Genomic DNA, 70,471 nt, shown 5'->3' with positions numbered 1-70,471 from the left:
AAGGGGGAGGCGGTGAGGATGAGGGCTTCCATTTAATCTGCAGGCCCCTTGCAGAAGGAGCTGGGGAAAGCTTTGCAGCCATCTGCACACTGTTTGCCATCTTGTCTGGCTGGGCAGCCGAGCTCCAGATGGGGGCAGATGGGATAGCTCTTTTCACCGTATTTGGAGAGAGATGGCAGGGAAGTCAGCCCCCATGAAGAAGACAGGAGCACTCAGCTGCTGGACAGTGCTGCCTAGGCCCCTGCGCTGAAGTGTCCAACCCCACAGCCTCTAGGTGCCACTAAAGTGGCCCAAGAGGATCTTCTATGTCCATCTCCATCCTGACACCTACAGACACTTAGAGAGAGTCCTTCAAATGGGAACTCACAAATGCACACTGATAACCCCCACACGGAACTCTCATACGTAGCAACTGAAAAGACAGGATGCCAGTTAAACTTGAATTTCAGATAAACAACAAATCATTTTTTAGGGTAAGAAGGTGCCAAATATTGCATGGTATATATTTGCACCCCAAAAAAAAAAATGGTTAATGAGAAATTCAGGTTTAATTGGACCTCCTGTATTTTACCTGGCAAGCCTAACCCTGCATAAACACAACCTCGAGCTTGAAACTCACAGAGAAGCCACAGCCGTGCTCACACACGTGCACAAACCCATATGCCTTTCAGAGTCAAGGACTGTGATGAGGGTCCCCACACTTGCACACTTCCCTGTCCTCTGTCTGGGCTCAGAGTAAACAGAGGGTCACCTGGCATCCAGGTCTAAGCTGGGCTTGGAGGTGTCCTAATGAAGCAGGATGCTGACCTGCACTTCCCCAGCTCAGCCGGGGCTGCAGCCAGGCCTAGCTTCCAGTCTCGGGCCTAGAACACACAGGACAGCCCCAGACGTTGGCAAGAAGGCTTCATCTCAAGGGCCACTGGTTCAGAATCTATTAGAAGCCCCACTTCTTTCCTCTGTTTCTGCTGCCATTGCCCCAGTCTCTGACCCTGACACTCAATCACTCTATAAACACAGCAGGTACTAGGGGTGGCTCTGGGCTCGGCACTAAAGACAATGCCCATGGTAAAGCCACAGTCTAGCAATGGCAGTCAACCACGTATCAGCAACAGCCCTGCCCCACACGTGCTGACTGCGCACAGGGCCGGTGCTGTGAACGTGCTCTCAACAGTGATCTCACTGAACCCTCATGGCAGCTCTAGGATGCAGACAGTAGCATCACATTATCCCCATTTTACTTTTGAGGAAACTGAGGCCTGAAGGCGGCAAATGCAGGCCTCGAGATTTGCAGTAACATTGCCAGGAATGTTTGAGAAAGCAAAATTCTCCAGAGTGAGGCAGTCTGCCAGAGCTCTGAAGACAGAGTCCCTGTTAGCAGGGACTGGGGGGACTGTGGGGTGGGGACAGACAAGCAGGTAGGGGCTGGACACCCCAGGACACCAGGGTGCAGACTGGTGTGAGTAAAAGAAAGAGAGGCGGTCGTGCCATCATCTGCAGAAGATGATGTCTACAGAGGACAGTACCATGTGAGCACTTGGGGAGCCGGATGAGTGGATGGAATTTTGCACAGGATGCAAATTAAGCACAGATCCCCCTCTGACCTAGACAGCCCACCTCCAGGAACATCTCACAGAAATGCAGGCACAGAGCACCAAGTGATGTGTGTGAGGAAATTCATCAGAACACCGTCTGTGATTGGGAAAAGGCGGAAACCATCCAAAGACGTATCGGTGCAGGGCTGGTTAAACGAAGCATGGTGCATCCACACGTCAGAATAACTGCTGGGAGAAGAAGGTGGTACCCAGGTTCCAACGTGAGACAATGTCAAAGACATGCTGCCTGAAAAGCAGGCTTTCCAAAGAATAAATACGGCATTATTCCATTTTTACTTTTTAAAAAAGTTACAATAAACACTTATATGCAAATACATGTGCTTGCGTGTACAGAGGAAAAAGGTGTGGACAGGAACAGAAAACCAAACTCTGCGGGTTGTCACTCATAAGTGGGAGTTGAACAATGAGAACACATGGACACAGGGAGGGGAACGTCACACACCGGGGCCCATCGTGGGTGGGGGACAAGGGGTGGGAGACCGTTAGGACAAATACCTAATGCATGCGGGGCTTAAAACCTAGATGACGGGTTGATAGGTGCAGCAAACCACCATGGCACATGTATATCTATGTAACAAACCTGCACATTCTGCACATGTATCTCAGAACGTAGAATAGAAAATAAAAAGAAATCAAAGAAAAAGGTGTGGAGAGGTATACCCTAACCATTCCCAGTGTTACCTCTGAGACGCAAGATCAAAAAAAGCGAATCAAGAGGATGTTTAGTTTTTGTTTTCTATATAACTTTTTTTTTTTTTTTTGGAAACATAGTCTCGCTCTATTGCCCAGTCTGGAGTCCAGGGACACAATCTCGGCTCACTTCAACCTCCTCCTCACTGCGACCTCCTCCTCACCACAACCTCGTCTTCACTGCAACTTGCTCCTTCTGGGTTCCAGTGATTCTCTTGCCTCAGCTTCCCAAATAACTAGGATTACAGGTGCGCACCACCAAGACCGGCTAACTTTTCTATTTTTTGTAGAGACAGGGTTTCACTATTTTGACCAAGCTGGTCTCAAACTCCTGGCCCACCCGCCTTGGCCTCCAAAAGTGCTGAGATAACAGGTGTGAGCCACCATGCCTGGCCTGCATTGCTTGAATTCTCAGACCACATGGACCCTCTCATCTGGTCCAATTGCAAGAGTCCAAGGCAGGCAAGGCAGAAGGCAGGGGCTTACCCCTCCATCAGGACAACATAGAACAGAGTCAAAAAAGAAAAACATGAATGGATCAGTCAAAGGGCCATGCACATGCCCTCCCAGGCACCTACACCTTGCAACTTAAGCCAACAAGCTTTCAAGCCACAGAGTCTTCCTTCCTAGAGACTAGCAAGGACACAAGCCCTGGCCAGGCCCATTCAGGAGGATGGTCTGAGGGATAAGGTGGGGTGCACAGTCAGGGGTAGCAGGAGGAAAGGGGGACACGAAGCCAAGGAAACCAGGGCACCCCAAGCTTCCTGAAGGCCACCAGAACAGGGCACCACACAGAGCCCCTGTGTACCTCTTTCTACAACAGCCTGAACACAAGGAAAAGGAAAACAAGGAAAATACACAAAGCTCAGCCTCACCTGGAACAGGTTAAATAAAGGTGTGTGACTTTGTCTTCATGTCCTTTGGAATTGGAAATCCAAGCTTCCTCTTCTGTGCCTTTAAGGTCCTGGCTGCTGCCCCACAGCTCCCTTCTCTTCCCTCCTTCTTTTGTCCTGACTTTTTTTTTTTTTTTTTGAGATGGAATCTTGCTCTGTTGCCCAGGCTGGAGTACAGTGGCACAATCTCAGCTCACTGCAACCTCCATCTTCCGGGTTCAAGCAATTCTCGTGGCTCAGCTTCCCGAGTAGCTGGTATTATAGGTGTCACCATGTCCAGCTAATTATTGTATTTTTAGGAGAGACAGGCTTTCACCATGTAGGCCAGGCTAGTCTCAAACTCCTGGCCTCAGGTGATCCGCCCACCTCGGCCTCCCAAAGTGCTGGGATTACAGGTGTGAGCCACCATGCCCGGCCCTCTTGTCCTAACTCTGCCATCTCTTTGCAGTCTCCCCTGAGCAGCTTTTCCTTGGCCCGCCCTGCCCCCCTCCAGAGTTGTACTCACAAACCACCCCCAATTCCCCCTGGCCCTGGCTCCTGCCCCGGGGCTCTGATCCTCAGCTGGTGAGTTCTAGAGGGTCAGAGGGAGCCAGACTCCCTAGAGAAGCTAAGGCAGGAGCCCTGTACTGGGATGTAGGTAATCTGCCCCCTTCCAGCTGGGGCCAAATAGAAGGGGGAAAGGCTGCCCCCAGAATACAGGGCCCTCAGTGGCCCTGGGGATCTGTGCTGGCAGTCAGGAGGACTGTCACCTCAGTGCAGTTGCCTGCAAGGAGGGCTGTGCAGGAAGCTGCATGCTGCTCAGAGAACAAAAAAAGGAAATGAAATGCACCATCTTGTTATTAGCAAGAGCTTTTGAGGCAGACACTTAAATATGCATGCCTAGACATTGTAAAACTTGGGGGAAATGTTAATTTCAATAACGCCAGTTCTTGAGCTTGCAGAAACCATTCTTTTATCTCCCTTCCTAGTCATTTGGGGGCTCCATCCCTCAGAGTGGCAGCGCCAAGACAGCCGGCCTCACTGGGTTTTGTAAGCTGTGCAAGGTGAGATCCCAAGCCCTTACCTGGAGAGCCATCTTAGGAAAACGTTAGAACAGGGCAACAAGTTGGCATTTCCTCCCTCCTTTCTCTTCCCCATACAAAAATCAGAAAGCACACTAGCCCAGTGCCCAGCCACAGTGATGAGGAAACCCCACTCAAAATCCTGGGTTGTGCCCCTGATACCAAAGATCTGCAAAATTGGGACTCACCTGCTGCAACCCTAGCCCAGACTTGTGTACATTTCAGGGGTGGCTGGACTCATGGCCGCCTGTGACGTCAGGGTGGTACAAGTCCTCTTAATCTAAGACTGTCGGGGTACAAAGATAAGCATTTTTTTTCCTTTTTCTTGAGAGCCAGATGGTAAATAGTTCAGCCTTGGAGGCCATAGGTCTCTGTCCCAACTATTCAATTCTCCATTGTAGCAGGAAAGCAGCCACAGACAATATGCACTGAAATGGGTGTGGCTGTGTTCCAATAAAACTTTATTTGTATGAACAGGCAGGGAGCTGGTTCTGGCCTGTGGGCTACAGCCTGCCTCCTCTGCTACAGCGTGATCTCCAAGGACCGATCCGTCTTGTAGATCAGCAGCTGGCACACAGGAGCTGCTCAGATACTTGAAGGAGGAACGGAGAAGGCAAACAGCCCCCAGTATGCAGACGTGAGGGTCTCCCAGCAGCACCATCCTTTGCCATCTCATGCCGAGGGACAAAGCCAGAGCAGGGCTCTCCACCAAGGCTGGGTTCTCCTCCAAGGAAATGTGATAACAAGACAGAAAGCACTGTGGAAGGATAGGGGCTTTGCAGTCCCACAAACCACAGTTTGCAAGACCAGGAGCATCCTGCACTTCCTTGCACACATCCTGGGTGGGTGCTGGAGCATCTAGTCTTAGAGTGAATCTTCTCCCCCTCCTCCCCCAACTGGCCTCCATTAAACTTCCAGCAACAATGTAGTGTATGTACACAATGGAATACTATTCAGCCTTCGAAAAGAAGGAAATCCTGCCATTTGAGACAACATGGATGAGCCTGGAGGATACTATGTTAAGTGAAATAAGCCAGGCACAAAACGACAAATACCACATTATCTCACTTACATGTGGAATCTAAAAAAGTTGAACTCAGCCAAGCATGGTGGCTCATGCCTGTAATCCCAGCACTTTGGGAGGTTGAGGCCGGCAGATTGCTTGAGCACAGGAGTTCGAGACCAGCCTGCATAACATAGCAATAGCCCATCTCTACAAAAAATACAAAAATCATTGGAGCATGGTAGTGCATGCCTGTACTCCCAGATACTCAGGAGGCTGAGGTGGGAGGATTGATTGAACTTGGGACGTCAAGGCTGCAGTGAGCCAAGATCACACCCCTGCACTACAGCCTGGGCAATAGAAGGAGACTGTCTCAAAAAAAAGAAAGAAAAATAAAAGAAAAAAGTTGAATTCATAGAAGCGGAGTAGAATGATGGTTGCCAGAGTCGGGAAGTGGGCAGATGCCAAAGGACACAGAATGTCATTTTTAGAGAAGAATAAGTTCAGGAGATCCGTGGGACAACATGGTACCTATAGTTAATAACAACATATCATACACTTGGAAATCACTAAGAGAGTAGATTTTTTAAGGGTTCTCACCACAAAAAAATAAGTCTGGGAGGTGATATGTTATTTACCTTGATTTAGCCATTTCATAATGTATACATACTTCAATCACATCATGTTGTATATCCTTTTGTACATAATTTTTGCCAATTCAATAAATTCAACAACTCCAATAAACAAGACATTCTCTTTACAAAAATAATTATTAAAAATAAAATTCAGAATTCTATTGTATTTATTTATTTTTGAAACAGAGTCTCGCTCTGTCACCCAGGCTGGCTGAAGTACAGTGGGGTGATCTCGGCTGACTGCAACCTCTGTCTCCCAGATTCAAATGATTCTCCTGCCTCAGCTTCCCAAGTAGCTGGGATTACAGGTGTGTGCCATCACACCTGGCTAATTTCTGTATTTTAAGTAGAGACAGTTACGGCATGTTGACCAGGCTGCTCTCGAACTACTGACCTTGGGTGATCCGCCAGCCTCGGCCTCCCAAAGTGCTGGGATTACAAATGTAAGCCACTGTGCCCGGCCAGAATATAAAAGATGGTTTAATTCAACTAAAACATTAAAACATTGATTATTTCTATAAGTGTTAATTGTTCTAATATGTTTTGGTCAAAATAGTCTCCTTACCTATCCACAATTAAGTGGTTAATTGACATTTGATTGGATTTTGATGAAGTTTTCAAATCATGATTGACTTTTCCAATGTATAGTAAAATGTGCTTGAAAATATTTCATAAAAATTAATATTTAAAAATGGTCAGGCATGGTGGCTCATGCCTGTAATCCCAGCACTTTGGGAAGCCAAGGTGGGCCGATCACTTGAGGTCAGGAGTTTGAGACCAGCCTGGCCAAACCTCATCTCTACTAAAAATGCAAAAGTTACTCGGGCATGGTGGCGTGCACCTGCATTCCCAGCTACTTGGGAGGCTGAGGCAGGAGAATCGCTTGAACCTGGGAGGTGGGCTCCCCAGGCTTAGAGCAAAACCCCCATCTTGTCTGTCTCCACTCTCATCCCAGGCAATCGCAGTCATTTCCATAGCCTCAACCACTATCAACCTGGGATGCCTCCCAAACCCGAGTCTCCAGCCCAAATCTGCCTTCCTAGCCCCAGACCCATCTGTCCTGGCACACATTGCCCCCTGGGTCCCAAGCAACCTCAGCCAATGAGTCCAACGTCAACTTCCTGTCCTTGCCTGACACTGCCAGCCCTGAGATCAGACCTGACCATTCACCTCCAGTACCTCATAGGTCTGACAGTCCTTTGGAACATATCCCACGAACATTCCCCAAACCAGGCACCGGACTCCACACATCAACATCGTCACGTGAGTCACCAGCATCCCTGGCAAGGACCCCTGTCCCAGCCTCCAACTCATCTCATTCCTGTACCTTGAGTTCTGTGTCACAATCCAGAGGCCACGAGAAGAAAAATGACAACCTTAATGAAATTAAAAGAATTGAGAAGACATCTCCGTATGGTCCAAAGTCTTTCCAACTGAGAAACACATATCAAGATCCAGCCTGCCAGCCCTGGGGTTAAATGTTCCTGAAATAATTAAAGCCCAGGGCAACACAGTCCCCATTCCAAAGTACTCCCAGCATAGTAAGACTTGCTTCCCTGGATGGGCTCGAAATATCCAGTGTGTACCCTGCCCCTCTCTGTTGTAGCTAACAGGAATGTGCTTCATGTCTTCTTCCTGCACGAAGGACCATCCACCAACCTGTGCAGGCAGCACTTTTGGCCAGGGGAGGATGTGAGAACTTCCCACCATTTCCCACTTACACACTGCATTCCTCAGGAGCCTGCCTCACAAATTACAAGAGCGCCACAGCAGACACAACATGTTCCAGCAGGTGGCCATGTCTTCATGTCAGCTTGAAAGATCGTCACCAGGGAAATATCTATATCTCGGCAGAGAGAGCTTCAGCCTGTGTAGTCCAGCTGTGCTCAAATGGAAATCCAGAAACCCAGATGTTGGTCCAAACACCGTGTCTCAGGGAGATGGCTCTGCAGGTCCCCAGCATGGGAGTGAACTGGGTGGGCCACCTGCCCTGCCTGCCCACATCCCTGCTTCCTGGAATCCTGGACCCTGAGAACCAGGGGGACATGGTGGGGAACAGGCAAGTCTTGTGCAGAAAGCCAAGATGCCACCCAAATCCACTCTGCAGTCTAGGTGGGTGATATTCTGCTCTGCACCACACCAGTACATGAGGGGATGGAGGATGGAGTCTAGACAACCCAAGTGTAGAAAGGTATTGCCCAAGTATTTTGTGCTTTGTCTGTGTTACAATGCTATGCCCAGCCCAGGGTGGTGGCTCACACATGTGATCTCAGCACCTTGGGAGGCCGAGCTGGGCGGATCATCTTAGGTCAGGAGATTGAGACCAGCCTGGCCAACATGGTGAAACCCCATCTCTACTAAAAATACAAAAATTAGCCAGGTGTGGTGGTGGGCAACTGTACTCCCAGCTACTTGGGAGGCTGAGGCACGAGAATCACTTGAGCCCAGGAGGTGGAGGTTGCAGTGAGCGGAGATCATGCCACTGCACTCCAGCCTGGGCAACAGAGTAAGACTCCATCTTAAAAAATAAATAAATAAATAAAAGCTATGCCCAGCATTTTCAATGTACTGTCTTATTATCTCAGTAAATCCCATGTAACCTTCCTATGAAAGTGTATCTCATTTATCTCCATTTCATAGATGAGAAACCTGAGGCCCCTGGAGTCGTATTAATTTTCCAAGACTGCATTGCTGATAAAGGGTACAGCAGGGACCCAAGCTTGACACTCTCACCCTCAAACATTTCCACAAGTGTAAACCAATGGCTCTCAGCTGGAGTGGTTTGGCTCACGTACAACTCCCTTGCTCCATGGCATTTGAAACTGTCTGGAGACATCTGGGGTAGCCATAACTGGGAGGGTAGAATGGTACCTAGAGGATGGAGACCACAGATGCTGCTAACCATCCTACAATACACAGGATGGCCTCCCCACCACCACCACCACCATGAATGGTGTGATCTCAAATGTTGTGACTGTGCCAAAGCTGAGAAACCCAGGTTTCTCCTCAGCAAGAAGGGAAAATACCTGCAACGTGGATGCACCTCTGAAGGAATCCCTCTGCAGGAGCCCCAAGCTGAGAATAACCTTCCTGATCTGGTTTCAACCCTGGATGCTTTCAACCTGTGCGTCCATCAGGGATTTCAGGGACTCCAGTGAGTTATTACCCTCAAATGCTCGGTTCTGCCTGACAACCCAGAAATCTCTGACAAGATGCCTGGTCTTGGGGAAGGCTCAGCAAGTGGTTGAGGTTGATAACCAAATACCTAGGAGAGACTTTTGTCTCCCTCCAGGAGGAGCTGTGGGTCAGACACACCCTGGGATCATTCACAAGTTGTCAATAAAGGCTTGGGGAGGGCCAGGTTTTCTAGGCCTTCTCAATGGGGTCGGTGTTTATGGATACACAAGAAGCCTGTGAAACTTCTGATATTGGCAGGAAATCAATGCCCCCCACCCTCCACCCCCACAGGTCCCCACCATAAACACATGTCCTGCAGCAGGACTTGGCACTCTGGGGCTCCTGGGGTCCCGATTTATCTGCTAAAACATCCTATAGCCACCACCGAATAAAGCAACCCCTTGGCACCCAACCACAAGAGCACAGTATGGGAGCCACCCCAAGGAACACCAAGTCACATTAAAACCTCAGCCATCCAGAGCACCAGGCCTGGTGATAAGAAATAACATTTTATCCTTAAAAGCATCTGAATGCCCATGCTGCTTCTTGCAGAGAAAAGTCCAAAATAATCTGCTATTAAAGAACAAGGATGGTTTTGACATTTTAACCAAGCTAATGGTCTACGCAGACAAAATCTCATAAAAGGGCACTCTGTTCTTCTTGATCCACTCAGACATGGCCTGTGAGTGAAGAAACGGGCTCTCCTCCTCAAAGAAATCACTGCTGATCCTCACACCAGCCTGACACTGCTTCATGGGTTCTTCAGAAAGAGTATTCCCATAGAAACTAAAACGGAAGAGGAATGTGTCTGGTGGGCATTGTGGGCAGCAGTGGGCTTTGGGTCAAATTTTAAGTTTGAAAATCAAGATTCCCTCTTTTCGAGGGGCCGCTGGACTGAGAAGATACAGACACCGTGAAAAGAGGGTGCCATGTTCAGATTCAGGAGACAAGGATGGTTTCTGTTCAGTTCCTCCATCATCCTTCAGGTCATGCGATTCCCATTTCCCTCTGTGGACCAAAGAGTTCAGTGGGGTTTCTGCCTTTTAAATATTTCATTATCAACATATCATCATTTTAGCCTCCAGAAAGCATTTTAACATGGAGATTCTGGCTTAAGACTCTTGTGGGTCTCTCTGTCTCTCTCTCCCTCCCTCTTTTCCTTGAAACAGGGTCTCACATTGTCACCCAGGCTGGAGTGCAGTGGCATGATCACAGCTCACTGCAGCCCGACATTCCAGGCTCTAGCAATCCTCCCACTTCAGCCTCCAAAGTACTTGGGACTACAGGCACACACCACTATACTTGGCTTTTGTTTTTGTTTTTGTTTTTGTTTTTTTTTTGGTAGATATGAGGCTTCACCACGTTGCTCAGGCTGGTCTTAAACTGCTGGGCTCAAGTGATCCCCCCTTCGCCCTCTCAAAGTTCGGGGATTATTGGCTTGAGCCACCACACCCGGCCAAGGACCTTGTCTCTTGTGATGCACCCCAGAACAAAACATCACTGCAAAAACACACTAAGTCATGAGTTTCAGTTCTAAGTCCCATTTATCCACCATACACTATGTGCCAGGCACAATGCTAAGTGCTTCTATGGACGAGTTTCCCTTAATCTCAGCAGTAACAACCGCAGGCACTGGGGTCTCTAGACCGATCCATTTGCCAGTGAAGACAGTAAGGCTCAGAGAGGGTAAGTGGCTTGTGCCATGTCAGCCAGCGAAGGAGGGGCAGAACCAGGATCCAAACCCCAGCCGCCTGGCTCCAGACTCGTGTTCCCAAGGTCCCACTACACTTGGTCACTCCACTGCATTCTGGTATCCTGGTCTTTGGCAGAGTCCACGTAAAAGAAGGAGGTAGAGGGAGTGAGAGGGACTTTACGCAATAAAGTTTCCTGGTGTCACACTGCCACCGTAATTGTGTCCCTGATCAGGACCTCTCACTTCTCATCCTTTCCGTGATTGGCCCTGGAAAACCTTCCTGAGAACTGTCGTCCTTCTCCCGGGATCTCAGAGAAAATTCACCTGAGTTCAGTCTCCAGGTGACCCAAGCTCTGAATGCAGTAACGTGCACAGGGAGATGAGGATGTCACCATGAGCAAGCCTCCCAGACAACATCCAGGAACAACCCCAAGACTGGGCAGGGTGGGGCTCTGATGCAGCCCGCGGTGAGGAGGGCTGCCCGTGCTGCCTAAATGGGTACAGAATGAAGGCCGCCCTCTCTCCCATGTGGGACTCATTAACCACGAATCGAATTATTAAGACAAGCTCAGTTAAGTAAATGGTCAAACATAAAAACATGTGGAAGGAACAAAGAGGTCAACCCCATTATCCATCAAAAACCATCATGGTGGCAGCCCTCACTGAGGGGTACAGCTCTCCAGCGGGCCCTCATCTGCCCTCCAAACTCACGTGCCTCCCCAGTGGAAGGCCAGCAAAGCCACACAGGAAGAGTTGGGGTAGGAAAGCAGAAAGTGAACCCCAGGAGGCCAGGCTGGCCACGGAGCCCCATCCCACACACACAGGCCCGGTGACTCAGGGGCCCACGTGTGCAGGAAACCGAGAGCTCATAGGGACAGCACCCCGGGGGAAGCAAGGAACTTTGCCTCTCTGTCCCTCTCTGTAGGGATGGAAAGAGAACGATTTCTGGGATGGAAGCCATCTGCCTCCTCTCAATTCTCGCTGCCCAAATAGAAAGGGAAAAAAAACTAGGAAGATGCGGGACAGGTGAGGAGCTGCGTGAGTGCCGCCAGCCCGCAGCCCAGCAGAGCAGGGCTTGGCCAAGCCTTGCGCCAGGGACTTCCCCCTGCCCCCACCACAGGCCCCTCGCCAGGTGAGAGGCATCGACAGAGTCCCAGACACATGCCCCAGACAGGATGCCCAGGGCAACCCCCGCCCCTTCCCCTGCTGGGGGCCCCCAGGACGTGGGGCTCCCCCTCCCCTTTGGCTAGCCGCAGAGTCCAGCGGGTCTCCCAGTCAGGGACGTCGTGGGAGAATCAGGAAGTCGAAGCCACACAGCCGAGAAGGGGCAGCTGGCGTCTCGGAGGCCGTCAGGAGCTGTCACTCCGCGCCCGCCGGAGTTGCCGCTCAGTAACCAACTTCAACCCCGGGCCAGCCACGGAGACTCCCGCCGCCTCTACCCCGCGTCCCCGGCACCTGCGCGCCCCCGGCACCCCTGGACCCACGCGCCCGCGTCACTTACTCCTCTGCCTTCGCCACCTGTCTGGGGGCCGGTCTCCTTCCTGCCTGGCCGCGGCGCGTCCTCCCCGTCCTCGCAGTCCTGGGGCTGTGCGCTTCCCCCCTCCAGCAACAGCCGCAGCCTCTTCTCCTAGGGAGGGACGTCGTCCTCCTCCCTCCTGGGCCGGCCATCCCTGCCTCAGGGCTTGCCAGTGGCTTCGGACCTGCCGGAAGGGCTGGCCATGGCTCCGGGGGCTCTGCCTGCACTTGGGGAAGAAGAAGCACCCGGCGCGAGCGGCCTCTCGGAGAAGCTGGGGCGTCTGAGCGCAGGCTTGCTGGGTCCGCGCGGCGCGGAGCTGGGCATCGGGGCCGGCGCGGGCTCCTCCTCGGGCCGCTCCTGGCTCCCTGGCGCCCTCTGCTGGCCGCTCCCGTGCACCGCGGACACGCCGGAACCGGGCCTGGGCCGCTCTCACCTGTCCAGGCCCAGGCGGTCCCTGTCCCTTGACCTTGGCCAGGCCCGCTCTGGCCAGGCCCTGCATCTCCTCCCCGCCCCAGCCAGGTTGCAACCCGATGGTCTCCCTGCCCAAGGAGGAGAGAAGACAAGGGACGCCACGAGAGGGTGGACATCGGCCACAGCCACCTTGTCTTTGCTCTTACCCTGTGTCTTCCATGATTTGGAGGTGGTGGGAAACCCGAGGCTGCTCAAAACTCGTGGAGAATTCCGCCTGCAGGATGACATGAATGCACCTTCCCATTGCCTACCAACAGATCTTTTTTGAGCATCACTGTGGACCAGACGTAGTGATGGGGGAGGGGATATTGTGGTGAACATGACTGGCATTGCCTTCACCCAGTGAGGCTCAGCGCTGGGTGAGAAGTCATTGAGAATGGACATTGTCAATTCGGCCAAAGGAGGCCAGGGAGAAGTGCTGGGGCCATGGGAAATGAAAAAGACAGGAGGCTCAGCTGGTCTTCCAGCTGGGAGAGGGACAGCAGCAGCGGCTGTTCCAAACGAAGCAACAGCTGAGAGAGGTCTCAGATAGTTGTTCTCAGCCCAGTGGAGGGTGTTCAGGCAGAGGGAACAGCGTGTGCAAAAGCCCAGAGGCTGGGAAAGAAGCAAAAAGAGGACTGTGGGGCTGGAGCGTGGTGGGCAAGGGGCGAGAGGCGTGGTGGGTGGACAGATTGCATGGGACCCAGCCGTGCAGGGGCAGAGGAGATAGGGGATCCTTGCAGACCCCCAGCTGGGGCTCAGGCACAGAGACAATGCAGGTGGACAAAGGGAGGAGACGTGGAGAAATATTTTGGAGGCATGCCCTCATGAATGAGCCCAGGATGCACCCTTAGTGTCAGTGTGGAGCTCCTTCCTTGGCTGTGTGATGAGCTGAACCCAGGGGTATTTTCTGGACATCGAAATGCTACCCAGAGTCCAGGACAGGCTAAGTGAGCACCAGCAGCTCCTGGCCCACCTCAAAAGCAGGAGAGACAGGGGAGACTGGGGAGGCCGGGGTGGAAGGGGAAGCCAGGAAGGCAGGAGAGGCCAGGGAAGCAGAGGAAGCCAGGGAGGCAGTGGAGGCAGGAGAGGCTGGGGAGGCTGTGTCCTTTCCATGATTCTGCCCAAGATCCTAGGCCCCTGTACTCCCTGAGCTTCCCCACCCCAAGCTCTGGAACCATGTTGCACAATGGTCTCCCCACTAAGCTCCTGATGGCAGCCCCTACACTGCTGTGCTCCCTATTTCAACCCTAACAGCTCTCACAGTGGGCAGCACATAGTAGGTGCTCAGGAAACACTGGTGGGAGAGCACATGGGTCTGCTCAGCACCTTCCTCTCTCCTCCAGCTCTCCCCTGTCACGAAATAGTTCTGATAACGACACATGGGCTTTGAGACCCTCTTCTATTACTTGCCATATGCTAATCCATCTATACTTCACAGCAGCCCTGGGGGTGGGTGCAATGAGGATGCCCATTTTATAGAGGAGGAGACTGACGTATAAAGAGGGTAAGTGACATAGGCACACTACAGGGGCTGGGGCCAAGTGATCAGAGCACTCAATCCCCAAAGACAAGGTGGATGCTGTTACCATAAAAGACAGCAGAGTCAAAGCTGCAACCAGAATAGCCTGACTCGCAGAGACCTATGGTGCCAGCTGATCGTGGCTTTCCTAGAAGTGAAATAGATAAGAAGCCTGCCACATTTTTACTTGATCTCTGTTTGCAGAAGAGTTCTAGGTCATGTGAGCAGAAGTCTAATCTGAATCACAAAAACAGAGTCACACTCCCCATTCAATTTCCAGACATAAGCCAGTTCACAGCCTCGGAGTCCCTTGTCTGAATGGGAAGCCAGTTCCCCTCCAGAAAGGACTCTGCTCCACTGTCAAAAATTTATACTGTCAATCTTTCTCCCAGTCTGCCCCGAAGGGAATACACAGCCTTTTACCAGGATGACTGAACAGGAGAAAAGGAACTAATGAGACCTGTGCAGGATCACTGGACACAGGCTCTGAACTGGCACTAGGCTGAGACTAGGGTCTACCAGTCAGAATAGGCATTTTGGAGGTCAGGTGAATGTTGGTGCAAGTTCATGTCATGGTAGATCCATTGGGTCCCCAAATCCAACCTCTGGTTATATACAAAGCGGCAATGCTGAGATTCAAATTCACGGCATCCAACATAGAGGCTGGGCTCTTACTCACGAAACATTCTGACACTAGTAACCAATTTAAAAATTCAAACACCTTCTGGGGCTAGCCAGAGTCCTCCAAACAGTCATGTAAATTGGTTCTGCCGAGGATTTCCTCCCACCCCCTGCTAAGAGCCAGTTACAAGGATAGACTAGGGAAGGGCATTGGGTAACTTTGTTGCTAAAAGCTCTTCTGGATAAAGACGTTTGGGAAAAGAAGCAAATAGAGTTCAGCAGAAGAGGTAAAAAAGTAAGTTTATGTTTGGCCAGGCACGGTGGCTCACGCCTGTAATCCCAGCACTTGGGAAGGCCGAGGCGGGCAGATCACGAGGTCAAGAGATCGGACTATCCTGGCCAACATGGTGAAGCCCCGTCTCTACTAAAGTTCAAGAATTAGATGGGCATGATGGCACACACCTGTAGTCCCAGTTACTCGAGAACCTGAGGCAGGATAATCACTTGAGCCCAGGAGGTGGATGGAGGTTGCAGTGAGCGGAGATCATGCCACTGCACTCCAGCCTGGGCAATAGAGTAAGACTCTGTCTTAAAAAAAAATAAAAATAAATAAATGCTATGCCCAGTATTTTCCATGTACTGTCTTATTATCTCAGTAAATCCCATATAACCTTCCTATGAAAGTGAATCTCATTTATCTACATTTTATAGATGAGAATACTGAGGCCCCTGGAGTACTATTAATTTTCCAAGACCTCATTGCTCATAAAGGGTACAGCAGGGACTCAAGCTCGACACTCTCACCCTCAAACATTTCCACAAGTGTAGACCAATGGCTCTCAACTGGGGTGGTTTTGCTCACGTACCACTCCCTTGCCCCACAGCATTTGAAACCACCTGGAGACATCTGGGGTAGCCATAGCTGGGAGGGTAGAATGGCACCTAGAGGATGGAGACCACAGATGCTACTAACCATCCTTCAATACACAGGACGGCCCCACCACCACCACGAATGGTCTGACCCCAAATGTTGTGACTGTGCCAAAGCTGAGAAACCCACGTTTCTCCTCAGCATAAGGAAAATCCCTGCAACGTGGATGCACCTCTACAGGAGCCCCAGGCTGACAATAACCTTCTTGATCTGGTTTCAACCCTGGATGCTTTTACCTGGTGCGTCCATCAGGGATTTCAGGGACTCCAGTGAGTTATTACCCTCGAATGCTTGGTTCTGCCTGACAACCCAGAAATCTCTGACAAGATGCCTGGTCTTGGGGAAGGCTCAGCAAGTGGTTGAGGTTGATAACCAGATACCTAGGAGAGACTTTTGTCTCCCTCCAGGAGGAGCTGTGGATCAGACACACCCTGGGATCATTCACAAGTTGTCAATAAAGGCTTGGGGAGGGCCAGGTTTTCTAGGCCTTCTCAATGGGATGGGTATTTGTGGATACACAAGAAGCCTGTGAAACCTCTGATATTGGCAGGAAATCAATGCCCCCCACCCTCCACCCTTCCCCACATCTCCACCATAAACACATGCCCTGCAGGGCAGGACTTGGAACTCAAGGGCTCCTGGGGTCCCGATTTATCTGCTAAAACATCCTATAGCCACCACCGAATAAAGCAACCCCTTGCCACCCAAGCACAAGAGCACAGCCTGGGAGCCACTCCAAGGAACACCAAGTCACATTAAAACCTCAGCCATCCAGAGCACCAGGCCTGGTGATAAGAAAAAACATTTTATCCTTAAAAGCATCTGAATGCCCATGCTGCTTCTTACAGAGAAAAGTCCAAAATAATCTGCTATTAAAGAACGAGGATGGTTTTGACACTTTTACCAAGCTATTGGTCTGCGCAGACAAAATCTCATAAAAGGGCACTCTGTTCTTCTTGATCCACTCAGACATGGCCTGTGAGTGAAGAAACGGGCTCTCCTCCTCAAAGAAATCACTGCTGATCCTCACACCAGCCTGACACTGCTTCATGGGTTCTTCAAAGAGAGTATTCCCATAGAAACTAAAACGGAAGAGGAATGGGTCTGGCGGGCATTGTGGGCAGCAGTGGGCTTTGGGTCAAATTTTAAGTTTGAAAATCAAGATTCCCTCTTTTTGAGTGGCCGCCGGACTGAGCAGATACAGACACCGTGAAAAGAGGGTGCCACGTTCAGATTCAGGAAACAAGGATGGTTTCTATTCAGTTCCTCCATCATCCTTCAGTTCATGCGATTCCCATTTCCCACTGTGGACCAAACAATTCAGTGGGGTTTCTGCCTTTTAAATATTTCATAATCAACATATCATCCTTTTAGCCTCCAGAAAGCATTTTAACATGAAGATTCTGGCTTAAGACTCTTGTGGGTCTGTCTGTCTCTGTCTCTCTCTCTTTTCCTTGAAACAGAGTATCACTTTGTCACCCAGGCTGGAGTGCAGTGGCATGATCACAGCTCACTGCAGCCCGACCTTCCAGGCTCTAGCAATCCTCCTCCCACCTCAGCCTCCAAAGTACTTGGGACTACAGGCACACACCACCATACCTGACTTTATTTTTTAGTTTTTTATTTTTGGTTGATATGAGGCTTCACCACGTTGCCCAGTCTTGTCTTAAACTCCTGGCCTCAAGCGATCCTCTCACTTCGACCTCTCAAAGTGCTGGGATTATTGGCTTGAGCCACCATGCCCAGCCAAGAACCTTGTCTCTTGTGATGCACCCCAGAACAAAACATCACTGCAAAAACACACCAAGGCATGAGTTTTAGTCCTAACTCCCATTTATCCACCATACACTATGTGCCAGGCACAACGCTAAGTGCTTCTATGGACGAGCTTCCCTTAATCTCAGCAGTAACAACCCTAGGCAATGGGGCCTGTTGACAGATCCATTTGCCACTGAAGACAGTAAGGCTCAGAGAGGGTAAGTGGCTTGTGCCATGTCAGCCAGCTAAGGAGGGGCAGAACCAGGATGCAAACCCCAGCCGCCTGGCTCCAGACTCGCGTTCCCAAGGTCCCACTACGTTTGGTCACTGCACTGCATTCTGGTATCCTGGTCTTTGGCAGAGTCCACGTAAAAGAAGGAGGTGGAGAGAGTGAGACGGACTTCACGCAATAAAGTTTCCCGGCGTTACACTGCCACCGTAATTGTGTTCCCGACCAGGACCTCTCCTTTCTCATCGTTTCCGTGATCGGCCCTGGAAAACCTTCCTGAGAACTGTCCTCCTTCTCCCGGGATCTCAGAGAAAATTCACCTGAGTTCAGTGTCCAGGTGACCCAAGCTCTGAATGCAGTAACGTGCATGGGGAGATGAGGATGTCACCATGAGCAAGCCTCCCAGACAACATCCAGGAACAACCCCAAGACAGGGCAGGGGGGGCTCTGATGCAGCCCGCGGTGAGGAGGGCTGCCCATGCTGCCTAAATGGGTTCAGAATGAAGGCCGCCCTCCCAACTTCAACCCGGGGCAGGCCACGGAGCCTCCCGCCACCTCTACCCCGCGTCGCAGGCACCCCCCGCCCCCGTCACTTACTCCTCTGCCGTCGCCACCTGTCTGGGTCCCGGTCTCCTCCCTGCCCGGCCGCGGCGCGTCCTCCCCATCCTCGCAGTCCTGGGGCTGTGCGCTTCCCCCTCCAGCAACAGCCGCAGCCTCTTCTCCTAGGGAGGGACGTCGTCCTCTTCCCTCCTGGGCCGGCCATCCCTGCCTCGGGGCTTGCCAGTGGCTTCGGAGCTGCCGGAAGGGCTGGCTTTGGATCCGGGGGCTCTGCCTGCACTTGGAGAAGAAGAAGCACCCGGCGCTAGCGTCCTCTCGTCGGAGCTGGAGCGTCTGAGCGCGGGCTCCGTGGGTCCGCGCGGCGCGGAGCTGGGCATCGGGGCCAGCGCGGGCTCTTCCGCGGGCTGCTCCTGGCTCTCTGGCGCCCTCTGCTGGCCTCTCCCGCGCACCGCCGCCACGCCGGGCTGGGGCCTGCACCGATCTCACCTGTCCTGGCCCAGGAGGTCGCTGTCCCTTGCCTGTGGCCAAGCCCACTTTGGCCAGGCCTTGCATCTCCTCCCCGCCCCAGCCAGGTTGCACCCCGATGGTCTCCCTGCCCAAGGAGGAGAGAAGCCAAGGGACGCCCCGAGAGGGTGGACATCGGCCACAGCCACCTTGTCTTTGCTGTTACCCTGTGTCTTCCATGATTTGGAGGTGGTGGGAAACCCGAGGCTGCTCAAAATTCGTGGAGAATTCTGCCTGCAGGATGACATGAATGCATATTCCCATTGCCTACCAACAGAACTTTTTTGAGCATCACTGTGGACCAGGCTTGGTGATGGGGGAGGGGATATTGCAGTGAACATGACAGGCATTGCCTTCATCCAGTGGGGCTCAGCGCTGGGTGAGAAGGCATTGAGAATGGCCTTTGTCAATTCGACCAAAGGAGGCCAAGGAGAAGTGCTGGGGCCATGGGAACTGAAAAAGACAGGAGGCTAGCCGGTCTTCCAGCTGGGAGAGGGACAGCAGCAGCGGCTGTTCCAAACGAAGCAACAGCTGAGAGAGGTCTCAGATAGTTGTTCTCAGCCCAGTGGAGGGTGTTCAGGCAGAGGGAACAGCGTGTGCAAAAGCCCAGAGGCTGGGAAAGAAGCAAAAAGAAGACTATGGGGCTGGAACGTGGTGGGCAAGGGGCGAGAGGCGTGGTGGGCGGACAGATTGCCTGGGACCCAGCCGTGCAGGGGCAGAGGAGATAGGGGATCCTTGCAGACCCCCAGCCGGGGCTCAGGCACAGAGACAATGCAGGTGGGCAAAGGGAGGAGACGAGGAGAAATATTTTGGAGGCATGCCCTCATGAATGAGCCCAGGATGCACCCTTAGTGTCAGTGTGGAGCTCCTTCCTTGGCTGTGTGATAAGCTCAACCCGGGGGTATTTTCTGGACATCGAAGTGCTACACCCAGAGTCCAGGACAGGCTAAGTGAACACCAGCAGCTCCTGGCCCACCTCAAAAGCAGGAGAGACAGGGGAGACTGGGGAGGCCGGGGTGGAAGGGGAAGCCAGGGAAGCAGGAGGGGCCAGGGAAGCAGAGGAGGCCAGAGAGGCAGCGGAGGTAGGAGAGGCTGGGGAGGCTGTGTCCTTTCCATGATTCTGCCCAAGATCCTAGGCCCCTGTACTCCCTGAGCTTCCCCACCCCAAGCTCTGGAACCATGTTGCACAATGGTCTCTCCACTAAGCTCCTGATGGCAGCCCCTACACTGCTGTGCTCCCTATTTCAACCCTAACAGCTCCCACAGTGGGCAGCACATAGTAGGTGCTCAGGAAACACTGGTGGGAGAGCACGTGGGTCTGCTCAACTCTTTCCTCTCTCCTCCAGCTCTCCCCTGTCACGAAATAATTCTGATAACGACACATGGGCTTTGAGACCCTCTTCTATTACTTGCCATATGCTAATCCATCTATACCTCACAGCCGCCCTGGGGGTGGGTGCAATGAGGATGCCCATTTTATAGAGGAGGAGACTGACGTATAAAGAGGGTAAGTGACATAGGCACACTACAGGGGCTGGGGCCAAGTGATCAGAGCACTCAATCCCCAAAGACAAGGTGGATGCTGTTACCATAAAAGACAGCAGAGTCAAAGCTGCAACCAGAATAGCCTGACTCGCAGAGACCTATGGTGCCAGCTGATCGTGGCTTTCCTAGAAGTGAAATAGATAAGAAGCCTGCCACATTTTTACTTGATCTCTGTTTGCAGAAGAGTTCTAGGTCATGTGAGCAGAAGTCTAATCTGAATCATAAAAACAGAGTCACAGTCCCGCGTCAATTCCCAGACATAAGTCAGTTCACAGACTCGGAGTCCCTTGTCTGAATGGGAAGCCAGTTCCCCTCCAGAAAGGACTCTGCTCCACTGCCAAAAATTAATACTGTCAGTCTTTCTCCCAGCCTGCCCCCAAAGGAATACACAGCCTTTTACCAGGATGACTGAACAGGAGAAAAGGAAGTAATGGGACCTGTGCAGGATCACTGGACACAGGCTCTGAACTGGCACTAGGGCGAAACTAGGGTCTACTAGTCAGAATAGGCATTTTGGAGGTCACGTGAATGTTGGTGCAAGTTCATGTTATGGTAGATCCATTGGGTCCCCAAATCCAACCTCTGGTTATATACAAAGTGGCCATGTTGAGATTTAAATTCAGGGTATCCAACTTAGAGTCTGGGCTCTTACTCATGAAACATTCTGACACTACTAACCAATTTAAAAATTCAAACACCTCCTGGGGCTAGCGAGAGTCCTCCAAGCAGTCATGTAAATTGGTTCTGTCAAGGATTTCCTCCTACACACCCCCCCACCCCAACCTGAGAGCCAGTTGCAAGGATAGACTAGGGAAGGGCATTGGGTAACTTTGTTGCTAAAAGTCTTCTGGATAAAGAAGAGCTTTATCCAGGAAAAAGAAGCAAAATAGAGTTCAGCAGAAGTTGAGAAAAGAAGCAAATAGAGTTCAGCAGAAGAGGTAAGAAAGTAAGCTTATTTTTGACCAGGCATGGCGGCTCACGCCTGTAATCCTAGCACTTTGGGAAGCCAAGGCGGGCAGATCACGAGGTCAAGAGATCACAACATCCTGACCATCATGGTGAAGCCCTGTGTGTACTAAAAATTCAAAAATTAGCTGGCCATGATGGCACACGCCTGTAGTCCCAGCTACTCGGGAGCCTGAGGCAGGAGAATCACTTGAAAGCAGGAGGCAGAGGTTGCAGTGGGCCGAGATCATGCCACTGCATTCCAACCCGGTGACAGAACTGGACTCCATCTCATAAAACAAAACAAAACAACCAAAAAAGAAAGCTTATTTTTAAGCCTGAACAAGTCTGGTGGTTTAGGGGTTCTGCAAACACAGCCCCAATCAGGCTACAGTATGTAGTGGCAGCAATATTTACACCCAGTCACTCCTGGCCGGCTGAGCCACTTTTCAAAACGCCCTTGCACGGCTGCGCAGAGCGGCTGGCTCCACTGGCAGCCGGCAGAGCCATAACTCACACTGTCACCACTGCCCTCAAACCCCTTAGGTAAGCACTTTTTTTGAGACGGAGTCTTGCTCTGTCATCCAGGCTGGAGTGCAGTGGCACAATCTCGGCTCACTGCAAGCCCCGCCTCCTGGGTTCATGCCATTCTCCTGCCTCAGCCTCCCAAGTAGCTGGGACTACAGGCGCCCGCCACCATGCCCGGCTAATTTTTTGTATTTTTCGTAGAGACGGGGTTTCACCGTGTTAGCCAGGATGGTCTCAATCTCCTGATCTTGTGATCTGCTTGCCTCGGCCTCCCAAAGTGCTGGGAGTACAGGCATGAGCCACCGCGCCCGGCCTGGTAAGCACTTTTAATCAATGCGACAGAAATAAACATTTGCTGCAGAGCGGCAATGTGCAGGGAGGAACATGCTTCCACTCAGGATCAGAAAGCAAAACCTGGTTGTTTACATCTATACAAGAGCTCACAGCAAAACCCCTCTGTGTGGCTGCCAGCCTCACACACTCCCCCAAAGGGGTGAGTTTCTCTTTCCGTGTTAATCTATGCTCTGACGTGCCATCTGTCAACCAGCACACCATTCTCAGTTGACATTTCAAAGCATCTTTGCCCTATGAATGGTCACCAGCCTTGCCCTGCAAGCCCCCAGGTGACATTGAACTTAAATGAGAGAGAAAACAGGTTTCGGGGTGGATTTCAGTTCAGCATCTTGGAGTCTCTGTGTGGACATGAAATCTTTCTCCCCAGCTGTGGGCTGCATCTTTATTTGTCATCTGGCTTGGTTCTTGGGGACTTGGAAACTCGTAGGCAACTTTGCAATTTGTCAAGAAGCTGCACGGCCCTTCCAACAAAAGCAAGGAATAGGAACAGAAGCCCAAGGCTTCAGATCAAGGTGCAACTTAAAGCAGCCTCAGTGTAAAAGCAAACAAGAGTCAGAGGAATGCCTAAGGCAGAGTCTAGTTCCCAGGGCAGCTACAAGGCAAAGAGAAAGAGAGAGAGGACAGAGACAGGAAGACAGAGAGAGATGGGAGGAGACATGAGGCACCCAGGCCTCTGCATCAAAATCCCTACAAGAGGGGCCTCCTAAAAATGCAGGAGGCTGAGGTGGGTGCACACAGAAGTTCAAGACTAGCCTGGGAAACTTAGCAAGACCGTGTCTTTACAAAAAATACAAAAATTAGCCGGGTGTGGTGGTGTATGTCTTTGGTCCCAGTTACCCAGGAGGCTGAGGTGGGAGGATGGCTTGAGCCCAGGAGGTAGAGCTGCAGCGAGCTGAGATAGCACCACTGCACTCCAGCCTGGGCAACAGAGTGAGACTTCATCTCAAAAAAATTTAAAAAGTTTTTAAAAAGGATCACTCTGGCTACTTGAATGGGTAATAAGAAGGTAAGAGCAGAAGCAAGGAGACCAGCAGGGAGATTCTGCAGGTGGGAGTCCACAGAGGCTCAGACCAGGCTGGTGCTGAAGACTGGCTGAATTCTGTATATATTTTGATGATGAAGCAACTCACCGACTCTTGAAGAGTGGGCTCTAGGAGACTGCATTTTTAACAAGCTCTCAGAGGATGCTAATGCAGGCTGAAGTTGAAGAACTGCTTTAGGTGAAGCTTCTGTTTCATCCTTGGGGAAGTACCTACTGACTTTTCTCTAAGCCACCTCAAAAGAGGTGCTAGACAAGATGTGCTCCAATGTCTGAACATGTGTGCACAGCTCTAGAGCCAACCTCAGGACACTGAGTCAAAGGTTAGGAGTACAACAGTGAACAACCACTGTCCTCTTTTCAATGAGCTTTGCATTTACTGAGAGAAATAAAAAGCAAAAAAAAAAAAAAATCATTTTGAACTCAGAATGGTAAGAGTTATGGTGACAGTATGCCTGGGCAATGGGAGCACATAGAAGGGGCACCCAATCGGCCAGGTGCAGTTGTTCATGTCTGTAATCCCAGCACTTTGGGAGGCCAAGGTGGGTGGATCGCTTGAGGCCAGGAGTTCGAAAACAACCTGGCCAACATAGTGAAATCCTGTCTTTACTAAAAATACAAAAAAATTAGCCAGATGTGGTGGTGATCACCTGCAATTCCAGATACTCAGAAGGCTGAGGTGGGAGAATTGCTTGAACCCGGGATGCCGAGATTGCAGTGAGCCAAGATAGCGTCACTGAACTCCAGCCTGGGTGGCCAGAGCGAGACTCCGTCAAAAAAAAAAAAAAAAAAAAAAAAAAAAAGCCCGGAGGTGGGTGGGCATGCAATCTCTATCAGGTGGTGAGAAATCCTTCTCCACCACAGGACTCCTCAGTTGAAGACTAGAAAATGGTAGGAACTAGCCAGGTCGATAGGAGAGGTGTGAAAGATCATTCCCAGCAGAGGGAAGAGCATGTGCAAAAATCGAGACGTGAGAGGGTGAGGAGCTGAGAGATGTTCATATAATTGTAAAAAGTGACTAATGTAGAGGTAAGTTGGAGCCAAATCTTAAAGGCTCTTTGTCGTGTTTATCCTGTAGACAAAGGGAGACAGTAGATGTTTTTAGGCAGGTGAGTAATGATCCACTTTGTGCTAGAAGAAGAGCAGTCTGGCTGGAGGAGAGTGGGAGGTGAGTAGACCAGGTAGGAGGCTGCAATACACCAAGTGAGACAAGATGGTTGGCTGGACCAAGGCTGTGGCAGTGAGGATGGAGAGGAGACAGTAGACTAACTTGACTGAGAAAGAGGGAGGAATGAAGGATGATACCTAGGTGATTTGGAAGCTGGGAGGATGGTGGTGTGAATCTAACGTGGTTAGCCCAGGCAGAAGAGGAAATCAGGAGAGGAAAGGTAAGACGAGGTCAATGCAAGACAGACAGCCAAGTGGAGATAAAAACTGGGCCGTTGGATTCATCAGCCTGGAGTTATACAGAGAGCTCTGGAATGGAAATAAAGAGGAAAGGACTTTGGGAATAGGTGAATCCTCCCAGAATAATGTGTAGAGAAAGGAGAATAGAACACAGGGGACAGAAAAAGGGAAGAGATTTGTTATTAAAACCAACCATCCATCAGACATCTTCCAATAAAACACTTGTTAGAGGTTTCCTCAGTGTGAGTTATTCAGGACCAGAGCTAAAGACCATATTCCCAATAAAATCACTGCTGGGAAGGTCTTCATGAAAACATTTAATGCTGCTTTTAAAACAACAACAACAAAAAGGCTTTAGCTACTGCACAGACCCTGGAGCAATGTTTCGGCAAGAGTCTATCAAACACGAATCTAATCTGACTCAAGGAGGTGTCATATCAAGTGTAAAAGTCCAGTTCCAATGTCCATAAGAGCCTTTCTGCCAGGTACAAGACCCTAATCCTGTTGAAGTGATTTTCTATTGATTAATAGGCTGGGAATACACAGGTTGTTGGTTTTGGAGATTTCCCTCCCTGTGCCTTCATGCCAGCTGTGAAAGAGTCAAAAGGCTCCTAACTGTCAAAATAAAAATGACACTTGGTCACAGAGGAAACAGATTATAGGTCAATCACATTGATGACTTTTTAACTATGAGAAGCCATTAATGTTATTGAATAAGCAAATCTGTTTGCATAAGCAGATTTTTATAGGCTGCTGGGAATAAAGGTTTTCCTAAGTGGGTGATTTGTACAACGATAGCCTTTGGGTCTCTGATGGAACAGCTCTGATGAGGAAATGTTCCTTTAATTATGTGGAAGGCCAATTACCACGTTATAGCCACATTGCTTTGCAGATTACATATAATTTCACCATCACCATAGCTTCAGCACTGTAATTCTGGAGAAAATTTGGGCACCAAGGAGACACTTGAGGCACACTATGCTGGAGACAAAGATGTTTTAGCGAATTCAATTTAAGCTTCAATATTAGAGTTATTTTGTTGAATAAAACATAATGCAATAATGAGCTTGTGTATGTCAACTCTATAGTGGAGGTAATAATAGCTAGAAAGAGCACGTCCCGTCTCCTCTTTGTAATGCTCATTGAAGTAATACATAATGCTACAGAGAGAACCTTTCTCTAATATGTGCTTCATCTCAGGCTATGGGTGTTTTGTGCAACTGTGCTTAATGAAAAAAAGGTAAAGGATCTAATTTGGGAGCCATTCACAAAAGTGCTACCACTTGATGTTTTTTTATACTCTGAGATTTCTTATTCTCAGTGCCTACCAGGAATGGACTTTCTGGAGAAGCTCAGATTAATCACTCCTTATGAGAAGTGACAGCGTGCTGGAAGCCCTCACAGCCCTCATTCACTCTCGGTGCCTCCTCTGCCCGGGCTCCCACTTTGGTGGCACTTGAGGAGCCCTTCAGCCCACGGCTGCACGGTGGGAGCCACTTTCTGGGCTGGCCAAGGTCGGAGCTGGCTCCCTTAGTTTGCAGGGAGGCATGGAGGGAGAGGCATGAGCCGGAACTGGGGCTATGTGCACTGCTTGCCTGCCAGCTGCAGTTCCGGATGGGCGTGGGCTTGGCGGCCCTGCACTAGGAGCTGCCGGCAGGCCTTGCCTGCCCGGGCAGCAAGGGGCTTAGCACCTTGGCCAGCAGCTGCTGTGCTTGACTTCTCACCGGGCCTTAGCTGCCTCCCTGTGGGGCAGGGCTCGGGACCTGCAGCCTGCCATTCCTTAGCCTCCCCCCTCCGTGGGCTCCTATGTGGCCCAAGCCTCCCCAATGATCACCGCCCCCTGCTCCACGGCACCCAGTCTCATCGATAACCCAAGGGCTGAAGAGTGTGGGTGCATGGAGGGGGACTGGCAGGCAGCTCCACCTGCAGCTCCTGTGCTGGATCCACTGGGTGAAGCCAGCTGTGCTCCTGAGTCTGGTGGGGACTTGTAGAACCTTAATGTCTAGCTGAGGGATTCTAAATACACCAATTGACACTCTGTATCTAGCTCAAGGTTTGTAAACACACCAATCAGCACCCTGTGTCTAGCTCAGGGTTTGTAAATGCACCAATCAACACTCTGTATCTAGCTACTAGGGTGGGGACTTGGAGAACCTTTGTGAGGACACTCTGTATCTAGCTAATCTAGTGGGGACGTGGGGAGCCTTTGTGTCTAGCTCAGGGATTGTAAACGCACCAATCAGTGCCCTATCAAAACAGACCACTCAGGCTCTCTGTAAAATGGACCAGTCAGCAGGATGTGGGTGGAGCCAGGTAAGAGAATAAAAGCAGACTGCCAGAGCAAGCAGTGGCAACCCACTGGGGTCACCTTCCGCACTGTGGAAGCTTTGTTCTTTTGCTCTTTGCAATAAATGTTGTTGCTGGTCTCTGTTTGGGTCCACACTGCCTTTATGACCTATAACACTCACCAAGAAGGTCTGCAGCTTCACTCCTGAAGCCAGCGAGACCATGAACCCACCGGGAGAAATGAACAACTCCAGACGTGCAGCCTTAAGAGCTGTAACACTCACCATGAAGGTCTGCAGCTTCACTCCTGAGCCAGCGAGACCACGAAATCCACCAGAAGGAAGAAACTTCGAACACATCCAAACATCAGAAGGAACAAACTCCAGACACACCACCTTTAAGAACTGTAACACTCACCAGGAGGTTCCACAGCTTCATTCTTGAAGTGAGTGAGACCAAGAACCCAGCAATTCTGGACACACTTATACACTTGGCAATGAGAGGTCTGTATGGAGCAAGTGAAGAAATCAGCAGAGTGAAGATAGAGGGAGAACAACATGATGGGGGAAAGGCAAAGTTAGTGCCATGTTGGTTTCAATTCTGCCACTCATGAGTGAGACCCATGACCTCCTCTCTCTAGGACTCTGTTGTTCTTATCTGTAGAGTGGAGGAATAGAAGGGCCTTTTAAAGTATTAACATTTCCTGACCTATCTGTAAAACACTTTCATTCAAACTGATGGGAATCTTGACTACTTTGCCAAGAGGACATAATAATCATTAAGCTGAATGCACCAAACAACATTGCCTGAAACTATCTAAGCAAAAACTGAGAAAGTTACACAGGACAGACAAACCTCCTGTAAGAGTAAGAACTCTTCAGCACATGCTTAGTGTGTCAAAGACAATGCTGTGTTCACACCATTCCTCTTCCTGGACATGCAGAAAGACTGCATTTCCCAGCCTCACTTGCAGTTAGTTTGGAACCATGTGACTGCATTTCCACCAATAGGAATGTAAGAAATCACTTCTGGGCCAAGGTTATCAAAAGCAAGTGTGAGCTATGTTTCCTTTCTTACTATCCATAGGGCTACAAGTGAAAAACTCTGAGATGGCAGAACTAAAAGATGGAAACCTCCAGAATCTCTGAATCACTGTTGGACAAGGGCCCTCAAGGAGAATCCCTGCCCTGTACCAGACTATGTTATGGGTGTCAACCCACTGAGAGTTCAGGGTTTATTCATCTCAGCAGCAGTCTATTGTTACACTGACTAACATCCTAAGGTTTGAGAGATCTAGCATATTGTTAATTGAAGCTAGATTTAAATTACACTGAGAACCTTTTCTATTTAAAAATAAAAACTCTCCTAAAAAAAACCAAATAATCCACATTTCTTTCAACCACATGTGGCAAATTAGCAAAAAAAAAAAAAAAAAAAAAAAAACCTGGCCACATATTAGGCCATAAAGAAGTCTCAACAAAATCCACTATACAATTGATATTGTCCAGATCACATTTTCCTGACCATAATGCAACAAAATTAGAAGTCAACAGCAAGAAGATAGCTAAACACAAGCATACATTTGGAAAATTAAAAATATCGTTTCATGAGTTAAATGAAAAATCACAATAGAAATTACTAAACATTTACAACTGAATGAAAACACAACTTTATATATATATATGTATATATATATATGTATATTTTTTTGTGAGTCTTACAACTTTGTTCTTCTTTTACAAGGTTATTTGGGAAATTCTGGGTCTCCTGCAATTCCTCATACAGTTTTATGCTGTTTGTCAATTTCTGTGGCTGGGTCTATGAGAACATATCGTAGTTCTCATAGACCGGGGTTTGCATGTCGCTGTCTAGAGCCCGGATCTGCTGCACCATGTCCGTCTCACTGTTCATCAGCTGGGCCAGAGGGCACTCTCTAGGAAGCTTGTCTAGGTAAACTTCCGGGTCGAAGTGCGCCCCGTTCAGATCAGTGGGGCCCAGGGGGTCGGTCCCCGCGCGGAGTCCCATCGCCTCCCCTTCCGAGAGGCCATTGTAAAACTTTAGCATCCTGTGCGCCTTCGGCCGGCGCTCCGTGAGCCTCCCCCTCGGGCCCTTCTGGGGAGTCCCCAGGTCCACACCCCGGGCTAGGCCCAGTGACAGCTGCCGCCGCCATAGCTCCAACTGCAGCCCACGGGCGTAAATTTTATATTTTTAAGTTGGATACATGGAGCTACTTGGCTTTTGCTTTCATCACACCGTTGAGGAAAGAGGTGGTTGCTTATGGTACCCCTGTTTTTACTGCAACGTGTAATGGATGAGAATCTCCCTGTTGCAGAGAGCAAAACACTGAACTAAATTGTGCTGTAACACAGCTCTGTGTTGGGGGATTGGGAGTGATCATGCAAACGCTTGCAAATTTGCACAGTGACAGAGACAATTGTTTGGGCAGCTGCTCACTATATGAAAAGGCAATTGACCAAAAGTCTCTTACTGAGCTATCTCAGTACTTTCATTTTATTTTAACTTTTGGCAGCAGGGTGCAATTAAAGGAGAGAAAGAAAACAAAGTGATAAGTGTAAGATAATGTACACACATGTGTCAAAGAAAATGACAAACAGGATGACTATTTGTCTCTTGGTTAGCTCCTTGGGCTCTATGTCTCCTTCCTCAGAGAACCTCGTTTTCCTTTGTCCAGATTTGTTAGGGTGGATAATCCAGGCGCCTGCTCCCCCATGATGGAGGCCAAAGACGTCCCTGGAGCCGCCTCCCGCTGCATCCTTTCCTGCACTGCCCACATGGACACAACTCAGCCGATTAGACTTCCTCTCAGAACTTTAGTCTTGAGCAAAGGGATTAAAGGGTGAAGTGACTGAAGGTATGCCCTTCCAAACTGGTACGTGAGCTAATGGCTAAAGTTTGCCAAGCCCATCCAAGCACATTTTTTCGTAATTTTTATTTATTTATTTTTTTGAGACAGAGTCTTGCTCTGTTGCCCAGGCAGGAGTACAGTGGCGTGATCTCGATTCACTGCAACCTCTGTCTCCCGGCTTCAAAGGAGTCTCCTGTCTCAGCCTCCCCAGTAGCTGGGATTACAGGTGTATGCCACCATGCCTGGCTATTTTTTTTGTTTTTTGGGTTTTTTTTCGTATTTTTAGTAGAAACAGCGTTTCACCATGTTGGCCAGGCTGGTCTCGAAATCCTGACCTTGTGATTCGCCTGCCTCAGCCTCCCAAAGGGCTGGGATTACAAACGTGAGCCACCGCGCCCAGCTTCAAAAAGTTTTAAGCAGAGCTCAGTGGTCTTAACCACAGGCACATCAGAGGAGAATTTTTGAAAAACTTTCCAGCTTCCTCAATAGGAATGGAATCCAAACTCCGAATTGATGACTCCTTTGAGGAAGTCGAGAGCTGTAAGGAAAGCCAGGAACAGGGACAAGGGAGAGATGCGTCCCGAATGATCCTGTGCCAATTCTTTCTGGAATCCTTGATGTGATCTCAGCTGCCTTTTCTATACATGACACAGTGATTGTGGCACCCACTGGTCTAGCTGCGGTCTACAAGGAACCCCCAAAGGGAAGGGCACAGTGAGCAGGGGCATCCGCCTGAGTGACGAGGATTTGAGAGGGCAGGATGGTTGCTGGGAGAGGACTTGCCAAATGCCATGTGTCTAGACTTAGACTGCGTGGTTCAAATTGGACTTCACCCTTTTTGACTTCGTGATCTGGTACAAGCTACATGAAAATCCGTTGCGCTTTTTCTAGTCTGTAAAATCATCATGAAATGTGCACTAATAACGTGGAGACTATGCAGATGAAATGAAACAAGCTGCATAGAGCACAGAGCTCAGAGTCTGGCCTTTAGGAAGCCCTCAGGAAGGGTTCATGATGCCATGGTGTCTGTCGTCATCCTCTTTATCCTCATCATCACCTTCAGAATCTCTTTGTTGTTCTTAGGGAATAGTTTAGAGGGACTGATTCCCTGCTATCATGGGTGAGATGTCTATGAAAAGGACAACCAGTGGGGGAGGAAAGCAAAATTTTGAATAAGATTTCTGAGACCCCCAGCACAACCAAGAACAGAAACTGCACAGTCTGCTGAGCAGAGAGTTGCATATTGGTTTCCTCACATCTGCCCACCACACTCTCCTGTTTGTCCTGAGGATGAGGAAACAAACAAGGCTCCCGACCATCCTTCAGCACTCACTTGAAGGGGTGGCCTCCCCCTCCACAGCTGTGGGTATTTCAAGTCGTGTGGGACAAGAGACTGAGAAAAGAAATAAGACACAGAGACAAAGTATGGAGAAACAACAGTGGGCCTAGGGGACCAGCGCTCAGCATACAAAGGACCTGCACTGGCACAGGCCTCTGAGTCCCCTCAGTTTTTATTGATTATTATTTTTATTATTTTAGCAAAAAGGAATGTAGTAGGAGGGCAGGGTGACAATAAGGAGAAGGCCAGCAACGAACATGTGAGCAATAGAATCTATGTCATAATGAAGTTCAAGGGAAGGTACTATGACCGGACGTGTACCTAAGCCAGATTTATGTTTCTCTCCACCCAAACATCTCAGTGGAGTAAAGAATGACAAGGCAGCATTGCTGCAAACATGTCTCGCCTCTCACCATAGGGCGGTTTTTCTCCCATGTCAGAATTGAACAAATGTACAATCGGGTTTTATACCGAGACTTTCAGTTCCCAGCGGCAGGCAGGAGACAGCGGCCTCCCTCTCTCTCAACTACAAGAGGCTTTCCTCTTTCACTAATCCACCTCAGCACAGACCCTTTACGGGGGTCGGTCTGGGGGACGGTCAGGTCTTTCTCATCCCACGAGGCCATATTTCAGACTATCACATGGAGTGAAACCTTGGACAATACCCTGCTTTCAAGGGCAGGGCTCCTTGCGGCTTTCCACAGTGTATTGTCCCCCTGGTTTATTGAGACTAGAGAATGGCGACGACTTTTACAAAGTATACTGCTTGGAAACATCTTGTTAACAAGGCACGTTCTGCACAGCCCCAGATCCCTTAAACCTTGATTTCATACAACACATGTTTTTGTGAGCTTCAGGTTGGGTCAAAGTGGCTGGGGTAAAGCTCCACATTAACAACATCTCAGCAAAGCAATTGTTGAAAGTACAGGTCTTTCTCCGAATGGAGTCTCTTATGTCTTTCCTTTCTACATAGACACAGTAAGAGTCTGATCTCTCTTTCTTTTCCCTACACTCACTGAACTGCCTCTTTTCCCTACACTCACTGAACTGCAAGAAGAAGAAGAGAAAAGTGAGTGTCTATAGAAGCTTTGGGGCTCCTCCTCTAATCAGGAGAAAGCTGGTGTGTATTCTTCGCTTCTTTCTTTTCTTTTTAAACATCCGACTGCTTTAATTTTCATCTTTTATTATCGGAAAATATACCACGTAAAAATATTAAAAATTATAAATATATATAAGTTCATATAGAATGGCCACTATAAACATTTACAATTTCCACTGTTTTTCAGTTTACAGATTAATGACATTAAGTACCTTCATATTGTTTAGCAACCATCACCGTAGTTGTCTCCGGAACAGTTTTATCTTTCAAAATGGAAATTCCACCCATTCACCAAGCTCTCCATTCCTCTCTCTTGCCCACCCCTTGGGGCCACCTTTCTAGTTTGCAACTCTATGAGTTTAACTACTCTAGACACTTGATAGATAAGTGGAATCATACTGTGTTTAATTTTTTTGTTTTGGAGACAGAGTCTTTCTCTGTCACCCAGGCTGGAGTGCAGTGGCGTGATCTCGGCTCACTGCAACGTCCACATCGTGGGTTCAGGCGATTCTTGTGTCTCAGTCTCCCAAGTAGCTGGGATTACAGGTGTGCGCCACCACGCCCAGCTAATTTTTGGATTTTTAATAGAGACGAGCTTTCACCATATTGGCCAGGCTGCTCTTGAACTCCTGACCTGAAGGGATCCGCCTGGCTCAGCCTCCCAAAGTGCTGGTGTTACAGGTGCGAGCCACTGAGCCTAGGCCTGTTTATCCTTTTGGGATTTATTTATTTCACTGACGATAATGTCTTCAAGGTTCATCCATGTTGCGGCCTGCGTCAGAAGTGCCTGTCTGTTTTTTTTTTGTTGTTATTTGTTTGTTCGTTTGACTTTGTTTTGTTTTGTGTTTCCATGGAGTCTCACTCTGTCGCACAGGCTGGAGTACAGTGGCACAATCTGGGCTCACCTCCGCTTCCCGGGTTCCAGCGATTCTTGTGCCACATCCTCCCGAGTAGCTGGGACTATAGGCACACGCCACCACGCTCATCTCATTTTTTGCATTTTCAGTAGAGACAGGGTTTCACCAAGATGGCCAGGCTGGTCTTGAATTCCTGACCTCAGGTGATCCGCCCATCTCGGTCTTCCAAGACGCTGCGATTACAGGCGTGAGCCACCGCACCGGCCAGAAGTGCCTACCTTTTGAAGGCTGAATAGTCTTCCATTGTGTGAAGGAACTGCAGTGTGCTTTTTCATTCATCTGTCCACGAACCCTTGGGTTGCTTCCACATTGTGGCTTTTGTGAATAATGCTGCTATGAATATGGGTGTACACAAATCTGTCTTCCACTCCTGGCTTGTAATTCTTTTTGGTGGGTACCCACAAATGCAACTGCGGCAACATCCGATCATTCTGTTTCTAATTTTTCCAGTAGACGTCATACTATTTTACCCGTTCCTTCACGGTTTTACATTCCCTCCGATCAGATTCGGTCATCCCTACTTCCCTCTAGTCTCACCAATGCCTGTTTGTTTATCATATCCATCCTAATGTGTGGTGTCACATTCTTGGTTTGATTTGCGCTTCCCTATGATGAGTGATTTTGAACATCATTTTAGTTGCTTATTGGCCATTGCGATATCTTCTTTAGGAACACGTCTACTCGAGTCTTCTGACCACTGTTGATGGGATGCTTTGGGTTTCTTGTTGTTTAGTTCTAGCTGTTCTTTATATATGATGGATATCAGCCTCTTTTCAGATATATGCTTTGCAAATATTTTTCCTAATCCATGGGTTATCTTTTCACTCAGTTCGCCGTGGTTTTTGCTGCACAAAAGTGTCTGTCATTTAGATGTAATCCAAGGAATGTAATTTTCTATTGTTGCCTATGCTTTTGGTGTCATATCCCAGAGAACATTGCCCAATCTGATGTCATGAAAGCATGGCCAATGTTTTCCTTTAGGCGAATGATTCTTTTAGAGCTTGGGGTGAGGTCTTTGATCCAGTTTGTGTTAATTTTTGCACCTGGTGTGACATAGGGTCCACCTTCATTCTTCTGCATGTGGAAATCAAGTTTCTCCAACACCATTTCTTGAAAAGGCTGTTTTTCCACCAATGAGCTTTCTTACCACTCATGTTAAAAATCATTTGAACATACAGGTACCAAGTTATTTCTGGGCTCCAAAATAAACAACCAACAACAGACAACAGATAAGGTTACAGCATGGCCTGGCGCGGTCGCTCACGCCTGTAATCCCAGCACTTTGGGAGGCCGAGGTGGGCGGATCACGTGAGGTCAGGAGTTGAAGACCAGCCTGACCGACAGGGAGAAACCCCCGTCTCTACTACAGGCGCATGCCTATAATCCCAGCTACTCGGGAGGTGGAGGCAGGAGAATCGCTTGAACACAGGAGGCAGAGGTTGCTGTGAGCCAAGATTGCACCATGACACTCCAGCCTGGGCAACAAGAGTGAAACTCCATCTCAAAACAAAAAACAAACAAACAAAAAAAACCAGCATGACTTCAAGAGCAGAAAGAGAAGAGCTTAAAACCAGCATAATGAGAAAGTTAGGAAGTTTCTTACCAAAGCATCTGCAAATATTCAAGAACTAAAATTTTCACACTGTACTATCAGACACTAGAATTTACTTATTCCATCTTTCTGTATTTTGGGACCCAATTATCCACTTGTCTTCATTCCCCATCCCACCCCTTTTCTTCCTAGCGTCTGCTAACCACCTTTATACTTTCCACCTTCCTGAGATTCCTTTTCTGTGTAGTTGTGTGATGGAGTCTCTTTCTGTTGCCCAGATTGGAGTACACAGGCACAATCCGGGCTCACTGCAAGCTCCGCCTCCCTAGTTCAAGTGCTTCTTGGGCCTCAGCCCTCCGAGTAGCTGAGACTAGAGGCACGCGTCACCACGCCCGGCTAATTGTTTGTTTTTTCCGTAGAGACGGGGCTTCACCATGTTGGCCAAGCGGGTCTCGAACTCCTGGACTCAAGTGATCCGTGCGACTCGGCCTCCCAGAGTGCTGGGATTACAGGTCTGAGCCACCAAGCCTGGCCAAGGTTTCCTTTTTTCTTCCTACATAGAAGTGAGGATATGAAATATTTGACATTCTGTGCCTGGCTTCTTTCATTTAATATACAGACCTGCAATCTCATCCATTTTGTCTGCAGTGGAGAGGACTTTCTTCCTCTTTAGGCTGAATAATACTTCACTGGGTGTGTATACCACAGTTTCTTCATTGAAACAAATTTCTAAAGAGCAAATATTTTTAAAGTCTCGGAATGTGAAACTTCAGGGATACTGTGCCCATTTTATTCTTTTCTATTTCCCATCTTGTGTATATGCAAGTGTATAACAAAGCAGCAAGTGATGTGTGTATAAATCTATAACTTCAACAAATGTAAAATGTAAATGCTAAGTGGTGGCTGGGCGCGGTCGCTCATGCCTGTAATCTCAGTACTTTGGGAGGCAGAAGCGGGCGGATCACCTGAGGTCAGGAGTTCAAGACCAACCTGACCAAAATGGAGAAACACTGTCTCTACTAACAATACAAAAAAAAAAAAAAAAAAGATAGCCAGGCATGGTAGCGCATGCCTGTAATCCCAGCTACTTGGAAGGCTGAGACAGGAGAATTGCTTGAATACGGGAGGCAGAGGTTGCAGTGAGCCGAGACTGTGCCATTGAACTCCAGCCTGGGCAACAAGAGTGAAACTCTGACTCAAAAAAAAAAAAAAAAAAAAAAAAAAAGACAATATGGAAATAGAAAATGCGAAGTGGTAAGAAAAAACAGCATAATAAACATTTGTATGGTGTTGATGGACAATGCATTTGAAGATAATATTTGAAGAAATCATACTACAATTAATTTCTGTTCTTATTCATTGGAGCTTGATGCCTCTAAAAACTTCGTCATTGGAACTACCTCTGGTGCTTTAAAAGAAAAAAAAAAATCCACATACTCACACAGGTGCAAGGAAATCAGAATCTCAAGTTTTGAGGCCCAGGCCTCACCATGCGTAAGCTCCCCAGGTGATTTGACTCAAAGCCAAGATTGAGGAAGGGCGACATGGATCTCTACACAGAACCTGCCTAAATAGATTCTCTAGAAGCAGTTTATAAAGAAATTCCACATGAACTGTGGAAGAGGATATGAATTTGATGTACAGTATGTACTCACTTAACATCTTTGAAAGTCTCTTGGAAACTTCACCTTGAAGCAAAATTATGTATAGTGAAACCACTTATTTTTCATCAACAGTATAACTACACAACTTTGAACAACGAGTTGTGTTGGAGGACCTTCTGTACAATGTTTCCATAAAGTCAGTTTTCAGGGAATTCCAAAACGAAGTGAGGACTTCGTGTATATAAAGTGATGGTTGTGATTCCACCTGGATGACAAGGTTATTGCTCAGAGACTAAAAGAGGCCGCCTAGGTATAGAGGATTCTGTCATGAGGTTTCTGCTAAACCAAGGATCCCAGAATCCTCACCCATTCCAGTTAAAGGCATAACGAAGAAAGCAATATTCACAAAGGAAATGCGGAAAGCAATAAAAGCCATCAAGCCACAAAAATAATGTGACTAAGGGGCAGGATTTGCAGATATAGAGATTTAATGTGGTTACCCTTTCTCACTCACACAAGAAAAAGGATGGAACAGATCATGAGATTCGACTGTTCTGCTGTGCAGCCTCCGCAGGGCACTTTGTATGTCCCTGTTTCTCAGGCTGTAGATGAAAAGGTTCAGCATGAGGGTGACCACAGCGTACATCACTGATGCCACCACACCATTCCTGGGGGGTGGTGACACAGCTGAAGCCAGGTACATGCCAATGCCTGCTCCATAAAATCAGCAAACAGCCGCTAGGTGAGAGCCATAGGTGGAGAAGGCTTTATACTTCCCATCTGACGACCACATCCTTAGAATGGAGGGGAAAATTTTATAGTAAGACAAAAGGATCCCTGAAATGGGAAGAAAACCAAACATAGTACTATCAAAATATATGAATATGCTATTGATGACGCTGTCAGAACAAGCAAGTTTGAGAAGATGAGAGGGGTCACAGACAGAATTAGAGATTTCCACATTCTTGATGCTGGTGAATTGTAACACAATCCAACTGTGCAGCTGGGAATCCAACAGGCTAAGGAAAAAGGACACCAAAACGAAGAAGACACAGAGGTGAGGATTCACGATGACTGGGTAGTGCAGAGGGCAACAGATGCCTAGAAAGCAGTCATAGGCCATCACAGTCAGGAGCATGCCTTCTATACATGCAAAAAGGAGCAAGAAAGAAATCTGTGTCAGGCAGACTGCATGAGAGATGACTCTGCTATGCGCCAGCATGTCCACAATCATCTTGGGAACCGTGGCCGAGGTGAAACCGATGTCAGCCCAGCACATGTTGGAGAGGAAGAAGTACTTGGGGGTGTGGAGGGGGGAGTCAGAGCTGACAGCCAGGATGCTGAGCAGGTTCCTCAGCACCGTGACCAGATACATGGACAGGGACAGGGACAGCAAAGCGAGGACCGGCTGCAGTTCTGGATCCTCTGAGAGTCCCAGGAGGAGGAATTCTCAGACACCTGTGAGATTCTGTGGCCCTGTGTGTCTTGGACACCTTGAGAAGGAAAGAGGATTGGAAAAATAAAAGATAAAAACCAGCCCTTAATGCTGGATGCAAGCAATTCACAAGGAACATCTTCACACTTGCGGACCATACACCGCCAGCAATGTTTCTCCGTTGTGACAATTCCAAAAATCTCAGAATTATTACGTGATTTACTTTTTTGCTATATGAGGCTTTCAGTACATACTACTTTAGAGAAAAACCACGGAAGAATATTAGAAGACCAAAACTTCATATATAACAAATCCGTGATCTCCGTAAAATACGGCCCTACTCTTTTCAGAAAAAATACAATGCAATGAAAATGTCCTTCTCTCTTTCAGAAAAAGATCTCAGTCTAATTGAAAGAAATTAAGAAGCCGTGAAATACACTCTACTTTATTCTGACACCGTACTACAACTTCCATTGATGTAGAATATGTAAAAGGACGACACAAGAGCAAGGACCCCATTACCTGAAAACGAAATCGAAACTTATAGTTCTCAATCGGAAGACCTTTTCACATGCCTGTCACTTTTCATATTTATTATCATCCTTCAGTTTTCTGACATCATTTCTTTATAAAAGTACATGCACACTCAAAAATGGGAGCTGTGTTTCCAAATGAATAGAATCTATAACTCTTGGCCCAGCACCATGGCTCACACCTGTAATCCCAGCACTTTGGGCAGCCGAGGCTGATGGATCATCTGAGGTCAGGAGTTCCAGACCAGCCTGGCCAACGTGGTGAAACCCCGTCTCCAGTGCAAATAAAAAAAAAAATTAGCTGGGCGTGGTGGCGGGTAACCCTAGCTACTCGGCAGGCTGAAGCTGGAGAATCCCTTAGAACATGGAAGGCAGAGATTGGATACCCTGTGATAGGATTTTTGATATCCTAGGGAGATATTGCTCCTGACAATAGAGTGGGCGTACACCCTGTGATATTATTTGTAATATCCTAGAAAGATATTGCTCCTAATATCACGGTGGCTCTACACCCTGTGATCTTAATTGTAATATCCTACAGAGATCTTACTCCTTATAATACAGTGGGTGTACACCCTGTGATATTATTCATAATATATCACAGAGATATGACTCCTGATATCACAGTGAGTGTACACCATGTTTGTACACCCTGTGATCTTATTTGTAACAACTTAGAAAAATATTACAGCTAATATCAAAGTGGGTGTACACCCTGCGATGTTATTTATTATCTACTAGGTTAATATTACTCCTAATATCACATTGAGTGTACACCATGTGTGTACAGACTGTGAAATTATTCGTAATACCCTAGGAAGATATTTCTCCTCATATCACAGTGGGTGTACACCGTGAGAGATTTTTTTTTCTAATATCCAGCGGGGGAGAGGTTGATATTGCTTCCAATATCACAGAAGGAGTACACCCCCCTGTGATATTTTTCCTAATATCCAGGAAAGGAGAGGATGACATTATTCGCAATATCACTGGGGGTGTACCACCTCCCGCCGGGATATTGTTCTTAATATCCGGAGGTGGAGAGAATGAGCTTACTCCCAATAACACAGGGGGTGTACACCACCCCTGTTTGTAAACACCCCCTATGATATTGTTCCAAATGGCCTGTGAAATAGTAAACGTGACTCCCATTATCGCGGGGGGTGTTCAGCCCTGATGATATTGTTTTCTAACATCCAGGGAAAGAGAGTATGCGATTACTCCCAATATCGCAGGGGATGTACACCCTTTTGTGTTTTGTGCCCAATATCCAGGAAAATAGAGGATGATATTACTCCCAATATCGAAGTAATTGTACAGCACCCTTGTGATATTCTTCCTAATATCCAGAAAGGAAAAGAATGATATTACTCCCAACAGCGTAGGAAACGTATACCCGCGCTGTGATATCTTTCCCAGTATCCAGATGGGGAGAGGATTATATTACTTCCAATGTGGCAGGGTGTGTACACCCCCTCTGTGATGTCATTGCTAACATCCAGGTTTCGGGAGGACGACATTACTCCCAATATCGCAGGGAGAGTACATCCCCCCGTGACCTTGTTAGTCATTTCCTGGGTGGAGAGGATGATCTTACTCCCAATATCGCAGGGGGTGTATACCCCCCTGTGAAAATCTTCCTATATTCAGAGGGAGAGAGGATGATGTTACTCCCAGTACCTCAGGGGGTTTCTAGAGCCCTGTGATACTCTTCGTAATATCCACAGGGAGAGAGGATGATATTACTCCCAATATCACAGGGGGTGTATACCCCTCCTGTAATATTGTTCTGAATACCCTGGGAGGGAGAGGATAAGGTTACGTTGAATATCACAGGGAATGTACACCCTCCCCCTCTGATACCCTTCCTAGTGTCCAGGGGAAGAGAGGAAAATTTCACTCCCAATATCACAGAGGTAGTACACCCCACCTGTGATGTTGTTCCCAATATGCAAGGGGGCAGAGGATGATACTACTCTCAATATCGCAGGGCTGTTCACATCCCCAGGGACATTTTTTCCTAATATCTAGGGCAGAGACATTTCTATGACAGCAAAGGTCGCAGGGTCTGTACATCCCTTCCTGATATTGTTCCTAATATCCAAGGGGGAAGAGGATGATATCAAATATGAAAGGGGGTGTACATCCCACACCCCTATGATATTGTTCTTAATAATCGTGAGCGGAGATGGTGATATTACTCCAAATATCGCAGGGGTTGTTCACAACCACCTGTGATATTGTTTCCGATATCCGGTGGGGTAGAAAATCATATTACTTCCAATATTGCGGGCGGTGTATACCCCACCTGAAATATGGCACCGAATATCCAAAGAGGGAGAGGATGGTATTCATACCAATATCGAAGTGTGTGTCCACGTCCCTTGTGATATGGTTTTTAGTATCCAGTGGGCGGGAGGATGATATGAGTCCCAACATCCCAGAGGGTTTATACTACTCCTGTGATATTGTTCCTAACCTCCATAGGGGAGAGGATGATATCACTCCCAATATCTCAGAAGTTGTATATTCCCCGTGATATTGTTCATCATATCCAGGGAGGCGCAGGATGAGATTCCATTGAAATTCACGACAGGCCTACACGCACAGTGTGATACTGTTCCTACTATCCAAGAAGGGAGAGGATGATATTACTCCCAATAAAGCAGTGGGTGTACATCACCCCTGTGTTGTTGTCTGTAACATCCGGGGCCGGGGGAGGAGGGGAGAGGATAACATTCCCTCCAATTTAGCAGGTGGTTTGACGCGCCTTGTGGTGTTGTTTTAAATATCCAGCGGGGAAGACAATAGTACTATTTTTGATAGTCCGATTCATCCGCTCCACCCTTCCGGAACTCTGAGGCCGGGAGGCAGCATGCAGGTTCCGTGTGATCCCCAATACCTTTGCCATCTTCTGTATCAAGGCAGCCGAAAACGCAGGCCCGTTGTCTGAACCGATACGTAAGCGCGGTCGAAATCTAGGCATCACATCTCGAAGAAGCACAGGGGTTACTTCACGAGCTTTCTCAGTTCGTGTTGGATAGGCCTCCACCCACCCAGAGTAGGTACGCCCAAGAACTGGTACATACTTGTTACCTCCACACTTTGGCATCTCTGTGAAGTCTACCTAGAGACCTTCAAAGGGGGCTGCTCCATAAGCTCGTATGCCGGGCGGAACAGCTGGACCTTGCCTCGCATCATGCTGTCGGCAGGTAACACACCGCTGCCTCACCGTTTTGGCAAGGGCTGACAAAGGCGAGATGTAGAAATACCGGCCTAACAACTTTTCCAGTGACTCCTGACCTCGATGGGTGGTTTCTTGCAAAGCCAGTACAACTGCAGCTCCTAGCAGCTGTGGCACAGCTACTCTCCCATCTGGTAACCGAATCCATCCTTCCTCCATCACTTGTCCTTCCCTCTACCTGGAGAAAGTCCTTTTCTTCTTTAGAAGAAGGAGGGCCAAGATCAGGTGCTTGAGGGAGCACTGATGCCCAAAAGGGGGCAGATGCTGCTTTTCTAGCCTCTGAGTCAGCGCGGGAATTCCCCAAACCCAGCAAGGTGGAAGCTCGCTGGTGTCCTCTGCAATGCCTAACTGTCACCTTGTGGGGTTTCCATACTGCTTCTAATGATTACAAGATTTCTTCTTGATATTTTCTGTCTTTTCCCCCAGAGTTCAATAGGCCCTTTTCTTTCTATCAAGCTCCATGCACTTGAAGGGTTAAAAAGACATACCGAGAATCAGTGTAAATGTTGACAGCCTCACCCTCACTGAGTTCTAAAGCCCCAGTGAAAGCAATGAGTTCAGCTTTCTGGGCTGAAGTGGCCTGGGGCAACGATCTGGCTTCAACAACCGTGTCCAGGGTTATCACTGCATACCTTGCACCTCTCTTTCCTTGGGGGTTGAAGAAGCTGCTCCCATCTACGTATAGTTTCCAGTCTACTGATGCCCAAGGCTGGTCCCGGAGATCAGGTCTGCTAGAGTCAATTGAGTCCAACACTTCTACACAATCAGGCTCAACAGGGCTCTCTGATACCGGCAGCAAGGTGGCGGGGTGTAGGGTTTTGCAAACTTCAATGGTTATACGGGGACTTTCACAGAGCAAAGTTTGGTACTTGGTCAGTCTGGCATTCGTTAGCCAATGATGTTCTTTAGTATTCATTGAAAGTCACCACAGCACGGGAGGCCTTTATGTTCAGGTTTCGCCCAAGAGTCAGCTTTTTTGCTTCTTGTACTAGCAGGGCAGTTGCTGCCAAGGCCCTCCAACAGGGGGGCCATCCTTTAGAAATCCCGTCTAGTTGTTGAGAGAGGTAGGCCACCGGCCTCAGCCAGGGCCCCACAGTTTGGATTCAAAGTCCAGCTGCCATCTTTTCTCTCTCTGATGCATACAATGGAAAAGGCTTTGTCAGATCGGGTAACCTCAGGGCTGGGGCTGCCAGAAGTTTTTCCTTTAACTCATGAAAGACTTGCTGTTGTTGGGATCCACATTCCAAAGTTTCCCGGTCCCCGCCCCCTTCGTGACCTCATACAAAAACTTGGCTAATACTGCAAAGTTTGGGATCCACTGTCTACAAAGCCCCACAGCTCCTAAGAATTCTCTCACCTGCTTTGTGCTCTTAGGCTCCGCTAGATGGCAAATGACCTGCTTTCTTTCTGATCCTGGGCTGCGTTCCGACCCCTGTCGGATAGTAAATCCCAAGTAACGTACCTGCTGTCGGCAGATCTGAGCTTCCATCTTGGACACCTTCTACCCACAGTCCTCCAGGTGCTGGTGTAGGGCATCTGTTCCCTTGGCACACCCGACTTCCGTGGGGTGTCCCAGCAGAAGGTCATCAACCTACTGGAGCAACACGCAGTCTAGGTCTCTGCTGGGAAACTTCTGGAGGTCTCGAGCCCATGCCTCCCCAAAGATGGTGGGGGAGTTCTTGAACCCTTGGGGAAGTCCGGTCCAAGTGTACTGAGTAGTGACACGTGACTCCGGATCTTCCCACTGAAAGGCAAACAACTGCTGCCTCTCAGGGGCTAATCTGATAGGAAAGAAAGTGTCTTTCAGGTCCAAGCAGGTGAACCAGCTGTCCTCAGCTGGCGGCAACCACAACAATGTGGACGAGTTAGGTACTTTTGGATGTAAAGTCAGTGTGGCTTGATGAAGCAAGCGCAAATCCTGTACCGGCCGGTAGTCCTTGGTCCGTGGCTTGGGAACAGGCAGGAGGGGAGTGTTCCATGGAGACTGACAAGGAACAATCATTCCAAAAGTTCTTAGGTGCTTGAGACGGACCTGGATACCTTGAAGGGATTCTCTGGGTACGGGCTCCTGTTTTTGCCTCACCGGCTGGACCCCAGTCTTAACTGGCCAATCCCAGAGGGTTCTCTTCTGCCCGTACTCTTGGCCACTGCTTAGCCAGAGCTGGTCTTCTCTCTTGGCCCGGCTCAGTTCAGAAAAGTCTCCATTCCTCCTCTCGGGGGACCATAAGCGTCATAATGACTCCCATTCCTGGTAACTTTAGCAGCGAAGAGCCGTGCTCTGTGAAAGAGGGAGTGGCTGTGAGCTTGCTGAGCAAGTCCCTTCCCGAAAAGGTCAAGAGACAGTCAGGCATGTACCAAAACTGATGAATGACTTTATGTCCTCCTAGACTACAAGTCCGAGGCAAGCAGAAAGCTTGCTTTGCTGAAACACCCGTGGCTCCGTTGACCTCAATAGTCTTCTTGGATTAGGGGGCGACCGGGGCGGTTACTAGCGAATGTTCAGCACCGCTATCTACAAGAAAGTCAATTCTCCACCCCCGACTGTCATTCTGACCAGAAGTCAGAATGGGGACGCTTGAGCCCGGTCTCCCTCAGTCCAAGAACCCTTCTTCCAGGTTGAGCACGGCCCCTTCCTCCTTTTCCGGGGCCTCATGCTCTGAGTCACCTTGTTTTCTTTTCAGCTCAGGGCATTTGTTCTTCCACTGTCCTATTCCTTTACAATCAGCACACTTGTTACGCTGCAAACTCTGACAGCCAAGCTGAGTTTCTTTCCCAGGGCCCCCCTTCCCTTGCCTCTTTGGGGGGGCCCCTCTGATTGCTGAAGCTGACAAACAGGTCGGCGTGTCGCCGGGCCTGACTTCCATTCTCTCTGCGGTTTTCCTTACGGCTTACTGCATCCCTGTTTACAAACACCTGGCTAGCTATTTCTAGTAATTGGGATGGATTCATGCCTGCAAGCCCAGTCTGTTTCTGCAGTTTTCTTCTCATGTCTTCTGAGCTTTGATGGACTAAAGCCATGTGAATCATGCGCTGCTTTTCAGGACTATCGGGATCAAAGGGAGTATACATATGATAGGCCTCACACATTCTCTCGTAGAATTGTGCTGGACATTCTTCTTTTCCCTGAATGACTTCAGAGAGCTTGTTAACGTTTGTGGCCTTCTGAGCTCCCCTCATTAATCCTTCGAACAGAGCTTCCCTGTCTCGGTTTAGCCTTTGCATATCCTCTCTTTCATGTGGGTCCAACTGGGGGTCGGTTCCGGGCAACTGGGTCCTTCCATACTATTGGGGGTTTTGATAATCAGCTGCTGCATGTTCCTCTAGCCACGTAGTTGCTGCTTGGAGGACTCTCCGCCTTTCTTCGCTGTTAAAGAGGAAAATGAGTAACTGGGGCCAATCAGCCCAGGTGTGGTTGTGGGTATGGAAAACAGTTTGGAGCAAATCAATTAGGGCTTGTGGCTTCTTGGTATAGGGCGGTGAACTGTTTTTGCAGTTGAGAAGGTCGACGCAGGTCAAGGGCTGGTACCCAAAAACACGGCTCTCCACCACATGAGCATTTTCATTTATCCCAGTCTACCGCTGCTCCCTCAGGGGCATTTGTGTCCCCGTTTTGGGTCGTAAACGAGCTGCCGAGGAAGGGGTGGAATGACGCAATGCTACTTACCGCAATTAATAATATCAATTATTAATTGACACTAATAATTATCAATATTAATATCCCATAATATAATTTTTAAAATCAATACCGATACTAATGATAATTAATATTAAATAGTTATACTAACGATAACAATACATGATTAATATTAATGATTAATGATGCCTGATATTAATAACTGATATTGATCTTATTCATTAGAGAACAGTAATATTAGCTCCTAATAATTAATATTAATATTAATAATCTGAAAACTTTTTATTAGCAATTATTTCTTAATATTAATATTAATATCGGCCATTCATATTCATGTTCATAAAAAATAAGGGATAATTCACACTAATATTACTCCCTAATACCTCAGTGGGTGTACACCCACCTGTGATATTTCTCCTAATGTTCAGGGAGGGAGAGAGCATGATATTACGTTCAATATCGCAGTAGGTGTACACCCAGCCGGTGATATTGATCCGAATATAATCTTCAGGGGGTGGAGTATGACATTACTCCCAATATAGCACTGGGTGTGCATACACCCGGTGATTTTCTTCCTAATATTCACGGAAGAAGAGAATGCTATTACTCCCAACATCGTAGGAAGGGTACACCCTCGTGTGAGATGGTCCTTAATAATATTCCAAGGCGGAGGGGGTGATATGACTACATATATGGCAGAAAGTGGACACCCCCAGGGATATTGTTCCCACAATCCTGGAGGGAAGAGGATGATATTACTTTCAGTATCACAGAAGGTGAACACGCCCACACTGATATTGTTTCTAATTGAAACGTGGGAGAGGAGGATATGACACGCGATATCCCAGGGAGTAGAAACACCGCTGTGATACTTCTCTTAATATTCAGGGAGGAAGAGGATGATATGACTCCCAATACGGACGGCTGTACAACCTCTGTACACCGGGGTGTACACTGGTGGGTGAAACAGTTCATAAACTCCAGAGCGCGAGACGATATTACTCACAATATGATAAACAGGATGTGAGTCCACCGCGGATCCTAAAAAACAGGGTGTCCAGAGGGGCTGGCATTTACACTCCGCATCGCGGAGCGTGCCTCAACGCCTGCGATGGGAGTCCTAAGAGCCAGGGGGGTAAGAGGGGCGTGCTCTTAATCCCCTCATCGATGGGCGTGCCTCATACCACAGAGATGGGGGTTCTAAGAGCCAGGCGGAAAAGAGGGGCTGGCTCTTACTACAGGCATTGCGGGGCGTACCTAACCCCCCTGCGATGGGGATCCTAAGAGCCAGGGGGGCAAGAGGGGCTGACTATTGCACCTCGCATCGCGGGGCGTGCCTCACCCCCCTGCGATGGGATTCTTAAGAGCCAGGGAGGCATGCGAGGCTGCAGGAGACAGTGGCTGTCCTCTCTCTCAACTGCAAGAGGCTTTCCTCTTTCACTAATCCACCTCAGCAGAGAACCTTCACGGGTGTCAGGCTGGGGGCAAGTCAGGTTTTTCCCATTCTCCGCGGCCATATTTCAGACTGTCACATGGGGAGAAACCTTGGACAATACCCTGCTTTCAAGGGCAGAGGTCCCTGTGGCTTTCCACGGTGCATTGTGCCCCTGGTTTATTGAGACTAGGGAATGGCAATGACTTTTACCAAGTATACTGCTCGTAAACATTTGGTTAACAAGGCACGCCCTGCACAGCCCTAGATCCCTTAAGCCTCGATGTTATACAACACAGGTTTTTGTGAGCTCCAAGTTGGGTCAAAGGGGCCGCGGCAAAGCTACAAATGATCAACATCTCAGCAAAGCAATTGTTTAAAGTACAGGTCTTTTTCAAAATGGAGTCTCTTATGTCTTCCCCTTCTACATAGACACAGTGACAGTCTGATCTCCCTTTCTTTACCCTACATCCAAGGGCTTGAACATTTCTTGACTTGTTGGCAATCCAAATCGTTATGTCTCCGAAACAGAGTTGACTGAGGGGACCGCAGGGCTGGGCAGGACCTTTGACTTCGTATACAACCACAGGAGCAAGAAAACCTCAGCCCCACTCTACCAACACGCACCTAGTAAAATTCCGCCAACCGAATCTCACCCACGCTAACACGTGGGGAGCGTTGCTTGCACCACGAGTCCCCATTTGGCTCAACCGCCGATGCCAAGTGTGTGGTTCCAGTTGCGACGGCCCCCCGTGAAGTGGCTTCCGGATGTGCGAATGAACCAGGCAGAGTTTCACTGGCCAAATAGACCCCAGCAAAGCTGAAGTCAACTCCCACATTTGGGATGTACTTCAGAGGTAAAACATTCATCCCGTCTTCTTTCCGGATGTCTGACACCGTGGTTCTCCCCCTGATCCTAAGAGTAGCTGAGGTAGAGACTCACTGAAAGATCTAGGCAGGGAGATCCCATCATGCACAGGCTCTCTCCATTCTCTGACCTGGGAACAACTCTGAGCAGGATTCCACATCTAGGGGGCCTCGGAACTGAGCGGGATTTTCTGAGACACACCAAATGTCTGCTCCCTTTCCGCCGCTGTTGAGGGTCGTTATCTGGATTATCCAGATCACCTAGAAAGTATCCGTATCCAGAATCAATAAGATCAACTCTCTGCTCCTCTGACAGCAGAAGGAGCAGGACCATAAGGAACCAAAGAGCGTGGAAGGAAACGATGTGACAGGAAAGCTCAGAGAACGGCCACAGGGGGTCGTCAGCAGGCCTTCCAACCTGAATCATGAATAATTAATGAAGCGCAAATCAAAGGGGACTCGAGTTTCAGCAGGAGCAATTCATCCAACGGGAGATCGCCGGAGGGCCAACACGATTGAGAGACTGGGAGCCGGGTGCAGTGTCAAAGGGGACGCGACTGGTTCCAAAGCTCAAGAACACCATGGGGTCACTTGGGCTACGTGAGAAAATGCCCCAGTGTGCTGGTTCATCATTCCGACTCCTGCCTGTCTCTTCCCGTCCAAGGAACATGGACCCTAAGTCGTGCAGCTGCAGATGACCATGGGCAGAATTAGGGGCCGTGGCACAAAAGTTCACCGACACGGGAGTTCCACAGAAGGTGCGGTGGATCTTCGCAAATCCAGAGACATGGCAATGGGACCCAGGGAATTAGAGCCTCACAGGCGTCCGGGAGACTTTTCAGGCATAATGCCTGGAGTCGCAAGACAAGCTGAAAAAGGAGCCAGGCACTGAAGGACAAAGCGTTGTTGACTTTCCTCATCTGTGTTTCCCAGTGCGGTCCAATTCACGGTGGTTTCCAAGCGCCTCCTGGAGGAGAAAACACATGAGGGTGCGGTCAGGGTTCTCTGCTGACAGACTTACCTTGGGGAAGAAAGAGAAGCTCTGAAGATGGATCATGGCCGTGACTGCACGTCAAGGAGAATCTCCTTGATGACACTGAGGCCCACGTCGAGATAGACTAAATGTGGTCCAATTAAAAGGTGTCTATTTTACCACATTTTTTAAAACAAAACAAAACAAAACAAAACAAAAAGATGGAAAAGAAGACAGGGGTACAGGCACCAGTGTTACATGTCTGACGGGGAGCATCTATTCTTCAAAGCTTGCAGCTGTACACGTAGGTTTTAGAATGTCTGTCAGCAGTGGACATGATCTTAGAGTGGGCTGTGCAGATAGACCTTTCCAGGTCACGTAATTGGATTAAGTTAATTGCAATGAAGGTACAGGTAACTGATTAGGTTAGGGTACGTTCCACGTCAGGTGACCAGAGACAGTATAAAAGGCAGCCTGGAAAGCAGAGGTCCCTCTCCGCCCCTTCCTCCGTCGTCCTGGATGCTGCATCGCTTCCAGCGGGGCTGCTCCAGCACCTGCCCATCTCAGCGCCAGCCGGGGAAAGCAAGTAGACGTGTAATTTCAGGTTAGTTTCACTGAACTATTGTTTTTTTCACGCAATCCCTGAGGGGTGTGGGGGTGGGGGGAAGAGACACAGGAGGCCGAAAGAAACCGATCACACTGGGGCTTGCTGGTGGGGAAGGATGTGTTCTCGTTACTAGTAATTCTTGCAACAGAAAACGAGAAAACATATCCGTCTCCACGTGTGGGATAAGACCAAGATGGGAATGCGAAAAGAAATGTACTGCAGCATGCTGAATTGGTGGGTAAATGGAAAAAGGACTTTGGAAAAAAGGGTGGTTTGCCCTTCAGCCGTGTAAGACGTCGATACGATGTGGCACTTGTTCCCCGTTTGTTCAGATGAATTCGTGTGGTATGCGTAAAATACCAGAAAAAATAAATAAGCAAAGAGGGGCTGGAGCTAAAGCCAAAAGGTAGAACAGGAAAGACCATCACCTGCTAGTGTGGTAGAGAGGAAGGTAACTTCTCTCTATGAATTTGTGCTTGGAAGTTGCCTAATGAAATGGCCAGAGTAGCGATTCAAGTTGTCACAGGAAGCATCCCATATCCCTGACTTCAAACAGACCTGCCAAAGGGTGGCGCAAGCCATGCCCTGTGTCTTCGATCATTCTGTCCGTCAAGGGAGATAGAATCACCGTGTCTTCTACCGGAGTGAATCGTGAGAGACCTAAGTCCAGTCTCCAGAATCAGTTGCTTGTTTGGGGTTGAAAGCTCAACTCCCCATACCTAGGCCACGGGCCCTGTGGCAGGTGCGGTTTACTCTTGGACTAGGTAGTCATGGCAGAGGAACACACAGTATCCGAGGATGCACACAGCACATTGTGTTCTACAGATTTGACCGACTGGTGGTGAGGTCTCCTCATGACCACACCGGCAGGGAGTTAGCAGGTGGCTTCCTGTGGGTGTGTGAATATCCAATGTGCTTAACCATCGACATGTGTGTGTTTGTGTGTGTTTCAGGTGACCCAACAGTCAACCCCTGAAAAAGGCGGTCACAAAACCCCCAGGCGACGAAGATGATGGCACGTCGGGACCCCAAATCTTGGGCCGAGAGACTGGTGAGAGCCCAGACCCTCCAGAAGCAGCGGAGGGCCCCAGTTGGGCCAAGGGCTCCCCCGCCCAGTGAAGAAGATCCCAGGGTAAGTCTAGCCCTGGATCTCTTGGGTATCGGGGTGGGGGTGGGGACGGGGGGAGGGGGTGTCACACGGTCCTCAGAGACTGGGTTGGATTCCAAAGAGCTCTGTCACCACCACCCAGGTTGCTTTTCCCATCCAAGGTGGGCGTGGCTTGGGACCTTCTCCCCGGCCCGATAGGTCCCTTGAGAGACTCTTGGGGGCAACCTCCCTTTCTACTTAGAGTCCTGTGTAGCCACGTTTGGCTGTGTTGTTGACTTCGGGTTCACCGTCGTGCCCCTTGGAACCTTGAGTCCTTCCTTTCAGAGTTCCTCCGTCACGTGGGCTTTGGGAGGGAACATCGTATCCGAACTCTCCCAGCACTTAACGGCCCCCATGCCGGTGTCCCCTCTTTGGAATCCTTATTCAGCTCTGAATTCACAATCCGTCCCAATGTGGACGTGGGATCGCTGCCTGTGGCTTCAGCTCACTCACCGACATCACTTCCTTTCCACCCACAGCTCAAGTGCAAAAACTGCGGGGCCTTTGGCCACACGGCCAGAAGTACCAGGTGCCCCATGAAGTGCTGGAAGGCAGCCCTGGTTCCAGAGACCTTGGGGAAAAAGGAAGGGAAGGAAAACCTGAAACCATGGAAGCCCCAGGTTGAAGCCAACCCGGGGCCCTTGAACAAGGATAAGGGAGAGAAGGAAGAGAGACCAAGGTGAGCAGTGGGAGGGGTTTTCACCACTCTTAGGGTACTGCCTCCTAAGGACATGGTGTCTCTGCACCTGCACACCGTGTGCCTTTCCGTCTCCGGGCCAGGGAAGGAACGCTGCAGAGAAATAGGCCGGAGCTCCGTGTCCTCCGGGGTTCCACACCCAGGAGCTCCTTTGGCTCTGGGAGATTCAGGGACGGGGAGAGGCGGGGGCGCTTCGTGCAGGTTCCCCACGACAGGGGGAAAAGCGATGGAATCCAAATCACAGTCCTTAGTTGGGAAGCCTAGAGGGCCACCTGGGGGACGGGAAGGTTGGCACGTGAGGGAAGGTGCAGAGGCGGAAAGGGCACCAGATGTCCATTTCTCTATCACAAAACACGGAACGGGGCTGGGCCCCACACAGGGTTCTCCCTGTCTCCTGGGGAAAACCAGGGGGCACGGCCTGACCTTTTTCTGTTCTGCAGGCCACAAGACCCGCAGAGGAAGGCTCTCCTGCACATGTTTTCTGGGAAACCTCCAGAGAAGCCGCTGCCGAATCGAAAAGGATCCACGGAATCTTCTGATTATCTGAGGGTGAGTGTCACCCCGGGCCCCTGGTCCTTTTCTCCTCTAGGTCACCCTGGTTGATTTCCTTTCAGCTTCCTGTCTGCGGGAGGAAATCGGGGAACCCCTCTTTCTTGCCTTCTTGGGGTCAGGGACTCCACGATCCTTCCAGGTCAATTTGATTCCAGGCCAAGGCATCTGAAGATGCCGTATTTCCTGTTGCTTTCTTTCTGTCCAATTATGGCAAGCCTGCCAACAACATATTCCTAGCGGCATGAGGAAATTAGTCCCTCAGAGGCCCCAAACGTGGAGAAGGCTAAACCCAGGAACATGCATGTGTTCAGAGAAGACGTCCTGAGTACCCTTGAGCCACCAACCTGCCTTCGGAAGGGCATCAGTCCGTTCCACTTCATGGAAGGCTGAGTGGAGGCGCTTTGATCCAGTTAATGCCCAAGACGCGATCTTTTGAACAATGGTGTGCTTAGATCAGCTACACATAGCTCGAGAGCGCATCTTTCATGTGTCTTGTCCTGATCAGCACTCAGGTGGAGGGTCTGTCCCTACTTCCAAGGACCGCCTGTCGATACTGTACTAAGAATTTCATGGCGTGTGCACCTTGTCTTTGGATGTGCTTGATTTTCACGTTGGCTCCATGCGGAGGAACTTCTAACCTGTGTTGTTTCCTCTCTTTCAGGTTGCAAGCGGGCCAATGCCGGGCCACACAACCAGTAAGAGGCCGCGCCTGGGCCCTGTCCTCGCTGATCGCTCAGCTACCGAAAGGTCTGACAGGGGCTCCGTCTTGGCTTCGCCGTCTCCCCTCAGAAAAGCCAGTCTGAGCTCCTCCTCAAGTCTTGGACCAAAGGAAAGACAAACAGGGGCTGCGGCCGACATCCCTCAGCCTGCAGTCAGGCAGCAGGGCCCCGAGCCTCTCCTCGTGGTGAAGCCGACACACAGCAGCCCTGAGGGTGGCTGCCGAGAAGTTCCCCAGGCTGCCTCCAAAACCCACGGCCTGCTCCAGGCCATCAGACCCCAGGCACAAGACAAACGTCCTGCGGTGACCTCACAGCCCTGCCCGCCAGCCGCCACACACAGCTTGGGCCTAGGCTCCAATCTCAGCTTCGGGCCAGGAGCCAAGAGACCTGCCCAGGCTCGGATTCAGGCTTGCCTGAACTTCCCCAAGAAACCGAGACTGGGTCCCTTCCAGATCCCCGAAAGCGCCATCCAGGGAGGTGAGCTGGGGGCCCCGGAGAATCTCCAACCTCCGCCAGCCGCAACCGAACTTGGACCAAGTACGTCGCCCCAGATGGGCAGGAGGACACCCGCCCAGGTGCCCAGCGTCGACCGGCAGCCTCCGCACAGCAGACCTTGCCTGCCTACTGCCCAGGCCTGCACCATGTCCCATCACCCAGCGGCCAGCCATGATGGGGCCCAGCCTCTCAGAGTGCTCTTCCGGAGACTGGAAAACGGACGCTGGAGCTCCAGCCTCCTGGCGGCCCCCTCATTTCACTCTCCTGAGAAGCCGGGAGCCTTCCTCGCTCAGAGCCCTCATGTGTCAGAGAAGTCTGAGGGTCCCCGTGTTCGTGTCCCACCGAGCGTCCTCTATGAGGACCTTCAGGTTTCCTCCTCCTCAGAGGACAGCGATTCTGACCTGGAGTGAGACTGCAGGTGGCAGGGGCTCCTTGGCCTCCAGCTCCCGTGACTTGGAGGGGACTGTGGGACTGAGGAGTGCAGAGCAGAGAGCAGACTCTGTGCGGTGACTCCGAAGCTCCCCGGCTGTGGCGCTTCTGTGGATGTGGGAGTCCAGGCCAGGCAGGGAGCAGATGCAGGGGCTCTGCCTCATTGAATTCTGGTGAGGGACGTTGTAGTTCGCGTGGTTCTCCGGAAACGCGCCAGGAAAAGCTTCCGTGCCAGAGATTCGTTGCCTCAGAAACTGCGTGACGCGCAGGAGTCAGACTTCCGCTGGGACGTCAATAGGAAACTGGGGAATTACTGTGTATTTGCTCTCTAGATGACTGAATAAGGGAAAAGTTAGGGAACCCTGAGAGGTGCAGCCCTTCCGCTGTGCCCCGCCCTGAGAGCAGTGTTTCGGACGCTGGGAAGCGTGCTGTGCAGAGCGCTCTCGGGGTCTTTCCTCAGCCTCGAAAACTGGGCTGTGGAATGCCTTTGTACATGTGTGTGTTTAATTGGTTTTGAAGTGAATAAAATTCTCAAAAAGATGACATATTGTCTTTTGACTCTCATTCCGTGTTTGTGTTTAACTGATTTTCCGAGTGAAGGGGTGGCCTGCCCCTCCACACCTGTGGCTGTTTCTAGTCGGGTGGGATGAGAGACGGAGAGAAGAAATAAGACACAGAGACAAAGTATAGGGAGACAACAGTGGGTCCAGGGGACCGGCACTCAGCTCACCAAGGACCTGCACCGGCACCGGCCTCTGAGTTCCCTCAGTTTTTATTGATTATGATTTTCATTATTTCAGCAAAAAGGAATGTGGTAGGAGAGCAGGGTGATAATAAGGAGAAGGTCAACAAAAACAAACAAACAAACAAACAAACAAACAAAATACACACACGTGAGCCAAAGAATCTATATCATTACTAAGTTCAAGGGAAGGTACTATGCCTGGACGTGCACGTAGGCCAGATTTATGTTTCTCTCCACCCAAACATCTCAGCGGAGTAAAGAATAACAAGGCAGCATTACTGCCAACACGTCTCGCCTCCCGCCACAGGGCAGCTTTTCTCCGAGCTCAGAGTTGAACAAATGTACGATCGGGCTTTACACCGAGACATTCAGTTCCCAGGGGCAAGCAGGAGACAGTGGCCTTCCTGCATCTCAACTGCAAGAGGCTTTCCTCTTTGACTAATCCACCTCAGCACAGACCCATTACGGGTGTCAGGCTGGGGGACAGTCAGGTCTTTCCCATCCCACGAGGCCATATTTCAGACTGTCACATGGGGAGAAACCTTGGACAATACCCTGCTTTCAAGGGCAGAGGTCCCTGTGGCTTTCCACGGTGCATTGTGCCCCTGGTTTATTGAGACTAGAGAATGGCAATGACTTTTACCAAGTATACTGCTCGTAAACATTTGGTTAACAAGGCACGCCCTGCACAGCCCTAGATCCCTTAAGCCTCGATGTTATACAACACAGGTTTTTGTGAGCTCCAAGTTGGGTCAAAGGGGCCGCGGCAAAGCTACAAATGATCAACATCTCAGCAAAGCAATTGTTTAAAGTACAGGTCTTTTTCAAAATGGAGTCTCTTATGTCTTCCCCTTCTACATAGACACAGTGACAGTCTGATCTCCCTTTCTTTACCCTACATCCAAGGGCTTGAACATTTCTTGACTTGTTGGCAATCCAAATCGTTATGTCTCCGAAACAGAGTTGACTGAGGGGACCGCAGGGCTGGGCAGGACCTTTGACTTCGTATACAACCACAGGAGCAAGAAAACCTCAGCCCCACTCTACCAACACGCACCTAGTAAAATTCCGCCAACCGAATCTCACCCACGCTAACACGTGGGGAGCGTTGCTTGCACCACGAGTCCCCATTTGGCTCAACCGCCGATGCCAAGTGTGTGGTTCCAGTTGCGACGGCCCCCCGTGAAGTGGCTTCCGGATGTGCGAATGAACCAGGCAGAGTTTCACTGGCCAAATAGACCCCAGCAAAGCTGAAGTCAACTCCCACATTTGGGATGTACTTCAGAGGTAAAACATTCATCCCGTCTTCTTTCCGGATGTCTGACACCGTGGTTCTCCCCCTGATCCTAAGAGTAGCTGAGGTAGAGACTCACTGAAAGATCTAGGCAGGGAGATCCCATCATGCACAGGCTCTCTCCATTCTCTGACCTGGGAACAACTCTGAGCAGGATTCCACATCTAGGGGGCCTCGGAACTGAGCGGGATTTTCTGAGACACACCAAATGGCTGCTCCCTTTCCGCCGCTGTTGAGGGTCGTTATCTGGATTATCCAGATCACCTAGAAAGTATCCGTATCCAGAATCAATAAGATCAACTCTCTGCTCCTCTGACAGCAGAAGGAGCAGGACCATAAGGAACCAAAGAGCGTGGAAGGAAACGATGTGACAGGAAAGCTCAGAGAACGGCCACAGGGGGTCGTCAGCAGGCCTTCCAACCTGAATCATGAATAATTAATGAAGCGCAAATCAAAGGGGACTCGAGTTTCAGCAGGAGCAATTCATCCAACGGGAGATCGCCGGAGGGCCAACACGATTGAGAGACTGGGAGCCGGGTGCAGTGTCAAAGGGGACGCGACTGGTTCCAAAGCTCAAGAACACCATGGGGTCACTTGGGCTACGTGAGAAAATGCCCCAGTGTGCTGGTTCATCATTCCGACTCCTGCCTGTCTCTTCCCGTCCAAGGAACATGGACCCTAAGTCGTGCAGCTGCAGATGACCATGGGCAGAATTAGGGGCCGTGGCACAAAAGTTCACCGACACGGGAGTTCCACAGAAGGTGCGGTGGATCTTCGCAAATCCAGAGACATGGCAATGGGACCCAGGGAATTAGAGCCTCACAGGCGTCCGGGAGACTTTTCAGGCATAATGCCTGGAGTCGCAAGACAAGCTGAAAAAGGAGCCAGGCACTGAAGGACAAAGCGTTGTTGACTTTCCTCATCTGTGTTTCCCAGTGCGGTCCAATTCACGGTGGTTTCCAAGCGCCTCCTGGAGGAGAAAACACATGAGGGTGCGGTCAGGGTTCTCTGCTGACAGACTTACCTTGGGGAAGAAAGAGAAGCTCTGAAGATGGATCATGGCCGTGACTGCACGTCAAGGAGAATCTCCTTGATGACACTGAGGCCCACGTCGAGATAGACTAAATGTGGTCCAATTAAAAGGTGTCTATTTTACCACATTTTTTAAAACAAAACAAAACAAAACAAAACAAAAAGATGGAAAAGAAGACAGGGGTACAGGCACCAGTGTTACATGTCTGACGGGGAGCATCTATTCTTCAAAGCTTGCAGCTGTACACGTAGGTTTTAGAATGTCTGTCAGCAGTGGACATGATCTTAGAGTGGGCTGTGCAGATAGACCTTTCCAGGTCACGTAATTGGATTAAGTTAATTGCAATGAAGGTACAGGTAACTGATTAGGTTAGGGTACGTTCCACGTCAGGTGACCAGAGACAGTATAAAAGGCAGCCTGGAAAGCAGAGGTCCCTCTCCGCCCCTTCCTCCGTCGTCCTGGATGCTGCATCGCTTCCAGCGGGGCTGCTCCAGCACCTGCCCATCTCAGCGCCAGCCGGGGAAAGCAAGTAGACGTGTAATTTCAGGTTAGTTTCACTGAACTATTGTTTTTTTCACGCAATCCCTGAGGGGTGTGGGGGTGGGGGGAAGAGACACAGGAGGCCGAAAGAAACCGATCACACTGGGGCTTGCTGGTGGGGAAGGATGTGTTCTCGTTACTAGTAATTCTTGCAACAGAAAACGAGAAAACATATCCGTCTCCACGTGTGGGATAAGACCAAGATGGGAATGCGAAATAAATGTACTGCAGCATGCTGAATTGGTGGGTAAATGGAAAAAGGACTTTGGAAAAAAGGGTGGTTTGCCCTTCAGCCGTGTAAGACGTCGATACGATGTGGCACTTGTTCCCCGTTTGTTCAGATGAATTCGTGTGGTATGCGTAAAATACCAGAAAAAATAAATAAGCAAAGAGGGGCTGGAGCTAAAGCCAAAAGGTAGAACAGGAAAGACCATCACCTGCTAGTGTGGTAGAGAGGAAGGTAACTTCTCTCTATGAATTTGTGCTTGGAAGTTGCCTAATGAAATGGCCAGAGTAGCGATTCAAGTTGTCACAGGAAGCATCCCATATCCCTGACTTCAAACAGACCTGCCAAAGGGTGGCGCAAGCCATGCCCTGTGTCTTCGATCATTCTGTCCGTCAAGGGAGATAGAATCACCGTGTCTTCTACCGGAGTGAATCGTGAGAGACCTAAGTCCAGTCTCCAGAATCAGTTGCTTGTTTGGGGTTGAAAGCTCAACTCCCCATACCTAGGCCACGGGCCCTGTGGCAGGTGCGGTTTACTCTTGGACTAGGTAGTCATGGCAGAGGAACACACAGTATCCGAGGATGCACACAGCACATTGTGTTCTACAGATTTGACCGACTGGTGGTGAGGTCTCCTCATGACCACACCGGCAGGGAGTTAGCAGGTGGCTTCCTGTGGGTGTGTGAATATCCAATGTGCTTAACCATCGACATGTGTGTGTTTGTGTGTGTTTCAGGTGACCCAACAGTCAACCCCTGAAAAAGGCGGTCACAAAACCCCCAGGCGACGAAGATGATGGCACGTCGGGACCCCAAATCTTGGGCCGAGAGACTGGTGAGAGCCCAGACCCTCCAGAAGCAGCGGAGGGCCCCAGTTGGGCCAAGGGCTCCCCCGCCCAGTGAAGAAGATCCCAGGGTAAGTCTAGCCCTGGATCTCTTGGGTATCGGGGTGGGGGTGGGGACGGGGGGAGGGGGTGTCACACGGTCCTCAGAGACTGGGTTGGATTCCAAAGAGCTCTGTCACCACCACCCAGGTTGCTTTTCCCATCCAAGGTGGGCGTGGCTTGGGACCTTCTCCCCGGCCCGATAGGTCCCTTGAGAGACTCTTGGGGGCAACCTCCCTTTCTACTTAGAGTCCTGTGTAGCCACGTTTGGCTGTGTTGTTGACTTCGGGTTCACCGTCGTGCCCCTTGGAACCTTGAGTCCTTCCTTTCAGAGTTCCTCCGTCACGTGGGCTTTGGGAGGGAACATCGTATCCGAACTCTCCCAGCACTTAACGGCCCCCATGCCGGTGTCCCCTCTTTGGAATCCTTATTCAGCTCTGAATTCACAATCCGTCCCAATGTGGACGTGGGATCGCTGCCTGTGGCTTCAGCTCACTCACCGACATCACTTCCTTTCCACCCACAGCTCAAGTGCAAAAACTGCGGGGCCTTTGGCCACACGGCCAGAAGTACCAGGTGCCCCATGAAGTGCTGGAAGGCAGCCCTGGTTCCAGAGACCTTGGGGAAAAAGGAAGGGAAGGAAAACCTGAAACCATGGAAGCCCCAGGTTGAAGCCAACCCGGGGCCCTTGAACAAGGATAAGGGAGAGAAGGAAGAGAGACCAAGGTGAGCAGTGGGAGGGGTTTTCACCACTCTTAGGGTACTGCCTCCTAAGGACATGGTGTCTCTGCACCTGCACACCGTGTGCCTTTCCGTCTCCGGGCCAGGGAAGGAACGCTGCAGAGAAATAGGCCGGAGCTCCGTGTCCTCCGGGGTTCCACACCCAGGAGCTCCTTTGGCTCTGGGAGATTCAGGGACGGGGAGAGGCGGGGGCGCTTCGTGCACGTTCCCCACGACAGGGGGAAAAGCGATGGAATCCAAATCACAGTCCTTAGTTGGGAAGCCTAGAGGGCCACCTGGGGGACGGGAAGGTTGGCACGTGAGGGAAGGTGCAGAGGCGGAAAGGGCACCAGATGTCCATTTCTGTATCACAAAACACGGAACGGGGCTGGGCCCCACACAGGGTTCTCCCTGTCTCCTGGGGAAAACCAGGGGGCACGGCCTGACCTTTTTCTGTTCTGCAGGCAACAAGACCCGCAGAGGAAGGCTCTCCTCCACATATTTTCTGGGAAACCTCCAGAGAAGCCGCTGCCGAATCGAAAAGGATCCACGGAATCTTCTGATTATCTGAGGGTGAGTGTCACCCCGGGCCCCTGGTCCTTTTCTCCTCTAGGTCACCCTGGTTGATTTCCTTTCAGCTTCCCGTCTGCGGGAGGAAATCGGGGAACCCCTCTTTCTTGCCTTCTTGGGGTCAGGGACTCCACGATCCTTCCAGGTCAATTTGATTCCAGGCCAAGGCATCTGAAGATGCCGTATTTCCTGTTGCTTTCTTTCTGTCCAATTATGGCAAGCCTGCCAACAACATATTCCTAGCGGCATGAGGAAATTAGTCCCTCAGAGGCCCCAAACGTGGAGAAGGCTAAACCCAGGAACATGCATGTGTTCAGAGAAGACGTCCTGAGTACCCTTGAGCCACCAACCTGCCTTCGGAAGGGCATCAGTCCGTTCCACTTCATGGAAGGCTGAGTGGAGGCGCTTTGATCCAGTTAATGCCCAAGACGCGATCTTTTGAACAATGGTGTGCTTAGATCAGCTACACATAGCTCGAGAGCGCATCTTTCATGTGTCTTGTCCTGATCAGCACTCAGGTGGAGGGTCTGTCCCTACTTCCAAGGACCGCCTGTCGATACTGTACTAAGAATTTCATGGCGTGTGCACCTTGTCTTTGGATGTGCTTGATTTTCACGTTGGCTCCATGCGGAGGAACTTCTAACCTGTGTTGTTTCCTCTCTTTCAGGTTGCAAGCGGGCCAATGCCGGGCCACACAACCAGTAAGAGGCCGCGCCTGGGCCCTGTCCTCGCTGATCGCTCAGCTACCGAAAGGTCTGACAGGGGCTCCGTCTTGGCTTCGCCGTCTCCCCTCAGAAAAGCCAGTCTGAGCTCCTCCTCAAGTCTTGGACCAAAGGAAAGACAGACAGGGGCTGCGGCCGACATCCCTCAGCCTGCAGTCAGGCAGCAGGGCCCCGAGCCTCTCCTCGTGGTGAAGCCGACACACAGCAGCCCTGAGGGTGGCTGCCGAGAAGTTCCCCAGGCTGCCTCCAAAACCCACGGCCTGCTCCAGGCCATCAGACCCCAGGCACAAGACAAACGTCCTGCGGTGACCTCACAGCCCTGCCCGCCAGCCGCCACACACAGCTTGGGCCTAGGCTCCAATCTCAGCTTCGGGCCAGGAGCCAAGAGACCTGCCCAGGCTCGGATTCAGGCTTGCCTGAACTTCCCCAAGAAACCGAGACTGGGTCCCTTCCAGATCCCCGAAAGCGCCATCCAGGGAGGTGAGCTGGGGGCCCCGGAGAATCTCCAACCTCCGCCAGCCGCAACCGAACTTGGACCAAGTACGTCGCCCCAGATGGGCAGGAGGACACCCGCCCAGGTGCCCAGCGTCGACCGGCAGCCTCCGCACAGCAGACCTTGCCTGCCTACTGCCCAGGCCTGCACCATGTCCCATCACCCAGCGGCCAGCCATGATGGGGCCCAGCCTCTCAGAGTGCTCTTCCGGAGACTGGAAAACGGACGCTGGAGCTCCAGCCTCCTGGCGGCCCCCTCATTTCACTCTCCTGAGAAGCCGGGAGCCTTCCTCGCTCAGAGCCCTCATGTGTCAGAGAAGTCTGAGGGTCCCCGTGTTCGTGTCCCACCGAGCGTCCTCTATGAGGACCTTCAGGTTTCCTCCTCCTCAGAGGACAGCGATTCTGACCTGGAGTGAGACTGCAGGTGGCAGGGGCTCCTTGGCCTCCAGCTCCCGTGACTTGGAGGGGACTGTGGGACTGAGGAGTGCAGAGCAGAGAGCAGACTCTGTGCGGTGACTCCGAAGCTCCCCGGCTGTGGCGCTTCTGTGGATGTGGGAGTCCAGGCCAGGCAGGGAGCAGATGCAGGGGCTCTGCCTCATTGAATTCTGGTGAGGGACGTTGTAGTTCGCGTGGTTCTCCGGAAACGCGCCAGGAAAAGCTTCCGTGCCAGAGATTCGTTGCCTCAGAAACTGCGTGACGCGCAGGAGTCAGACTTCCGCTGGGACGTCAATAGGAAACTGGGGAATTACTGTGTATTTGCTCTCTAGATGACTGAATAAGGGAAAAGTTAGGGAACCCTGAGAGGTGCAGCCCTTCCGCTGTGCCCCGCCCTGAGAGCAGTGTTTCGGACGCTGGGAAGCGTGCTGTGCAGAGCGCTCTCGGGGTCTTTCCTCAGCCTCGAAAACTGGGCTGTGGAATGCCTTTGTACATGTGTGTGTTTAATTGGTTTTGAAGTGAATAAAATTCTCAAAAAGATGACATATTGTCTTTTGACTCTCATTCCGTGTTTGTGTTTAACTGATTTTCCGAGTGAAGGGGTGGCCTGCCCCTCCACACCTGTGGCTGTTTCTAGTCGGGTGGGATGAGAGACGGAGAGAAGAAATAAGACACAGAGACAAAGTATAGGGAGACAACAGTGGGTCCAGGGGACCGGCACTCAGCTCACCAAGGACCTGCACCGGCACCGGCCTCTGAGTTCCCTCAGTTTTTATTGATTATGATTTTCATTATTTCAGCAAAAAGGAATGTGGTAGGAGAGCAGGGTGATAATAAGGAGAAGGTCAACAAAAACAAACAAACAAACAAACAAACAAACAAAAACACACACGTGAGCCAAAGAATCTATATCATTACTAAGTTCAAGGGAAGGTACTATGCCTGGACGTGCACGTAGGCCAGATTTATGTTTCTCTCCACCCAAACATCTCAGCGGAGTAAAGAATAACAAGGCAGCATTACTGCCAACACGTCTCGCCTCCCGCCACAGGGCAGCTTTTCTCCGAGCTCAGAGTTGAACAAATGTACGATCGGGCTTTACACCGAGACATTCAGTTCCCAGGGGCAAGCAGGAGACAGTGGCCTTCCTGCATCTCAACTGCAAGAGGCTTTCCTCTTTGACTAATCCACCTCAGCACAGACCCATTACGGGTGTCAGGCTGGGGGACAGTCAGGTCTTTCCCATCCCACGAGGCCATATTTCAGACTGTCACATGGGGAGAAACCTTGGACAATACCCTGCTTTCAAGGGCAGAGGTCCCTGTGGCTTTCCACGGTGCATTGTGCCCCTGGTTTATTGAGACTAGAGAATGGCAATGACTTTTACCAAGTATACTGCTCGTAAACATTTGGTTAACAAGGCACGCCCTGCACAGCCCTAGATCCCTTAAGCCTCGATGTTATACAACACAGGTTTTTGTGAGCTCCAAGTTGGGTCAAAGGGGCCGCGGCAAAGCTACAAATGATCAACATCTCAGCAAAGCAATTGTTTAAAGTACAGGTCTTTTTCAAAATGGAGTCTCTTATGTCTTCCCCTTCTACATAGACACAGTGACAGTCTGATCTCCCTTTCTTTACCCTACATCCAAGGGCTTGAACATTTCTTGACTTGTTGGCAATCCAAATCGTTATGTCTCCGAAACAGAGTTGACTGAGGGGACCGCAGGGCTGGGCAGGACCTTTGACTTCGTATACAACCACAGGAGCAAGAAAACCTCAGCCCCACTCTACCAACACGCACCTAGTAAAATTCCGCCAACCGAATCTCACCCACGCTAACACGTGGGGAGCGTTGCTTGCACCACGAGTCCCCATTTGGCTCAACCGCCGATGCCAAGTGTGTGGTTCCAGTTGCGACGGCCCCCCGTGAAGTGGCTTCCGGATGTGCGAATGAACCAGGCAGAGTTTCACTGGCCAAATAGACCCCAGCAAAGCTGAAGTCAACTCCCACATTTGGGATGTACTTCAGAGGTAAAACATTCATCCCGTCTTCTTTCCGGATGTCTGACACCGTGGTTCTCCCCCTGATCCTAAGAGTAGCTGAGGTAGAGACTCACTGAAAGATCTAGGCAGGGAGATCCCATCATGCACAGGCTCTCTCCATTCTCTGACCTGGGAACAACTCTGAGCAGGATTCCACATCTAGGGGGCCTCGGAACTGAGCGGGATTTTCTGAGACACACCAAATGGCTGCTCCCTTTCCGCCGCTGTTGAGGGTCGTTATCTGGATTATCCAGATCACCTAGAAAGTATCCGTATCCAGAATCAATAAGATCAACTCTCTGCTCCTCTGACAGCAGAAGGAGCAGGACCATAAGGAACCAAAGAGCGTGGAAGGAAACGATGTGACAGGAAAGCTCAGAGAACGGCCACAGGGGGTCGTCAGCAGGCCTTCCAACCTGAATCATGAATAATTAATGAAGCGCAAATCAAAGGGGACTCGAGTTTCAGCAGGAGCAATTCATCCAACGGGAGATCGCCGGAGGGCCAACACGATTGAGAGACTGGGAGCCGGGTGCAGTGTCAAAGGGGACGCGACTGGTTCCAAAGCTCAAGAACACCATGGGGTCACTTGGGCTACGTGAGAAAATGCCCCAGTGTGCTGGTTCATCATTCCGACTCCTGCCTGTCTCTTCCCGTCCAAGGAACATGGACCCTAAGTCGTGCAGCTGCAGATGACCATGGGCAGAATTAGGGGCCGTGGCACAAAAGTTCACCGACACGGGAGTTCCACAGAAGGTGCGGTGGATCTTCGCAAATCCAGAGACATGGCAATGGGACCCAGGGAATTAGAGCCTCACAGGCGTCCGGGAGACTTTTCAGGCATAATGCCTGGAGTCGCAAGACAAGCTGAAAAAGGAGCCAGGCACTGAAGGACAAAGCGTTGTTGACTTTCCTCATCTGTGTTTCCCAGTGCGGTCCAATTCACGGTGGTTTCCAAGCGCCTCCTGGAGGAGAAAACACATGAGGGTGCGGTCAGGGTTCTCTGCTGACAGACTTACCTTGGGGAAGAAAGAGAAGCTCTGAAGATGGATCATGGCCGTGACTGCACGTCAAGGAGAATCTCCTTGATGACACTGAGGCCCACGTCGAGATAGACTAAATGTGGTCCAATTAAAAGGTGTCTATTTTACCACATTTTTTAAAACAAAACAAAACAAAACAAAACAAAAAGATGGAAAAGAAGACAGGGGTACAGGCACCAGTGTTACATGTCTGACGGGGAGCATCTATTCTTCAAAGCTTGCAGCTGTACACGTAGGTTTTAGAATGTCTGTCAGCAGTGGACATGATCTTAGAGTGGGCTGTGCAGATAGACCTTTCCAGGTCACGTAATTGGATTAAGTTAATTGCAATGAAGGTACAGGTAACTGATTAGGTTAGGGTACGTTCCACGTCAGGTGACCAGAGACAGCATAAAAGGCAGCCTGGAAAGCAGAGGTCCCTCTCCGCCCCTTCCTCCGTCGTCCTGGATGCTGCATCGCTTCCAGCGGGGCTGCTCCAGCACCTGCCCATCTCAGCGCCAGCCGGGGAAAGCAAGTAGACGTGTAATTTCAGGTTAGTTTCACTGAACTATTGTTTTTTTCACGCAATCCCTGAGGGGTGTGGGGGTGGGGGGAAGAGACACAGGAGGCCGAAAGAAACCGATCACACTGGGGCTTGCTGGTGGGTTAGGATGTGTTCTCGTTACTAGTAATTCTTGCAACAGAAAACGAGAAAACATATCCGTCTCCACGTGTGGGATAAGACCAAGATGGGAATGCGAAAAGAAATGTACTGCAGCATGCTGAATTGGTGGGTAAATGGAAAAAGGACTTTGGAAAAAAGGGTGGTTTGCCCTTCAGCCGTGTAAGACGTCGATACGATGTGGCACTTGTTCCCCGTTTGTTCAGATGAATTCGTGTGGTATGCGTAAAATACCAGAAAAAATAAATAAGCAAAGAGGGGCTGGAGCTAAAGCCAAAAGGTAGAACAGGAAAGACCATCACCTGCTAGTGTGGTAGAGAGGAAGGTAACTTCTCTCTATGAATTTGTGCTTGGAAGTTGCCTAATGAAATGGCCAGAGTAGCGATTCAAGTTGTCACAGGAAGCATCCCATATCCCTGACTTCAAACAGACCTGCCAAAGGGTGGCGCAAGCCATGCCCTGTGTCTTCGATCATTCTGTCCGTCAAGGGAGATAGAATCACCGTGTCTTCTACCGGAGTGAATCGTGAGAGACCTAAGTCCAGTCTCCAGAATCAGTTGCTTGTTTGGGGTTGAAAGCTCAACTCCCCATACCTAGGCCACGGGCCCTGTGGCAGGTGCGGTTTACTCTTGGACTAGGTAGTCATGGCAGAGGAACACACAGTATCCGAGGATGCACACAGCACATTGTGTTCTACAGATTTGACCGACTGGTGGTGAGGTCTCCTCATGACCACACCGGCAGGGAGTTAGCAGGTGGCTTCCTGTGGGTGTGTGAATATCCAATGTGCTTAACCATCGACATGTGTGTGTTTGTGTGTGTTTCAGGTGACCCAACAGTCAACCCCTGAAAAAGGCGGTCACAAAACCCCCAGGCGACGAAGATGATGGCACGTCGGGACCCCAAATCTTGGGCCGAGAGACTGGTGAGAGCCCAGACCCTCCAGAAGCAGCGGAGGGCCCCAGTTGGGCCAAGGGCTCCCCCGCCCAGTGAAGAAGATCCCAGGGTAAGTCTAGCCCTGGATCTCTTGGGTATCGGGGTGGGGGTGGGGACGGGGGGAGGGGGTGTCACACGGTCCTCAGAGACTGGGTTGGATTCCAAAGAGCTCTGTCACCACCACCCAGGTTGCTTTTCCCATCCAAGGTGGGCGTGGCTTGGGACCTTCTCCCCGGCCCGATAGGTCCCTTGAGAGACTCTTGGGGGCAACCTCCCTTTCTACTTAGAGTCCTGTGTAGCCACGTTTGGCTGTGTTGTTGACTTCGGGTTCACCGTCGTGCCCCTTGGAACCTTGAGTCCTTCCTTTCAGAGTTCCTCCGTCACGTGGGCTTTGGGAGGGAACATCGTATCCGAACTCTCCCAGCACTTAACGGCCCCCATGCCGGTGTCCCCTCTTTGGAATCCTTATTCAGCTCTGAATTCACAATCCGTCCCAATGTGGACGTGGGATCGCTGCCTGTGGCTTCAGCTCACTCACCGACATCACTTCCTTTCCACCCACAGCTCAAGTGCAAAAACTGCGGGGCCTTTGGCCACACGGCCAGAAGTACCAGGTGCCCCATGAAGTGCTGGAAGGCAGCCCTGGTTCCAGAGACCTTGGGGAAAAAGGAAGGGAAGGAAAACCTGAAACCATGGAAGCCCCAGGTTGAAGCCAACCCGGGGCCCTTGAACAAGGATAAGGGAGAGAAGGAAGAGAGACCAAGGTGAGCAGTGGGAGGGGTTTTCACCACTCTTAGGGTACTGCCTCCTAAGGACATGGTGTCTCTGCACCTGCACACCGTGTGCCTTTCCGTCTCCGGGCCAGGGAAGGAACGCTGCAGAGAAATAGGCCGGAGCTCCGTGTCCTCCGGGGTTCCACACCCAGGAGCTCCTTTGGCTCTGGGAGATTCAGGGACGGGGAGAGGCGGGGGCGCTTCGTGCAGGTTCCCCACGACAGGGGGAAAAGCGATGGAATCCAAATCACAGTCCTTAGTTGGGAAGCCTAGAGGGCCACCTGGGGGACGGGAAGGTTGGCACGTGAGGGAAGGTGCAGAGGCGGAAAGGGCACCAGATGTCCATTTCTGTATCACAAAACACGGAACGGGGCTGGGCCCCACACAGGGTTCTCCCTGTCTCCTGGGGAAAACCAGGGGGCACGGCCTGACCTTTTTCTGTTCTGCAGGCAACAAGACCCGCAGAGGAAGGCTCTCCTCCACATATTTTCTGGGAAACCTCCAGAGAAGCCGCTGCCGAATCGAAAAGGATCCACGGAATCTTCTGATTATCTGAGGGTGAGTGTCACCCCGGGCCCCTGGTCCTTTTCTCCTCTAGGTCACCCTGGTTGATTTCCTTTCAGCTTCCCGTCTGCGGGAGGAAATCGGGGAACCCCTCTTTCTTGCCTTCTTGGGGTCAGGGACTCCACGATCCTTCCAGGTCAATTTGATTCCAGGCCAAGGCATCTGAAGATGCCGTATTTCCTGTTGCTTTCTTTCTGTCCAATTATGGCAAGCCTGCCAACAACATATTCCTAGCGGCATGAGGAAATTAGTCCCTCAGAGGCCCCAAACGTGGAGAAGGCTAAACCCAGGAACATGCATGTGTTCAGAGAAGACGTCCTGAGTACCCTTGAGCCACCAACCTGCCTTCGGAAGGGCATCAGTCCGTTCCACTTCATGGAAGGCTGAGTGGAGGCGCTTTGATCCAGTTAATGCCCAAGACGCGATCTTTTGAACAATGGTGTGCTTAGATCAGCTACACATAGCTCGAGAGCGCATCTTTCATGTGTCTTGTCCTGATCAGCACTCAGGTGGAGGGTCTGTCCCTACTTCCAAGGACCGCCTGTCGATACTGTACTAAGAATTTCATGGCGTGTGCACCTTGTCTTTGGATGTGCTTGATTTTCACGTTGGCTCCATGCGGAGGAACTTCTAACCTGTGTTGTTTCCTCTCTTTCAGGTTGCAAGCGGGCCAATGCCGGGCCACACAACCAGTAAGAGGCCGCGCCTGGGCCCTGTCCTCGCTGATCGCTCAGCTACCGAAAGGTCTGACAGGGGCTCCGTCTTGGCTTCGCCGTCTCCCCTCAGAAAAGCCAGTCTGAGCTCCTCCTCAAGTCTTGGACCAAAGGAAAGACAGACAGGGGCTGCGGCCGACATCCCTCAGCCTGCAGTCAGGCAGCAGGGCCCCGAGCCTCTCCTCGTGGTGAAGCCGACACACAGCAGCCCTGAGGGTGGCTGCCGAGAAGTTCCCCAGGCTGCCTCCAAAACCCACGGCCTGCTCCAGGCCATCAGACCCCAGGCACAAGACAAACGTCCTGCGGTGACCTCACAGCCCTGCCCGCCAGCCGCCACACACAGCTTGGGCCTAGGCTCCAATCTCAGCTTCGGGCCAGGAGCCAAGAGACCTGCCCAGGCTCGGATTCAGGCTTGCCTGAACTTCCCCAAGAAACCGAGACTGGGTCCCTTCCAGATCCCCGAAAGCGCCATCCAGGGAGGTGAGCTGGGGGCCCCGGAGAATCTCCAACCTCCGCCAGCCGCAACCGAACTTGGACCAAGTACGTCGCCCCAGATGGGCAGGAGGACACCCGCCCAGGTGCCCAGCGTCGACCGGCAGCCTCCGCACAGCAGACCTTGCCTGCCTACTGCCCAGGCCTGCACCATGTCCCATCACCCAGCGGCCAGCCATGATGGGGCCCAGCCTCTCAGAGTGCTCTTCCGGAGACTGGAAAACGGACGCTGGAGCTCCAGCCTCCTGGCGGCCCCCTCATTTCACTCTCCTGAGAAGCCGGGAGCCTTCCTCGCTCAGAGCCCTCATGTGTCAGAGAAGTCTGAGGGTCCCCGTGTTCGTGTCCCACCGAGCGTCCTCTATGAGGACCTTCAGGTTTCCTCCTCCTCAGAGGACAGCGATTCTGACCTGGAGTGAGACTGCAGGTGGCAGGGGCTCCTTGGCCTCCAGCTCCCGTGACTTGGAGGGGACTGTGGGACTGAGGAGTGCAGAGCAGAGAGCAGACTCTGTGCGGTGACTCCGAAGCTCCCCGGCTGTGGCGCTTCTGTGGATGTGGGAGTCCAGGCCAGGCAGGGAGCAGATGCAGGGGCTCTGCCTCATTGAATTCTGGTGAGGGACGTTGTAGTTCGCGTGGTTCTCCGGAAACGCGCCAGGAAAAGCTTCCGTGCCAGAGATTCGTTGCCTCAGAAACTGCGTGACGCGCAGGAGTCAGACTTCCGCTGGGACGTCAATAGGAAACTGGGGAATTACTGTGTATTTGCTCTCTAGATGACTGAATAAGGGAAAAGTTAGGGAACCCTGAGAGGTGCAGCCCTTCCGCTGTGTCCCGCCCTGAGAGCAGTGTTTCGGACGCTGGGAAGCGTGCTGTGCAGAGCGCTCTCGGGGTCTTTCCTCAGCCTCGAAAACTGGGCTGTGGAATGCCTTTGTACATGTGTGTGTTTAATTGGTTTTGAAGTGAATAAAATTCTCAAAAAGATGACATATTGTCTTTTGACTCTCATTCCGTGTTTGTGTTTAACTGATTTTCCGAGTGAAGGGGTGGCCTGCCCCTCCACACCTGTGGCTGTTTCTAGTCGGGTGGGATGAGAGACGGAGAGAAGAAATAAGACACAGAGACAAAGTATAGGGAGACAACAGTGGGTCCAGGGGACCGGCACTCAGCTCACCAAGGACCTGCACCGGCACCGGCCTCTGAGTTCCCTCAGTTTTTATTGATTATGATTTTCATTATTTCAGCAAAAAGGAATGTGGTAGGAGAGCAGGGTGATAATAAGGAGAAGGTCAACAAAAACAAACAAACAAACAAACAAACAAACAAAAACACACACGTGAGCCAAAGAATCTATATCATTACTAAGTTCAAGGGAAGGTACTATGCCTGGACGTGCACGTAGGCCAGATTTATGTTTCTCTCCACCCAAACATCTCAGCGGAGTAAAGAATAACAAGGCAGCATTACTGCCAACACGTCTCGCCTCCCGCCACAGGGCAGCTTTTCTCCGAGCTCAGAGTTGAACAAATGTACGATCGGGCTTTACACCGAGACATTCAGTTCCCAGGGGCAAGCAGGAGACAGTGGCCTTCCTGCATCTCAACTGCAAGAGGCTTTCCTCTTTGACTAATCCACCTCAGCACAGACCCATTACGGGTGTCAGGCTGGGGGACAGTCAGGTCTTTCCCATCCCACGAGGCCATATTTCAGACTGTCACATGGGGAGAAACCTTGGACAATACCCTGCTTTCAAGGGCAGAGGTCCCTGTGGCTTTCCACGGTGCATTGTGCCCCTGGTTTATTGAGACTAGAGAATGGCAATGACTTTTACCAAGTATACTGCTCGTAAACATTTGGTTAACAAGGCACGCCCTGCACAGCCCTAGATCCCTTAAGCCTCGATGTTATACAACACAGGTTTTTGTGAGCTCCAAGTTGGGTCAAAGGGGCCGCGGCAAAGCTACAAATGATCAACATCTCAGCAAAGCAATTGTTTAAAGTACAGGTCTTTTTCAAAATGGAGTCTCTTATGTCTTCCCCTTCTACATAGACACAGTGACAGTCTGATCTCCCTTTCTTTACCCTACATCCAAGGGCTTGAACATTTCTTGACTTGTTGGCAATCCAAATCGTTATGTCTCCGAAACAGAGTTGACTGAGGGGACCGCAGGGCTGGGCAGGACCTTTGACTTCGTATACAACCACAGGAGCAAGAAAACCTCAGCCCCACTCTACCAACACGCACCTAGTAAAATTCCGCCAACCGAATCTCACCCACGCTAACACGTGGGGAGCGTTGCTTGCACCACGAGTCCCCATTTGGCTCAACCGCCGATGCCAAGTGTGTGGTTCCAGTTGCGACGGCCCCCCGTGAAGTGGCTTCCGGATGTGCGAATGAACCAGGCAGAGTTTCACTGGCCAAATAGACCCCAGCAAAGCTGAAGTCAACTCCCACATTTGGGATGTACTTCAGAGGTAAAACATTCATCCCGTCTT

The 70,471-nt window shown here is 50.3% G+C and overlaps 3 protein-coding genes across 3 annotated transcripts; 2 read left to right on the top strand and 1 right to left on the bottom strand.

The window, feature by feature from the left end:
* Positions 1-36,857: 36,857 nt before the first annotated feature.
* LOC129395858 (olfactory receptor 7E24-like) lies at positions 36,858-40,294 on the bottom strand. Its single transcript, XM_055107283.2, has 2 exons — positions 39,700-40,294; positions 36,858-37,760 (listed from the first exon to the last, which is right to left on the bottom strand). Exons 1-2 carry the CDS (start codon positions 39,872-39,874, stop codon positions 37,060-37,062), a joined length of 876 nt encoding a protein of 291 aa, XP_054963258.1. The 5' UTR covers positions 39,875-40,294; the 3' UTR covers positions 36,858-37,059.
* A 17,435-nt stretch (positions 40,295-57,729) lies between these two features.
* On the top strand, positions 57,730-60,740 carry LOC129395860 (protein FAM90A15-like). Its single transcript, XM_055107285.1, has 4 exons — positions 57,730-57,852; positions 58,347-58,546; positions 59,005-59,113; positions 59,778-60,740. Exons 1-4 carry the CDS (start codon positions 57,730-57,732, stop codon positions 60,738-60,740), a joined length of 1,395 nt encoding a protein of 464 aa, XP_054963260.1.
* Positions 60,741-65,389: 4,649 nt separating this feature from the next.
* On the top strand, positions 65,390-68,400 carry LOC129395862 (protein FAM90A15-like). The gene is made up of 4 exons (XM_055107287.1): positions 65,390-65,512; positions 66,007-66,206; positions 66,665-66,773; positions 67,438-68,400. The coding sequence occupies exons 1-4, from the start codon at positions 65,390-65,392 to the stop codon at positions 68,398-68,400; spliced, it is 1,395 nt and encodes a 464-aa protein (XP_054963262.1).
* The last annotated feature ends 2,071 nt before the right edge of the window (positions 68,401-70,471 follow it).

Source organism: Pan paniscus, chromosome 7, assembly GCF_029289425.2.
Source record: "Pan paniscus chromosome 7, NHGRI_mPanPan1-v2.0_pri, whole genome shotgun sequence".
In the NCBI taxonomy this organism is placed as follows: Eukaryota; Metazoa; Chordata; class Mammalia; order Primates; family Hominidae; genus Pan; species Pan paniscus.
This window is presented reverse-complemented; position numbering and strand designations above follow the sequence as displayed.

Coding starts and splice junctions, on each gene's coding strand:
- LOC129395858 (XM_055107283.2), bottom strand. CDS start 39,874: ATGACTAACAAGGTCACGGGGGGATGTACTCTCCCTGCGATATTGGGA. Junction 37,761..39,699: donor GGAAAGATATCACAGCGCGG/GTATACGTTTCC, acceptor TGGGACTCTCAG/AGGATCCAGAACTGCAGCCG.
- LOC129395860 (XM_055107285.1), top strand. CDS start 57,730: ATGATGGCACGTCGGGACCCCAAATCTTGGGCCGAGAGACTGGTGAGA. Junction 58,547..59,004: donor GAGAAGGAAGAGAGACCAAG/GTGAGCAGTGGG, acceptor TCTGTTCTGCAG/GCAACAAGACCCGCAGAGGA. Junction 59,114..59,777: donor AATCTTCTGATTATCTGAGG/GTGAGTGTCACC, acceptor CCTCTCTTTCAG/GTTGCAAGCGGGCCAATGCC.
- LOC129395862 (XM_055107287.1), top strand. CDS start 65,390: ATGATGGCACGTCGGGACCCCAAATCTTGGGCCGAGAGACTGGTGAGA. Junction 65,513..66,006: donor CCAGTGAAGAAGATCCCAGG/GTAAGTCTAGCC, acceptor TTCCACCCACAG/CTCAAGTGCAAAAACTGCGG. Junction 66,774..67,437: donor AATCTTCTGATTATCTGAGG/GTGAGTGTCACC, acceptor CCTCTCTTTCAG/GTTGCAAGCGGGCCAATGCC.